Here is a 72089-nt window from a genome sequence, read left to right on the forward strand (position 1 = left end):
TATAGGCGAGCCGAGAGGGGGGTTCGGGGCTCCGCCGTTGACACCTGGACACGGCGCCCGGCGACGAGCGGCGTCAGTGAGAGGGGGAGAAGGCGACGCAACTCACGTGGGGACTGTGGGCGAACGGAAACGAGCACAGGATCGAGAGGAAGGCGACGAGCACAGTGCGCACCGCACTATTACGTTGGTCGGACCGCGCCCGTGCTCGCTGCGGCGAGCTCCAGCGTCGGCGAGTGCCAGGGGGAGTTAATGGAGTTGAGACGATGATGGTGGCGAAGTTTGGCGCGCTACGGCAGTCAGGGAAGCGAGCACGCGCGAAACAGAGCGCTCGGCGGCACTCAGAGCGCGTCGACACGCATGCCAGCACCCCTGGACGAACGCGATCACCGCGTGGACTATGACATCAGGCCGACCAACGTCCAAAGATCATGTTTGGCTTGTTGTTCGTGGTAGATTGAGAGGTTACCACGCTTTGGTTTGGTTCCAGGTACAGTAGAAAAGATTTCACACGCTTGGTAAGTTTCTGATCAGTAACTTTGAGAGGTTACTGAGGTCCAATGGCTGGGAGTTGGAGGCTGTGCTTTGGAGGCCAGCAATCATCTACTAAGGTGATGATGCACAAGAAAAATCAGGCACAATGGAGCAAGTAAAATGGTAGTTGCTGTAGAAACCACCATTTCTGTCCAGAACAGAAAATAATTTCTGTAGCAAAAATATTTCAAAAAGTGGTGCAATAGTTTTGCTCAGGAAGGTGCCCTAGGGTTCAAAGAATTTGTGAATTTTGCCAGATTTTTGTGGGCAAGAAAAATTTGGGTTGCTTTCGAGCACATTGAACTAGCTAGGGTTTTGGAGAGGAAAATGAATATTTTTCATTAAAGAAAAATATTCCAAATATTATTTTGGGTAGAATCAGAGAGGGAATGATGGTTAGGGAGGAAAATGATGCACTTGGGTGAAAGCCAAGGGTACCCAAGTGTTTAAGTCCATATGAAAAGATTCAAAAACTCCAAATTTCAAAATCAATTCAAATGAAAAAATCAGGAAAATAAAGCAGGGCAAAAATTAGGCTGTCACATATTCCAATCGAAAAAGGATCACGCCCGAAAAAAATAGAATACAAACGGGATTCGAATGGAGTTGGCACGGTAAACGTGCACTCTACAAAATTTGAACGAAGCGGGGAGAGTCGTAGTAACCGCCTGTAACGCCCACGATGCGGCTATATCTCCCACGTGTTGAGGCACGACTTAGAGGCATAACCGCATTGTGGTTTTGTCGCAAGAAGGGTCATCTTCACACAATCCCATGTAATGAACAAGAATGGGATAAAGAGTTGGCTTACAATCGCCACTTCACACAATACATAAATAAAACATACAACATACAAGATACACACATAGGTCCGACTACGGAACCAAAAGAAAAGAAGATAACCCAACTGCTAGATCCATGATCGTCCCAACTGGGCTCCACTACTGATCGACATGATAAGAAACAACACAACAAACAAGATCTTCATCGAGCTCCCACTTGAGCTCGGTTGTGTCACCTGCACTGGTATCCTCGGCACCTGCAACTGTTTGGAAGTATCTGGTGAGTCACGAGGACTCAGCAATCTCACACCCGCGAGATCAAGACTATTTAAGCTTATAGGAAAGGATGGTGTAATAAGGTGGAGCTGCAGCAGGCACTAAGCATATATGGTGGCTAACATACGCAAATAAGAGCGAGAAGAGAAGCAACGGAACGGTCGTGAACTAGCAATGATCAAGAAGTGATCCTGAACCTCTACTTACGTCAAACATAACCCAGAAACCGTGTTCACTTCCCGGACTCCGCCGAGAAGAGACCATCACGGCTACACACGCGGTTGATGCGTTTTAATTAAGGTCAAGTGTCAAGTTCTCTACAACCGGATATTAACAAATTCCCATCTGCCACATAACCGCGGGCACGGCTTTCGAAAGATAATACCCTGCAGGGGTGTCCCAACTTAGCCCATTATAAGCTCTCACGGTCAACGAAGGATATTCCTTCTCCCAGGAAGACCCGATCAGTCTCGGAATCTTGGTTACAAGACATTTCGACAATGGTAAAACAAGACCAGCAAAGCCGCCCGAATGTGCCGACAAATCCCGATAGGAGCTGCACATATCTCGTTCTCAGGGCACACCGGATTGTCCAAGCTTCCGATAGGCGAGCCCAGAGTTGCCCCTGGTGGCCACCGGCGACTGACAGGTTGGACCAATACTCAGAGGAGCACTGGCCCGGGGGTTTAAATAAAGATGACCCTCGGGCTCGCGAAAATCTGGGGGAAAAGGCTTAGGTGGCAAATGGTAAAACCAAAGTTGGGCCTTGCTGGAGGAGTTTTATTCAAGGCGAACTGTCAAGGGGGTCCCATAAATCACCCAACCGCGTAAGGAATGCAAACTCAAGGAACATAATACCGGTATGACGGAAACTAGGGCGGCAAGAGTGGAACAAAACACCAGGCATAAGGCCGAGCCTTCCACCCTTTACCAAATATATAGATGCATTAATAAAATAAGGGATATTGTGATATCCCAACATATCCATGTTCCAACATGGAACCAACTTCATCTTCACCTGCAACTAGCAACGCTATAAGAAGGGCTGAGCAAAAGCGGTAACTTAGCCAAACAACGGTTTGCTAGGAAAAGGATGGTTAGAGGCTGACATGGCAATATGGGAGGCATGATATAGCAAGTGGTAGGTAGCGCGGCATGGCAATAGAACGAACAACTAGCAAAGCAAAGATCGAAGTGATTTCGAGGGGTGGCCATCTTGCCTGAGATCCCGCTAGGAAGAAGAGCGAGTCCATGAAGAAGAGAAACGGATGTAGTCGAACAAATCCTCACAACTCCGGAACGAAACCGAAGCTAACGAGAGAAGCAACCCGGAAAGAAACAAACAACATAGTGAACAACCACCACATACACATGGCATGATGCACAATCAAGTATGATGCATGTCCGGTTTAAATGAGGTATGGCATGGGAAAATGCAACAAACCCCACTACAAATTAAGTGGAGCTCAATATGCAATGAGTTGCATATTGACGAAACACCACATCAATTATTTAGTTCTCTCTCGTTTATGTACCCAACAATGTTAAATGTTGTTAACCATGGCAAGAGGTGAAGCATAAGGAAACTACCTATTTTAGGCAATTTAAATGAGGCCGGAACAACAAACAACAATTTCCGGAAAATCCTCATGTCCATAATTTAGATTTGGTACTATTCTGCCATAAACACAATTTTAATGTTGTTAAACAGCAAAATAAAGTGCACAAAGTTAAACTATGCATTTTTCTACCCCATTTACATATAAAGTTTATTAAAATCCGAGCTACGGTTATTTAGTTATGAAATAAATCATTTTAACATGGCATTTGAGCAAATTTAAACACACAGCATTTTCAGCAATTTAACATGGGTGAAAATGGCATATTATTAAACTACACAAAATTCTAAGCATTTTACATGTTTAAATCAATTTAATCCGATGCACGGTTTATTAGTTATTAAATGCATGAAGAACAGGGGGTTTTCTGTAAAACTGTAAATCCTTGGGTAATAGCTAAATTCGCAGATCCTGAAAAAAACATCACATGGGCCGAATCTGAACAGGAAGCCCAACAGAGGAAAAAAACAAGAGGAGGGGCGCTGGGGTGTGGCCTCACCCAGTGGGCCTTGGCCCGTTCGGCTTGGAGAGGGAGGCTGGAAGGGGGCGCTGGGCCTGCTTGCTGGTGGCCCACGCGGCCGCTGAAGCTGGGCCAGGGGCGCTGGCTATGGTCAACAGGGCAGGGACGAGCGGCGTCCTTGTTCGTGACGCAGGGGAACGGGCAGCAGCAGGACGAAGCAGAGGACGCAGCGATGCAGCTTGGAACTCCGGCAACGGCGAGGTAGATGCGGACGAGGCGGCCGTCCGGGCGAAGAGACGAGCGCGGGGTCAGGCGCTGCTGCGGGGTGCTCGTCTCCCGTGCGGCTTGGGCGTGAGGGGGGTCAGGAGGTCGAGGAGGCAGGGGCGCGTCTGGGTGGCCTGAAGGTCGAGGTCGCCGGCGGGTTCGCGGGATGCAGCTCGGGCACGGCCGCATCCTCCTGGACTGCTGGAACGAGGGCGCTTGGAGTCTCCGAGTTGCGCAGGCCAAGCTTGGGAGGGCCATGGCGCTGGAGCTCCTGTTGAGGTACAGAGAGATGACGAGATTAGGGAGAGAGAGCTGCAGGGAAGAGGGAACGGGAGAACAAGGGAAGGAGGCGGGGCATGGTGCTGGACCTGTGGCCGGCGGCGGCGACGCTTGCAGGGAGGTCCGGCGACCTGGGGAACAGATTCGGGCGGCGAGGAGCTCCTGTGCAGCATGGGGAGCCCGCCTCCTGGTGGCTTGCACGGGCTGCAGGAGAGAGGCGCGGGGTAGCGAGGCCGAGGCAGGGGAATGGCGAGGCGGTGCTGGTCTTGCAGGTGAGTAGGGATCGAGGGGATGGTAGGTAGGATCTGGATCGATCCCGAGGAAGGAGGAGACTTGTTCGAGCGCTCCGGTTGGGCTGGTGGGGAGATCGAGGAGAAGGTGGGTGGAAGGATCAGACAGATCCCGAGGAAGAGTGGCGGCGTAGGGTAGGATCCCTAGAAATTAGGGTTTGGTCTAAAAATGGACATGGAGGTCTATATATATAACAAGTGAATTTTGATAGGGGCATTTGGTCCCTCTGATTAAAATCGGACGATCGAGAAAATAAAAGGTAGGGAGTCCAAATAAGAAAGCGGAGATGTTTTGTAGATGTTAGGGGATGATCCGGACCCAACGGTAACAACAAACCAGGTTGGATACGGGACATTTTTCGGACGCGCGGGAGGGGATCGCGGGCTGACGAGAGAGGTTAGTTGGTTTGACAAGAGGGAACCAGAAATCCGGTTAGACTCAGAATGGTCAATGAACGCAAGGGGGGACGCGGCAACTACGAGCGGATGCAAGTTTGAAAAACAATGACGGCAACAGAGTGCCGATGCAATGCGAATGATGCGATGAAGAATGCAACAACAAAATAAATAACAGAGCTGACACGCAAAACATGGAACGCATCTGGAGCGTCGGTCTCGGGGCATTACAACACTCCACCACTACAAGAGGATCTCGTCCCGAGATCTAGGATGGCACCGGAGAGAAATGGAAGGGGAAGAGGTAAAACAAATTGCTTCTTGACAAACGAGTGAAACCAAAGAACCTTGGAAGTTGAACAATTTCGAGAAAATAATACAACGAAGAGGAACAAAGTTGAAAACAATCCGTTAGGAAAGAGGAACAAGGACCATCACGAGAACCTTGTAGGTTGAAAAACATGAATGGAAAAATCAATGAACGAGAAAAATTCTTTGAAACCACTCCGGTTTAAACGAAATAGAGAAAGAATGAGAGCGAAAAGAAAACAGACAGCACTCCGGTAGAAAAGAGAAGGAAAACTTGATAAGATCGAAAGAACTTGAAAGATATCACAACACTCCGGTTAAAACAAGATAAAGAAGGAATAAGAATGATATAATTTGGGCAGCACTCCGACTGTAAATGGAAGGAATTGAACGTGATCTTGACAAGATGAGAGGATACTCGATGAAATTAACAACACATTTTCTCCAGAACTAATGAAAGAATGGCACAAGGGGTAAGAAATATTTCAGACAGCACTCCGATTGAGGAAGGAGACAAAACTTGATAAGATGAGAGAACTCGAATGAAAACACGACACTCCGGCTAAACGGATAAGAAAGGAAAAATTACATGATCTTGACAAAACAAGATGATTGGTCGAAGAGAGAAACATCACAACGCCTCCGGGACGAATGAATAGGAGATAGATCATCGGAATAAGAGAACGGAGAAGGAAATGATAACTTCCACCACAATTGAATTTGGGAAGCTTCCTTCCAAGAAGGTTAGAACGGAGTTGTTGGAAAAAATCAACAACGAAAAGAACAAGCTTATTGTGGGCTTATGAGACACATCTCAAAATTATGAGGTGAAATTTTGCCACTAACGAAAACAATTGCTTGCTTGAGATCAACGAAGAAATGAAAACTTCTCTCGCCGAGAGGATAGGAGAAAACTTGGATCATTGATAAGCACCATAATAGCAACATTCCTTAGGGAAGGCTTTAGATGACATATGACACAAGATAACTCCAACAAAGAGATTATTATGGGTTGAAACAACTCATGGACAAAGAAAATATGATGGGTTTAAATATCTCATTCATGACAACTTGTGAATCATGAAACATGAAGAAAATTATCAAAAATGACATAACACCACCTCAAAAGATAAGAGAGAAAGAATTGCACTTCGGAATGCAAGATGAAGAATGCTTGAACTTCTCAAAACAGACATGTGTTGAGCACCATGTTTATTTTAGAGTATAGCTTGGCGGATCTTAACTCCGAGAGAAATCTTGAAGAACAATTGAAGAATGAAAGGAATCCTTGACGAATCACCATGTAGAGCCTCCATGAAGAACTCCGATAATAAAAGAATGATCAAACGAAATGGAAAGTTGAAAAGAACCCCGGGAGAAGCCTTGCAATGATTAGATGAAGCTTTGAAATGATATAATTGAAATAACTTGAAGCTCCGGAAAGAAAAAATGAGCAAATGAGATCAAGAATTTTGATGAATCTCCGGAATAAGGAATTAATCACTTGGATGAAACAATAATAAGAATTACATTATGCTTAGCCTTCACCAATTTAGATTGATGACAAGCAATGGATTTTTGCATACTACTTATTCTCGTAGAAAGGATTAAGATAGATATTGGGCAAACTTGGGAAGGTCTTCATCGAACCACCGGTAGGATTGGAAAGAACGAATAAATTGATATGATAACGAAGGAAGTGAAATCTTGAATGAACCACCGCGAGAATTGAAAAGGAACGAAGTAAAGGGGTGAATCACCGGTAAGAATTAGAGAACGAATGAAGATACTTGAGGGAATTTGATACACGAGAACGAAGAGATCACGAGCTGATTAGAGAATACATGAACGATGCACCGGAAGAATATGGAGATGAACGAAGAGACATCAATTTAGAATAATTGGAGAACGAGGCTGAAAACTTAGAACGAAGAACTCTTCTGAAATGATGGCCTTCGGGGAATCAAACTGAAAAGACTCCTGAAATGCTCCGGACGGGTGAAAAGAATTCTCACAATCAAAAACAATTATGAGAGGATGGCATCAAGCTAGAACCACACATCCTCAAGAGAACGGAGCAAGGTTTAAGAGAAAAATCTTCTTCGGTCTTCAAATATTGAGAGTGATGATAAGAAACACCACCATGAATTGTTGAGGCACTCCGGAATGAAAATTGGAAAGGTTGAACCAACGACGAAAAGAATTTGAAAGATCTTGGAGAAAGAAATATGACTGATGATAAATCATTCTTACGTCAAACTTTGCAAAGAATTTGAGAATAACTCCGGAAAGAATTAGAAGAGTTAGGTAAGATCCTGGGGGGAAAACCTGTGGGTTAGGGCCCACTCAAGAGAAACACCGTTGGAATGATTTAAAAGAGAGATTGCGCTAGTTGAATTAAATGAGTTGAATGAGATAACAACCTCGAAATAGCTTGAACGGATTAGGAATGAAAACATGAATCTCCTGAGGCATCTTCAGCACTCCGAAACAATTGAATAGCACGCGAAGAATGATTAAGAGTTGCACCGACATGCGAAAGCATTTGAAACGAGGAAAAGAATAGGATCAACACTGAAAGCTTGACTTGAGTCCACCGGAGAAGAAAAAGAACGAAGAATAATAAACTTGAAGCTCCGTTAGTATCTTCATGGGAAGTCACCGGATAAGAACATTGACGGAAAAGAATGAGGAGACTTCACATGAATAAAATGGATACTTGGTTAAGACATCTGATTCCTTGAAGAAAAAGGCTGGGAGGGCGGGAAAACAAAGGCAACTTGGGGCAGATGGAATAAACACCATTCCAAAGAACTGAGAATTCATCTCGCGAATGTTGAAATGATCAGATCCACTTGAAGAGAAGCACGTCGGTTGGAAAAGAATTGGCATGACAATCTCGATGATCAAGAAGGCTTACTATCCACATAGAAATAGGGGAACACCGCTTAGGGAAGGTATGGAATCAACACTTGGCATTGAAGCAACTCGAATACCACAAATTAAAACAAAACAAAGGACTGGCTTGCAGAATAACCCGGAACAAACATATGATAGAGATTTCGTCCGAAGTTTTCGTGGTGGGGCCCACACGGGCTCGATCGTACAGCACCATCATGTACAAGGCAGTGCACATGACATACGAAGCGTCCCCGAGTCAGCATAGCCAAGGACTCTTTAAGACACTACGAGACCACTGTAAAACCAACCGTGGAAAGGCGGACCACTAGACGTCGAACCCCAATCTCATATCATGCGTCTGTCGGAAAGATATCCTAAGAGCTACTTGAATTCCCACTTATAAACTCCCGAATCTTTCTGGTTATGCAATCTGGTGTTGGGGATACAGGGGACACAAAATATATCACCCAAACTAACAATACCTAGATCCAGATGTATCCATCCGTCAACACATAACCAAGAAACCTTCGGAAATCGTTTACCTCAACCTTCGAAAAGCATCCGTTATACGAGTTATGGCAATACTCCCGAACTCCCGCCCCAGTACTGGGTGGCGTCGAGGTGATCTCACCAACAACTGCATAAAAGAGATTTCGATGTCGGCGAAACTCAGGTATTCCAGAACTGCAACGATAAAATTGTGACGACAACACCTCGGAGCTCAACTCCCCGGGACACTGCCACAACCCCTAAATGTCAGGAGGCACCAAGAACAATGTTCTCGTCACAAAACCATCGGAACGATTCCAAGATACCCGCGTGATCCTAAAAAAATTTAGTGAAATTTGAGGAGAGAAGAGTCAAAACTTCTACGTCAGGAGACCTCACCAGAGCGACGAAGGGACTGAGGAGTAAAAAGAATCCTACTCTCCGATATATATAATCCTAAGACTCAAAACATTTTTTTCTAGACTCAACAACGCCAGCGATTCGATCAAGCAGGGGGCTCCTAAGTCGGGGATGGCTCTGATTACCAACTTGTAACGCCCACGATGCGGCTATATCTCCCACGTGTCGAGGCACGACTTAGAGGCATAACCGCATTGTGGTTTTGTCGCAAGAAGGGTCATCTTCACACAATCCCATGTAATGAACAAGAATGGGATAAAGAGTTGGCTTACAATCGCCACTTCACACAATACATAAATAAAATCATACATCATTCAAGATACACACATAGGTCCGACTACGGAACCAAAAGAAAAGAAGACAACCCAACTGCTAGATCCCTGATCGTCCCAACTGGGCTCCACTACTGATCACATGAAAGAAACAACACAACGAACAAGATCTTCATCGAGCTCCCACTTGAGCTCAGTTGCGTCACCTGCACTGGTATCCTCGGCACCTGCAACTGTTTGGAAGTATCTGTGAGTCACGAGGACTCAGCAATCTCACACCCGCGAGATCAAGACTATTTAAGCTTATAGGAAAGGATGGTGTAATAAGGTGGAGCTGCAGCAGGCACTAAGCATATATGGTGGCTAACATACGCAAATAAGAGCGAGAAGAGAAGCAACGGAACGGTCGTGAACTAGCAATGATCAAGAAGTGATCCTGAACCTCTACTTACGTCAAACATAACCCAGAAACCGTGTTCACTTCCCGGACTCCGCCGAGAAGAGACCATCACGGCTACACACGCGGTTGATGCGTTTTAATTAAGGTCAAGTGTCAAGTTCTCTACAACCGGATATTAACAAATTCTCATCTGCCACATAACCGCGGGCACGGCTTTCGAAAGATAATACCCTGCAGGGGTGTCCCAACTTAGCCCATTATAAGCTCTCACGGTCAACGAAGGATATTCCTTCTCCCAGGAAGACCCGATCAGTCTCGAAATCCTGGTTACAAGACATTTCGACAATGGTAAAACAAGACCAGCAAAGCCGCCTGAATGTGCCGACAAATCCCGATAGGAGCTGCACATATCTCGTTCTCAGGGCACACCGAATTGTCCAAGCTTCCGATAGGCGAGCCCAGAGTTGCCCCTGGTGGCCACCGGCGACTGACAGGTTGGACCAATACTCAGAGGAGCACTGGCCCGGGGGTTTAAATAAAGATGACCCTCGGGCTCGCGAAAACCCGGGGGAAAAGGCTTAGGTGGCAAATGGTAAAACCAAAGTTGGGCCTTGCTGGAGGAGTTTTATTCAAGGCGAACTGTCAAGGGGGTCCCATAAATCACCCAACCGTGTAAGGAACGCAAACTCAAGGAATATAATACCGGTATGACGGAAACTAGGGCGGCAAGAGTGGAACAAAACACCAGGCATAAGGCCGAGCCTTCCACCCTTTACCAAATATATAGATGCATTAATTAAATAAGAGATATTGTGATATCCCAACATATCCATGTTCCAACATGGAACCAACTTCATCTTCACCTGCAACAAGCAACGCTATAAGAAGGGCTGAGCAAAAGCGGTAACTTAGCCAAACAACGGTTTGCTAGGAAAAGGATGGTTAGAGGCTGACATGGCAATATGGGAGGCATGATATAGCAAGTGGTAGGTAGCGCAACATGGCAATAGAACGAACAACTAGCAAAGCAAAGATGGAAGTGATTTCGAGGGGTGGTCATCTTGCCTGAGATCCCGCTAGGAAGAAGAGCGAGTCCATGAAGAAGAGAAACGGATGTAGTCGAACAAATCCTCACAACTCCGGAACGAAACCGAAGCTAACGGGAGAAGCAACCCGGAAAGAAACAAACAACATAGTGAACAACCACCACATACACATGGCATGATGCACAATCAAGTATGATGCATGTCCGGTTTAAGAGGTATGGCATGGGAAAATGCAACAAACCCCACTACAAATTAAGTGGAGCTCAATATGCAACGAGTTGCATATTGACGAAACACCACATCAATTATTTAGTTCTCTCTCGTTTATGTACCCAACAATGTTAAATGTTGTTAACCATGGCAAGAGGTGAAGCATAAGGAAACTACCTATTTTAGGCAATTTAAATGAGGCCGGAACAACAAACAACAATTTCCGGAAAATCCTCATGTCCATAATTTAGATTTGGTACTGTTCTGCCATAAACACAATTTTAATGTTGTTAACCAGCAAAATAAAGTGCACCAAGTTAAACTATGCATTTTTCTACCCCATTTACATATAAAGTTTATTAAAATCCGAGCTACGGTTATTTAGTTATGAAATAAATCATTTTAACATGGCATTTGAGCAAATTTAAACACACAGCATTTTAAGCAATTTTAACATGGGTGAAAATGGCATATTATTAAACTACACAAAATTCTAAGCATTTTACATGTTTAAATCAATTTAATCCGATGCACGGTTTATTAGTTATTAAATGCATGAAGAATAGGGGGTTTTCTGTAAAACTGTAAATCCTTGGGTAATAGCTAAATTCGCAGATCCTGAAGAAAACATCACATGGGCCGAATCTGAACAGGAAGCCCAACAGAGGAAAAAAACAAGAGGAGGGGTGCTGGGGTGTGGCCTCACCCAGTGGGCCTTGGCCCGTTCGGCTTGGAGAGGGAGGCTAGAAGGGGGCGCTGGGCCTGCTTGCTGGTGGCCCACGCGGCCGCTGAAGCTGGGCCAGGGGCGCTGGCTACGGTCAACGCGGCAGGGACAAGCGGCGTCCTTGTTCGTGACGCAGGGGAATGGGCAGCAGCAGGACGAAGCAGAGGACGCAGCGACGCAGCTTGGAACTCCGGCGACGGCGAGGTAGATGCGGACGAGGCGGCCGTCCGGGCGAAGGGACGAGCGCGGGGTCGGGCGCTGCTGCGGGGTGCTCATCTCCCGTGTGGCTTGGGCGTGAGGGGGTCAGGAGGTCGAGGAGGCAGGGGCGCGTCGGGGTGGCCTGAAGGTCGAGGTCGCCGGTGGGTTCGCGGGATGCAGCTCGGGCACGGCCGCATCCTCCTGGACTGCTGGAACGAGGGTGCTTGGAGTCTCCGAGCTGCACAGGCCGAGCTCGGGATGGCCATGGCGCTGGAGCTCCTGTTGAGGTACAGAGAGATGAGGAGATTAGGGAGAGAGAGCTGCAGGGAAGAGGGAATAGGAGAACAAGGGAAGGAGGCGGGGCATGGTGCTGGACCTGTGGCCGGCGGCGGCAACGCTTGCAGGGAGGTCCGGCGACCTGGGGAACGGATTCGGGCGGCGAGGAGCTCCTGTGCAGCATGGGAAGCCTGCCTCCTGGTGGCTTGCACGGGCTGCAGGAGAGAGGCGCGGGGTAGCGAGGCCGAGGCAGGGGAATGGCGAGGCGGTGCTGGTCTTGCAGGTGAGGAGGGATCGAGGGGATGGCAGGTAGGATCTGGATCGATCCCGAGGAAGGAGGAGACTTGTTCGAGTGCTCCGGTTGGGCCGGTGGGGAGATCGAGGAGAAGGTGGGTGGAAGGATCAGACAGATCCCGAGGAAGAGTGGCGGTGGCGTTAGGGTAGGATCCCTAGAAATTAGGGTTTGGTCTAAAAATGGACACGGAGGTCTATATATATAACAAGTGAATTTTGATAGAGGCATTTGGTCCCTGTGATTAAAATCGGACGATCGAGAAAATAAAAGGTAGGGAGTCCAAATAAGAAAACGGAGATGTTTTGTAGATGTTAGGGGATGATCTGGACCCAACGGTAACAACAAACCGGGTCGGATACGGGACATCTTTCGGACGCGCGGGAGGGGATCGCGGGCTGACGAGAGAGGTTAGTTGGTTTGACAAGAGGGAACCGAAAATCCGGTTAGACTCGGAATGGTCAACGAACGCAAGGGGGGGACGCGGCAACTATGAGCGGATGCAAGTTTGAAAAACAATGACGGCAACCGAGTGCCGATGCAATGCGAATGATGCGATGAAGAATGCAACAACAAAATAAATAACAGAGCTGACACGCAAAACATGGAACGCATCTGGAGCGTCGGTCTCAGGGCGTTACACCGCCCAAAACCAAAATCTGTGAGATGGAAATTACTACTGCCTATCCCTGCCACGCAAAGCCTATCTTCTCGATTTCTATAGGTTTCGATAGGGGTAGGTTTGTAATTTCACTCAAACGTGACATAACCGCCTCTCACCCGGATTCATACACGGTGGGCGCCAAAACACAGTGTGTCCTCGGCCGAAATCGACTCCCTCCCCGATTCATACACGGTGGGCGCCAAAAACAAACTCTCGTCGGCAATTATTCGGTGTATGCGAGATTACCGTCCTATCCCCAACCGAATAATATTGTTGTGATGTAGGAAATTTGAAACGGGGGGTAAGTTTGTAAATTTCCTCGCATTTGAGACAAGCGCGCCCTGAAGACATGGTTCCCCCCTTCCTCTCCACCCCCATTTCCCCATTCGTACTCCGTGGGTGCCAAAACACCCTCTCCACCCCAGCCTCCTCCGTCCGCCACCCCATCCACCAATGTCCTCCTCCACCATGTCGGAGCTGATACCCCGACGCCGCCGTCCATTACAAGAGATCGACCTCTCTCATCCATGGCTTCGGACCGGGATCCTTGCATCCCGTCCTCTCGCTTCATCCCCGCCGTCGTCCACCTTGCCGGCGCCGCTCCTACGACCGTCTCGTCCACCACGCCCCGCCGCCACCGTCTACCCTCCTAGATCTGCTTCCACGCCGCCGACAGCCATCGCTACCGCAGCACCGTCAAATTCTCAGCAGGTGCATACACGGTGCCGCACCAAAGGCGGTACTCTTTCGTATCTGCTCAACTTATTTATCGCAGCAAGAAAATAGATCGCCACTGCTTTACATATTAAATAAAGTTATATTCCTCAATGGTACGTATAGAATATAAAACGATTGTCATTGAGAAAAAAGAAATCTGCTCCACTATATACAATGGAGCCTACCTGTCGGGGTTTGTCTCTCGTCACACTATCTCACACAAGGCGGCGGTGGCCTCTCTCTCTCACCATTAGTCACTGATCCGGCCGCATCCCGTCCGCCGGCGGAAAGGAAGGATGTGCATCGTTTCTCCATTCGACGTCGTCGAGGCAGCATGTCCCGATCTGCGGTACCCGCCATTCTCTCTGACCAAGCTCAGGCGTGGTAGGGCCTTGGAAACTTGCTCGCTGCCGTAGTATGGGCAGATCCCACCCACCACCGCCCTCCTAGTTACATCCCGACAACCCCCAGGTATAGCTTCCTCCCCTCTGGCCTTGCTCCACTGCCCATCTTCCCATGTCGCTGCATGTGGAAAATCTTGCATGTGGATCTTCCCTGGTTCTTTGCCCAAAACATATCTCGTCCGGCGTACTTTCCATATTCCAATCTCATCCTCACACCATTTTAGATAAACGACCGTGCTGTTATCTTCCCTTAGGATAAGGAATATGCTTCTTTTTTGTCGTTGTTTGTGTCATCAACTGTTATTGGCCAGTAATTGTTTCCTTTCTATCTCTTTTTTGCAAACAGGGTTATCCATTTCACCTCGTTGCTATTGCGACCTTTTGGAGAACTGCACAAATAACTTTTTTCTTAAGAGTGTTTTGTGCAGTTCTACTAAAATGTCACACGGGCAACGTCTCTACATTTCAGTGCGACTGCACAAAGGGAGATTGGTTTTCCTCTATCCTCCTCATCCAACTCCGAGCCTAATCTTCTCCAACTATTTGCTTAATCTTCTCCAGCTAGTTAGTCTTAAGAGAGACTGCAAAGGTGAGCGTCTTCTATTTGTGTGTTTATTGTTTCATCAACAGTCCTCCATTATTGTAATCACACTTAATATCTTTGGAACAGGGACGCTCAGCTCAATTTTAGTGGAACTGCACAAAATGATCGGAATATTGCATGCTCCTGTCAGCTACTTTTTTTTCAACATGCCTTTTTGATTTAGACAGAGTTGGGGGAAAGTTGATGCCAATGAAAGTATGGATCAATTTTAATTTAACACATTCTCACAACTTTGTCTTCAGTTGTGATGTAAATATTAGCTCTAATCTGCTAATCATTGAGATGCATTAGCAAGGAAGTTAGTTTCCTTTCTAGTATTTTGATTGATGTTGTAATGAGACAACCTTCCAGCTAGCAAGACACATGAAACAAAAGCTGAAAGCTTCAGAGCATTGTACAATTTCATGTCGCTGGAAAATTATTTATATACGTTAATTATATAAACTAATGCTGGAAGCTTGATAGCATTGTTGGGGAACGTAGTAATTTCAAAAAAATTCCTACGAACACACAAGATCATGGTGATGCATACCAACGAGAGGGGAGAGTGTTGTCTACGTACCCTCGTAGACCGATAGCGGAAGCGTTAACACAACACGGTTGATGTAGTCGTACGTCTTCACGATCCGACCAATCAAGTACCGAACGCACGGCACCTCCGAGTTCAGCACACGTTCAGCTCGATGACGTCCCTCGAACTCCGATCCAGCCGAGTGTTGAGGGAGAGTTTCGTCAGCACGATGGCGTGGTGACGATGATGATGTTCTACCGACACAGGGCTTCGCCTAAGCTCCGCTACGATATTATCGAGGTGTAATATGGTGGAGGGGGCACCGCACACGGCTAAAAGATCGTTGATCAATTGTGTGTCTAGAGGTGCCCCCCTGCCCCCGTATATAAAGGTGCAAGGGGGAGGCCGCCGGCCAAGGAGGAGAGGCGCGCCTGGGAGGAGTCCTACTCCTACCGGGAGTAGGACTCCCCCCCCCCTTTCCATGTTGGACTAGGAGAGAGGGGGAAGAGGTGGAGGGGAGGAAGGAAGGGGGCGCCGCCCCCCTCTCCTTGTCCTATTCAGACTGGGGGGGAAGGGGCGCGCGGCCCTTCCCTGGCCTCCTCTCTCTCTTCCACCTAGGCCCAATAAGGCCCATTAAGTTACCGGGGGGTTCCGGTAACCTCCCGGTACTCCGGAAAAATCCCGATTTCACCCGGAACACTTCCGATGTCCAAACATAGGCTTCCAATATATCAATCTTTATGTCTCGACCATTTCGAGACTCCTCGTCATGTCCGTGATCACATCCGGGACTCCGAACAACCTTCGGTACATCAAAACATATAAACTCATAATATAACTGTCATCGTAACGTTAAGCGTGCGGACCCTACGGGTTCGAGAACTATGTAGACATGACCGAGACACCTCTCCGGTCAATAACCAATAGCGGAACCTGGATGCTCATATTGGTTCCCACATATTCTACGAAGATCTTTATCGGTCAGACCGCATAACAACATACGTTGTTCCCTTTGTCATCGGTATGTTACTTGCCCGAGATTCGATCGTCGGTATCTCTATACCTAGTTCAATCTCGTTACCGGCAAGTCTCTTTACTCGTTCCGTAATACATCATCCCGCAACTAACTCATTAGTCACAATGCTTGCAAGGCTTATAGTGATGTGTATTACTGAGTGGGCCCAGAGATACCTCTCCGACAATCGGAGTGACAAATCCTAATCTCGAAATACGCCAACCCAACAAGTACCTTTGGAGACACCTGTAGAGCACCTTTATAATCACCCAGTTACGTTGTGACGTTTGGTAGCACACAAAGTGTTCCTCCGGTAAACGGGAGTTGCATAATCTCATAGTCATAGGAACATGTATAAGTCATGAAGAAAGCAATAGCAACATACTAAACGATCGAGTGCTAAGCTAACGGAATGGGTCAAGTCAATCACATCATTCTCCTAATGATGTGATCCCGTTAATCAAATGACAACTCATGTCTATGGCTAGGAAACATAACCATCTTTGATCAATGAGCTAGTCAAGTAGAGGCATACTAGTGACACTCTGTTTGTTTATGTATTCACACATGTATCATGTTTCCGGTTAATACAATTCTAGCATGAACAATAAACATTTATCATGATATAAGGAAATAAATAATAACTTTATTATTGCCTCTAGGGCATATTTCCTTCAGTCTCCCACTTGCACTAGAGTCAATAATCTAGATTACACAGTAATGATTCTAACACCCATGGAGTCTTGGTGCTGATCATGTTTTGCTCGTTGAAGAGGCTTAGTCAACGGGTCTGCAACATTCAGATCCGTATGTATCTTGAAAATTTCTATGTCTCCCACCTGGACTAAATCCCGGATGGAATTGAAGCATCTTTTGATGTGCTTGGTTCTCTTGTGAAATCTGGATTCCTTTGCCAAGGCAATTGCACCAGTATTGTCACAAAAGATTTTCATTGGTCCCGATGCACTAGGTATGACACCTAGATCGGATATGAACTCCTTCATCCAGACTCCTTCATTTGCTGCTTCCGAAGCAGCTATGTACTCCGCTTCACACGTAGATCCCGCCACGACACTTTGCTTAGAACTGCACCAACTGACAGCTCCACCGTTCAATGTAAATACGTATCCGGTTTGCGATTTAGAATCGTCCGGATCAGTGTCAAAGCTTGCATCAACGTAACCATTTACGATGAGCTCTTTGTCACCTCCATAAACGAGAAACATATCCTTAGTCCTTTTCAGGTATTTCAGGATGTTCTTGACCATTGTCCAGTGATCCACTCCTGGATTACTTTGGTACCTCCCTGCTAAACTTATAGCAAGGCACACATCAGGTCTGGTACACAGCATTGCATACATGATAGAGCCTATGGCTGAAGCATAGGGAACATCTTTCATCTTCTCTCTATCTTCTGCAGTGGTCGGGCATTGAGTCTTACTCAATCTCACACCTTGTAATACAGGCAAGAACCCTTTCTTTGCTTGATCCATTTTGAACTTCTTCAAAACTTTGTCAAGGTATGTGCTTTGTGAAAGTCCAATTAAGCGTCTTGATCTATCTCTATAGATCTTGATGCCTAATATATATGCAGCTTCACCGAGGTCTTTCATTGAAAAACTCTTATTCAAGTATCCCTTTATGCTATCCAGAAATTCTATATCATTTCCAATCAGTAATATGTCATCCACATATAATATCAGAAATGCTACTGAGCTCCCACTCACTTTCTTGTAAATACAGGCTTCTCCAAAAGTCTGTATAAAACCAAATGCTTTGATCACACTATCAAAGCGTTTATTCCAACTCCGAGAGGCTTGCACCAGTCCATAAATGGATCGCTGGAGCTTGCACACTTTGTTAGCTCCCTTTGGATCGATAAAACCTTCCGGTTGCATCATATACAACTCTTCTTCCAGAAATCCATTCAGGAATGCAGTTTTTACATCCATTTGCCAAATTTCATAATCATAAAATGCAGCAATTGCTAACATGATTCGGACAGACTTAAGCATCGCTACGGGTGAGAAGGTCTCATCGTAGTCAATCCCTTGAACTTGTCGAAAACCTTTCGCAACAAGTCGAGCTTTATAGACAGTAACATTACCGTCAGCGTCAGTCTTCTTCTTGAAGATCCATTTATTTTCAATGGCTTGCCGATCATCGGGCAAGTCAACCAAAGTCCATACTTTGTTCTCATACATGGATCCCATCTCGGATTTCATGGCCTCAAGCCATTTTGCGGAATCTGGGCTCACCATCGCTTCTTCATAGTTCGTAGGTTCGTCATGGTCTAGTAACATAACCTCCAGAACAGGATTACCGTACCACTCTGGTGCGGATCTTAATCTGGTTGACCTACGAGGTTCAGTAATAACTTGATCTGAAGTTTCATGATCATTAACTTCCCCACTAATTGGTGTAGGTGTCGCAGAAACTGGTTTCTGTGATGATCTACTTTCCAATAAGGGAGCAGGTACATTTACCTCATCAAGTTCTACTTTCCTCCCACTCACTTCTTTCGAGAGAAACTCCTTCTCTAGAAAGGATCCATTCTTAGCAACGAATGTCTTGCCTTCGGATCTGTGATAGAAGGTGTACCCAACAGTCTCCTTTGGGTATCCTATGAAGACACATTTCTCCGATTTGGGTTCGAGCTTATCAGGTTGAAGTTTCTTCACATAAGCATTGCAACCCCAAATTTTAAGAAATGACAACTTTCGTTTCTTGCCAAACCATAGTTCATAAGGCGTCATCTCAACGGATTTCGATGGTGCTCTATTTAGAGTGAATGCAGCCGTCTCTAAAGCATAACTCCAAAACGATAGCGGTAAATCAGTAAGAGACATCATAGATCGCACCATATCTAGTAAAGTACGATTACGACGTTCGGACACACCATTACGCTGTGGTGTTCCGGGTGGCGTGAGTTGCGAAACTATTCCGCATTGTTTCAAATGTAGGCCAAACTCGTAACTCAAATATTCTCCTCCACGATCTGATCGTAGAAACTTTATTTTCTTGTTACGATGATTTTCAACTTTGCTCTGAAATTCTTTGAACTTTTCAAATGTTTCAGACTTATGTTTCATTAAGTAGATATACCCATATCTGCTCAAATCATCTGTGAAGGTGAGAAAATAACGATATCCGCCACGAGCCTCAATATTCATCGGACCACATACATCTGTATGTATGATTTCCAACAAATCAGTTGCTCTCTCCATAGTTCCGGAGAACGGTGTTTTAGTCATCTTGCCCATGAGACACGGTTCGCAAGTACCAAGTGATTCATAATCAAGTGATTCCAAAAGTCCATCATTATGGAGTTTCTTCATGCGCTTTACACCGATATGACCTAAACGGCAGTGCCACAAATAAGTTGCACTATCATTATCAACTCTGCATCTTTTGGCTTCGACATTATGAATATGTGTGTCACTACTACCGAGATTCATTAAAAATAGACCACTCTTCAAGGGTGCATGACCATAAAAGATATTATTCATATAAATAGAACAACCATTATTCTCTGATTTAAATGAATAACCGTCTCGCATCAAACAAGATCCAGATATAATGTTCATGCTCAACGCTGGCACCAAATAACAATTATTTAGGTCTAATACTAATCCCGAAGGTAGATGTAGAGGTAGCGTGCCGACGGCGATCACATCGACTTTGGAACCGTTTCCCACGCGCATCGTCACCTCGTCCTTGGCCAGTGTTCGCTTAATCCGTAGTCCCTGTTTCGAGTTGCAAATATTAGCAACAGAACCAGTATCAAATACCCAGGTGCTACTGCGAGCTCTGGTAAGGTACACATCAATAACATGTATATCACATATACCTTTGTTCACCTTGCCATCCTTCTTATCCGCCAAATACTTGGGGCAGTTCCGCTTCCAGTGACCAGTTTGCTTGCAATAAAAGCACTCAGTTTCAGGCTTAGGTCCAGATTTGGGTTTCTTCTCCTGAACAGCAACTTGCTTGCTGTTCTTGTTGAAGTTCCCCTTCTTCTTCCCTTTGCCCTTTTTCTTGAAACTAGTGGTCTTACTGACCATCAACACTTGATGCTCCTTTTTTATTTCTACCTCCGCTGCCTTTAGCATTGCGAAGAGCTCGGGAATTGTCTTATTCATCCCTTGCATGTTATAGTTCATCACGAAGCTCTTGTAGCTTGGTGGCAGTGATTGAAGAATTCTGTCAATGACGCTATCATCCGGAAGATTAACTCCCAGTTGAATCAAGTGATTATTATACCCAGACATTTTGAGTATATGCTCACTGACAGAACTATTCTCTTCCATCTTGCAGCTGTAGAACTTATTGGAGACTTCATATCTCTCAATCCGGGCATTTGCTTGAAATATTAACTTCAACTCCTGGAACATCTCATATGCTCCATGACGTTCAAAACGTCGTTGAAGACCCGGTTCTAAGCCGTAAAGCATGGCACACTGAACTATCGAGTAGTCATCAGCTTTGCTCTGCCAGACGTTCATAACTTCTGGTGTTGCTCTTGCAGGAGGCCTGGCACCCAGCGGTGCTTCCAGGACGTAATTCTTCTGTGCAGCAATGAGGATAATCCTCAAGTTACGGACCCAGTCCGTGTAATTGCTACCATCATCTTTCAACTTTGCTTTCTCAAGGAACGCATTAAAATTCAACGGAACAACAGCACGGGCCATCTATCTACAATTAACATAGACAAGCAAGATACTATCAGGTACTAAGTTCATGATAAATTTAAGTTCTATTAATCATATTACTTAAGAACTCCCACTTAGATAGACATCCCTCTAATCATCTAAGTGATTACGTGATCCAAATCAACTAAACCATAACCGATCATCACGTGAAATGGAGTAGTTTTCAATGGTGAACATCACTATGTTGATCATATCTACTATATGATTCACGCTCGACCTTTCGGTCTCCGTGTTCCGAGGCCATATCTGCATATGCTAGGCTCGTCAAGTTTAACCTGAGTATTCTGCGTGTGCAAAACTGGCTTGCACCCGTTGTAGATGGACGTAGAGCTTATCACACCCGATCATCACGTGGTGTCTGGGCACGACGAACTTTGGCAACGGTGCATACTCAGGGAGAACACTTTTATCTTGAAATTTTAGTGAGAGATCATCTTATAATGCTACCGTCAATCAAAGCAAGATAAGATGCATAAAAGATAAACATCACATGCAATCAATATAGTGATATGATATGGCCATCATCATCTTGTGCTTGTGATCTCCATCTCCGAAGAACCGTCATGATCACCATCGTCACCGGCTCGACACCTTGCTCCATCGTAGCATCGTGGTCGTCTCTCCAACTATTGCTTTTACGACTATTGCTACCGCTTAGTGATAAAGTAAAACAATTACATGGCGATTGCATTGCATACAATAAAGCGACAACCATATGGCTCCTGCCAGTTGCCGATAACTCGGTTACAAAACATGATCATCTCATACAATAAAATATAGCATCATGTCTTGACCATATCACATCACAACATGCCCTGCAAAAACAAGTTAGACGTCCTCTACTTTGTTGTTGCAAGTTTTACGTGGCTGCTACGGGCTTAGCAAGAACCGTTCTTACCTACGCATCAAAACCACAACGATAGTTTGTCAAGTTGGTGCTGTTTTAACCTTCGCAAGGACCGGGCGTAGCCACACTCGGTTCAACTAAAGTGAGAGAGACAGACACCCGCCAGTCACCTTTAAGCAACGAGTGCTCGCAACGGTGAAACCAGTCTCGCGTAAGCGTACGCGTAATGTCGGTCCGGGCCGCTTCATCTCACAATACCGCTGAACCAAAGTATGACATGCTGGTAAGCAGTATGACTTATATCGCCCACAACTCACTTGTGTTCTACTCGTGCATAACATCAACGCATAAAACCAGGCTCGGATGCCACTGTTGGGGAACGTAGTAATTTCAAAAAAATTCCTACGAACACACAAGATCATGGTGATGCATAGCAACGAGAGGGGAGAGTGTTGTCTACGTACCCTCGTAGACCGATAGCGGAAGCGTTAACACAACGCGGTTGATGTAGTCGTACGTCTTCACGATCCGACCGATCAAGTACCGAACGCACGGCACCTCCGAGTTCAGCACACGTTCAGCTCGATGACGTCCCTCGAACTCCAATCCAGCCGAGTGTTGAGGGAGAGTTTCGTCAGCACGACGGCGTGGTGACGATGATGATGTTCTACCGACGCAGGGCTTCGCCTAAGCTCCGCTACGATATTATCGAGGTGTAATATGGTGGAGGGGGGCACCGCACACGGCTAAAGGATCGTTGATCAATTGTGTGTCTAGAGGTGCCCCCCTGCCCCCGTATATAAAGGTGCAAGGGGGAGGCCGCCGGCCAAGGAGGAGAGGCGCGCCTGGGAGGAGTCCTACTCCTACCGGGAGTAGGACTCCCCCCCCTTTTCCATGTTGGACTAGGAGAGAGGGGGAAGAGGTGGAGGGGAGGAAGGAAGGGGGGCGTCGCCCCCCTCTCCTTGTCCTATTCGGACTGGGGGGGAAGGGGCGCGCGGCCCTGCCCTGGCCTCCTCTCCTCTCTTCCACCTAGGCCCAATAAGTCCCATTAAGTTACCGGGGGGTTCCGGTAACCTCCCGGTACTCCGGAAAAATCCCGATTTCACCCGGAACACTTCCGATGTCCAAACATAGGCTTCCAATATATCAATCTTTATGTCTCGACCATTTCGAGACTCCTCGTCATGTCCGTGATCACATCCGGGACTCCGAACAACCTTCGGTACATCAAAACATATAAACTCATAATATAACTGTCATCGTAACGTTAAGCGTGCGGACCCTACGGGTTCGAGAACTATGTAGACATGACCGAGACACCTCTCCGGTCAATAACCAATAGCGGAACCTGGATGCTCATATTGGTTCCCACATATTCTACGAAGATCTTTATCGGTCAGACCGCATAACAACATACGTTGTTCCCTTTGTCATCGGTATGTTACTTGCCCGAGATTCGATCGTCGGTATCTCTATACCTAGTTCAATCTCGTTACCGGCAAGTCTCTTTACTCGTTCCGTAATACATCATCCCGCAACTAACTCATTAGTCACAATGCTTGCAAGGCTTATAGTGATGTGTATTACTGAGTGGGCCCAGAGATACCTCTCCGACAATCGGAGTGACAAATCCTAATCTCGAAATACGCCAACCCAACAAGTACCTTTGGAGACACCTGTAGAGCACCTTTATAATCACCCAGTTACGTTGTGACGTTTGGTAGCACACAAAGTGTTCCTCCGGTAAAAGGGAATTGCATAATCTCATAGTCATAGGAACATGTATAAGTCATGAAGAAAGCAATAGCAACATACTAAACGATCGAGTGCTAAGCTAACGGAATGGGTCAAGTCAATCACATCATTCTCCTAGTGATGTGATCCCGTTAATCAAATGACAACTCATGTCTATGGCTAGGAAACATAACCATCTTTGATCAACGAGCTAGTCAAGTAGAGGCATACTAGTGACACTCTGTTTGTTTATGTATTCACACATGTATCATGTTTCCAGTTAATACAATTCTAGCATGAACAATAAACATTTATCATGATATAAGGAAATAAATAATAACTTTATTATTGCCTCTAGGGCATATTTCCTTCAAGCATTGCCAGAAGCCATTCAGCATCCGGGTCCATGTGCCATGCACCAAATTATAGTGCAAACCGCATGGGGGACTCAGCCCGGTCGTTGCGCCGCACTAATAATGAGTAATGAGCAGTCAAATCATAAGCCCCACCTTTCCCACTGTAAGTTGCTCGGAAGAAGAAACCATCAATATGCTCTTCTTTGAATCCGCTCATACTAGTATGAAGGTGCAAAACCAAGTCCGCATATGGCATGTCAGTCAACGCACTTCCTCTTGGCATATTCACTGACATGTGAGACCGCAGTGTGAGCAAACCAATCTCAATTGACGAGGACAGCAAAATGGCCAACCCCGCCTCTCCTTGAGGGAGACAAGGAGCGAGAACACACAGACGGGCTCGCACGAAGGCCAAGATATATTCAAGCATGGTTGATCGATATCATCATTACATGTTCGATGTTTTTTAGTTGTACTATTGGGCTGCCGTTTTTCGCACTTCTCCCGAATAACTGTGTACTTTATCAGAGATTAAAATAAAACTAGTCGTCAACCCGTGCACTTGCACGCGCTAGCACTATTGGATAAGAACACCTTGGTGATTAATATACTTATGAAAATAGGACATCATATTAGACCATTGCATGGAAGCACATGTATGGAAATATAAGCAAATTAGTTAGAACCTCTTAACATGATCGCCTAGCTCACTTGGCTAGTGCAGTGGATGTACAACCCAGCCACCCAGGTTCAAGTCCTCGCGGGCGTGAATTTGGGTTCTTATTATTTAAAAAAACTCGCTATGAGGGGTTTCCCCCACCGCTTTCCTTTGAAAAAACATGATCGCCACTAAGAAGAGTAATGGCCAAAATAAGCAATTAAGCATCTTCAAAAGTGTCCAAAGGGATCCGGTCTAATACAATAGATAGATCAAACAACACTAATGACCAGGTTTAAAGTTGCATATCCTTTTAAATGGCTTTTTTAAGATCAAAAATATTAATATTAATACTCGGCTTATTTTGATGTGGTACTCAAGTTGACACGTTCGTGCTGCACATTGAGATGGGAATGAAGGATAGTGGGACATGGCAAAATTAGAATCTTGAAAGTTTATGGAAATGTAGTCTCATAATTAAATTTCAATCATAAGCGTGTATTTTTTTAATGTGAGTAAATTTCCCTAATATTTTACTGACATGCGTACAAAACAACCATATATCATCCACTACTGAAGTTACCATGAGCCAAAATCTAAATTTGGGAATTGTTAACAATGTATGTAGATTTTATCATTATATCAATTTTCTTTTGTATCCCCTTTCATAGGATGAACATGCTATAGAATTTAGTATGTATAAGCGCAAGGTAGCACATGGCCAGCTACAAAACATTGAACTAAAATATCACTCAGACCACAATACTTCTTCCACTTTTAGTCAATTAATGTATTTAAATTCTCTATCAAGTAATTGACCGCATCGAGTATCATGGAGACAAAGGGAAAGATCCAATAGACAATGATACCGTATCTAAGAAAATAGTGGACACACTCCCAGCATTTAAATAAATATTCTAAATAGTGAAGAGGTCTGCACTACCTGTCTGGAATCTGAAAGTCGTCCATAAATAATTACATACATAATTTATAACTCTCTTGAGTGTGAGTGGTTGCCTGAGGTGAGTGCTCATGTTGGTACTATTTTCGGCAAGAGGCCATGCTATGTCTCCTTGTATCTAGTTATAATGAACATGTCTTGAAAGTGCCCATGCAAGATATAGAGGGTCACCAATGTATTACTCCCTCCGTTCCTAAATACTTGTCTTTCTAGGCATTTCAAATGAATATCACATAAGACAAGTATTTAGGAACGGAGGGAGTAGATATTAAAACCATGATATGTACATTAAGGGCATGTTGTCCCAGGAATAAAGCACGAGTGTCGAGCTAAATGAAACTCTTAACATAGATAATTGTGGAATAGAAATTACAACTTGCTGAGGTCATATATAGTTTCCTACAACCTTATAACCATATATATATCCATTTCCTTGAGCACCATTGTTGACCATGACCTCTTCTCCTGACCACTCGATGCTAATTTTACTACCCAAACAATGCTTGGTCTGGTAAATGTAATCATGTCTGGCAATTGGCAGTTATTGCAGTAACCAGCTCGGGTGTCTACCTTTAAATCATCTTCTACCTGGAAACACTACAGAACCAATATATTTATTATTTTATTAGTACATATATGAAAAAATAATCTATCAGGGAGCCTCAAACACTGATTTGAACATAAGTATTAATAAACTATTTAATGCATGGACTTACTATCACTATATACATATATTCAGTTAGAAATTAAGGAGATCAACAGAGAATTACCTAGTTTGTCTGAACCGAGTGCATAAATCTCACAAAGCATAATTAATCGTCAAAGACCTCAGCGTCTCAAAAAGTCTAATGCATAGAAAATTTCCATTGCTAGAAAGAAAATAATCACAGCAGTACTTATTAACACACATAAGAAATATAGTCGAGCCAGTTCTCCATGTTGATAGAGCAACTGGTCAGCATGCCATCGTTATCACTCAAAGGAAGCATCCAATGGAACCTGCAGAAACCAATACATCGAGAAGAAAAGAGCTTCCAATCGTATCACATAAGTGAATTGATACTCGGGCCAGGATAAGGTCAGCATTACGGCCACACACACACGCTCAGTCACAATTAGTGGAGTCAATTTGTGAGAGGAGCTTGTGTGCAGCAAACCTTTAGATTGTTGCGATGGAAGCCTGGGGCTGATAACACGGAGATTGATGGTTCAGGCGGAGCAACAACATGTGTACATGTCAATGACACAGAAAATAATATAGTGGTTACTTATCTGAAATAGTAACTTACAACATTTTACTAATGCCGCACGACAGAAATTGTTGGATACTTATCAATTCAGTTATTGTTTCGACTGGAAACATGCGTGCAGAATTCAGATAAGAAATAATTTCACCATCATCCAAAATCACGGTTATGAAAATGTGGTACGAAAATATAAAATTTAAGTTATGAAATCAGAATATTGTTGTTACTGTGCTACATTGTTTCAGCTTAGTAAAACCCCCAAAAAGCTAGATCATTCAGCAACTTCTTTGGAGCTCAAGTAAAAGTTTGGTTTGCTTAATCTTCTTCACAGAAACGACCCAATACATGCGCTATATTATATTCATCAGTTTAGGTTCTGCTTTAAACCATCTATGCAAGTGAATATATAAAAGACTGGATAATTCAAAATTAGCAAGAAACAATGGAAGGATCAGTTTAAAAACAAATAGAAGAGCATGTGCATTGTACAAGAAACAATGGATCTATAATTAATTTTCCCAAAACAAAAAAGAATGTAACTATGTGGCAACATGAAGAGGAATTCAGAGAGGTAGAAACCTATGGAGAGGTGAATCGATTCCATACCTACAGAAGCCAAATTCAAGTCAAACTTGCAATAGTGGCTGCAGTTACAATGTGACTCATAACGTGGCCATACTGAAACTGAAGGCAGTTAAAATCATATGAAAATTCTAGATACGGATTATACATCATATTTGCAATATACTTAACAGGAGCATGGTAGTTCTTAAACTTGCTTACATAAGTTTCTTTTAAAGTTCCTACTCTACAATACTGTTTGACGTACATATAGTGCCATGCATGTACTCTCTAAATATGCTGTTGCGCACAATGAAACACGTACATTTGCTAATTTCGTAAAAACATATTTAGCTGACAATATTTGGATAATTATTAATGTACATAGCTCCCCACTTTAAATGAGGAAATCATTAAAAGGGCACTCAATATCATAGCCAAAAATACATTACCATAGTTTTTATTTGTAGCATCTCTAAAATCTAGATAGTAGAACTCCAAAGGAAAGATCATGAATATTGTCAGAAATGAACCTAGGAAGTATGGATTCCATGGTTATATTTACAGGAAAATTTAATATGAGTATTGTAAATAGGAACCTACATATATAACGTACATCTGGATCCCTTTTCAATACAATAAATGTATGAACTGTAAACAGGAACCTATATATATAACTAAGTATGCCATAGGTTTAGCTTATTTTTTGGATGGGCAACAGTTTGAAAATCTTAATACAGATCTAGCAAGAAAAGCTTATACGCTATTAGAAATCATGTTTACAACATAATTTCTGCAGTACAATTTGGCCGCAGAAAGATGCAGGTTTGTTAAACAAATCATAACTGAGGCTTCTAGAAAAAGGTTATTAGGGGAGAGCTTCAACAAAAATAGAAATCAAAGTTCGGAAATAATAATTTTTACTAAAGAAGAACAAACACGACTTGATTTCCTTTCAAATTAAGCATAACTTTGGTTCAGAATTTCAGATGCATTTACCAATGTATGGTTGCTCTATCTGTACCCGAACCAAAATCATGCCAGACTAAGTTCTATTTCTATAGTTAATCTGTCATATGCAGAGATGAGTTTATTAACTAAAGAGTATATGCTCAAAATTTCACCACTGGAATACCATAGAGATGAAAGTCCTATGGTTGGTGGTGCAGGGTGCTACAGATGACTGCAGGTGTGTTGCTCAACACTGACTACTGTATCATCTATTTCCTTCTAATAGTACAACTATGATTAGGCCATCTCTAATGCAGAGTACTTATATAAGCGCTTAAAACGCCATGATTAAAAAAAGATATGTACGCAAACAACAAATATTCAGTAGGAGATTATATAACATGAAAATAGCTAAGAGCCCACCTGAGCCTCTGTCTGCTTCTGTCCGCAAAAGAAAAAAGCATCTGTCTGCTTCAATGCAAAGATAGGTTATCTCTCAGCAGTAATTGCCGCACGAGCGAATTGGTTGAAGCACCTGATTTGTAATGTCAAAATCTATTAATTCTCACATACCTAATTACACTTACTGTTTTCCGAAAAAAAATACAGTTACTACAGAACGGATGATCAAAATGTTCCATTGAGAGAGGTTAGCCTGCACTTAAATTCTTGTCTAACACAAACACCTGTGAGGTGCTCTTTCAACGCCGTTGTCCATCCTTGGCCTAGGCTGGCTGTGGAGAGAGGTGGCAGCACATGGAAGAGGCAACAGAGACCTCGGCCAAGAGAATAGCAACACTGCACTGATTGTGCCGACCGGTAACATCACATGAAAGAGGTGACAATGGACGGATCAACATCTGTCAGCATACGTTTTTAAATCCTAGGAAGAGAAAAATATTAAATGTATGTACCAAGCTACCACACAGATAATTTAACAATTAGCATTTACTTGGAAGAAACAACATACAATAAAATTCTCTCTGTAGGAATCATCTACTAATCTGTTTTCTAACAAAGGGTCGCATGGTATGGCACTTGTGTAAAGCTTCCTATAAATAATCAATGTGAACTGGCCCTTGCATGGGTGCTTGATGTAGATGTAGTGTAAATGTAACACAAGCTTACAGCAAGGTCCCACTTTAGACGATGCATGCAGACCACCTAGCTGGTTTACCTCCACTCCCCAAGACCTATAACCTGATACAGGGAAGAGAGGTGCTGAAATTAGAAACAGGAAGAGCTAGTTTTACCTGATGAGACGTTATGGATCAAGCTGAATTATTAGGGGCTCCGTGATGAATTCAACGGATAGAAAGGAGGGATTTAACGATGCGGGGTGGGGCAGGATTAACGGGAGACGAACTCAAATAGGCATGGAGTGTGAGTTGTCGTGTTGCCGGTCCAACATAAATCCTCAACTCGGGAGCCTGAAGCTGCAATTGTGGCCTCCTTTCTTCAAACTATCATGGATACACCTCCGCATCTGCATCAACCATACAGGACTGTAAAATTTTAAATAAGAGATTTAAAAGATTGGGGGAGGAGATTGAGGAAAGATTGGATTGCAGCACATACACCTCTGCATCAACCATACATGATTGGAAAAACTTGAAATAAGAGATCTGGAGATTGGGGGAGGAGATTGAGGACAGATTGGATTGCAGCACGGGTTGAACTTTGAGGCCTAGGGCTGCATTAAAATAGGAGACGGAGAGGCGGTGGAGCAGGAACATCATAGGTGGCGGAGGCGGAGTGAGGGCGTTGGAGGCGGAGGAGGTTTGGCGGGGAGGGGGCGAGAGGGAGAAGCACGACGAAGATTCTGATAAAAAAAAGGAAAACGTTTATATTCATCACTGATTTCTGACAATTCGTAAACCGCCCGCCGTCCGATTAGTAGATCAGCTCATTAGTCGTGCGTTGCATGTGGCTGGTCCCCGGAGGCTATCGTGATTCTTTTGACTTTCTTTTCCTTTCCACACGATGTGCTAGCGTATTTGCAAGCTTGGTGCACTTTAACTACTGCTCACATAAGTGCGGAGGGCTGCACTTCAACAGCATTGCTGCGAGTTGGCCTGCCAATGATGGTGCTACAAGGTCGTCTCTGTGCTATGCCGCGTTAGTGGTCGGCGATACTAGGACAACGGAGCGTCGGTGGGCTGCCATTCATGGCCTCTACTGCATGTGTCGATGGCTGCTGCAATGGATCATCGCCGGACCGTCGGAACCTTGTGGGTGCTACAATGGTGCACCGTCGGAGCATCTTCGGTGTTACAACGGATCATCTTCGGGCCGCCGGAACATCCTCAGCGTTGCAACGGAACATCTTCGAGCCACCGAAGCATCGTCGGTGCTGCAATGGAGAATCGTCGATGCTGCGACGGAGCATCATCGAGCCACCTGAACATCAGAGCATTGCCGGGCCACCTAAGCCTTGTCGGGCTGCAAAGGAGCATCTTCGGTACTGCAACGGAGCGTCGTCCGTGCTGCAACGGAGCATCGCCGGGCCGCCGAAGCATCGTCGGTGTTGCAACGAAGCATCTTCGAGCCACCTGGGCATCGGAGCATCGCTGGGCCACCTGAGCCTTGTCAGTGCTGCAACGGAGCATATCGAGTTCGAGCCACCTGAGCATCATCGGTACTACAACGGAGCATCGTCTGTGTTGCAATGGGGCATTCTAGGGCCACCGGAACCTTGTCAGCGCTGCAACGTGGCATCTTCGAGTCGTCTGAGCATCATCGGTGCCGCAACGGGGCATTGCCGGGCCGCCGGAGTATCTTCGAGCCGCCTGAGCATCGTCGGTACCGCAAAGGAGCATCACCGGTGCTGCAACAGAGCATCGCTGGGCTGGCGGAGCATCATCGGTGCTGCGACGGAGCATTGCCGGGCCGCCGAAGCCTCATCGGTGCTCCAACAGAGCATCTTTGAGCCACCTAAGCATCGTCGGTACCGCAACGGAGCATCATCGGTGCTGCGCCGGAGCATTGCCGACCGCCAAAGCCTCGTCGGTGCTGCAACGGAGCGTCTTTGAGCCACCTGAGCATCGTCGGTACCGCCACATGAGCATCGTCGGTACCGCAACGGAGCATCTTTGAGCCACCTGAGCATCGTCGGTGCTGCGACGGAGCATTGCCGAGCCGCCGAAGCCTCGTCGGTGCTGCAACGGAGCATCTTTGTGCCGCCTGAGTATCGTCGGTATTACAATGGAGCATCATCGATGTTGTGACGGAGCATTGCCGGGCCGCCAGAGCATCGTCGGTGCTGCAACAGAGCATCTTCGAGCCGCTTGAGCATCGTTGGTACTGCAACGGAGCATCGTCAGGCCGCCGAAGCATCGCCGGTGCTGCAACGGAGCATCGTCGAGCTGTCGGAATCTCGCAAGTGCTGCAATGGGGCGTTGTCATGCCGCCCGAACATCGTTGGATCTACAATGGAGTATCACCAATGTGCGGGTGCTGCAATGGAGAGTTGTCGGGCCGCCGGCACATCGCCGGTGCTGCAACAGAGTATCACCAGTGTTGCAATGGGACATTGCCGCGTTGCCATCGCCGATGCTTCAAGGCTGGTGCTGCAATCCCGGAGATTGCTGGTACTGTAGTCATGGCCGGTGCGCGGCCAGCACGCTGAGCTTTCCATGAGATGGTCGGCGACATGTGCAACCTGAATTTGGTGCTGCAACTTCGCAAGCTGCGATTCTCATCGAAGCTATGCATGCCATGCTGGAAGCGAGAATATGCATTGGACGTACCGGTGGCTGGAGTGATGGCTTATTGTGATGACGTGGTCCAGGGTATAAGAGCACATAGGCGTATTGTGAATTGCACGCACCAGGGGATCAACGCTGCCCAAATCAACGGTTGTCAAGCCGGCTGATCTTTTCCTAAGATAAGTCGGCTGACGCCTAGCAGTCCCCTAAAAAAAAGATGTGTGTCTGTGTGCATGTTGAATAGTTGTCCGGGACTCTCCGAGGGATTTGATCCAACGGTTGCTAATACATAACACGCATATCAGAGGATGACTAATGTGGGAAGCTCCAATGAAGCGGGAATCTTGGCCAAGGATTATATGAGTTGATCTCCACCATTATAACTCCTATCAGATTAACGGCTCATAAATTCTAATTAACGTGGTAATTTTTTGGGAGTCTCTAATCTCTACTCTTAATGGAGCAGTTGGTAGCCTGGTACTCTGGTTTTATTTTCGTCCGGCTTTTTTTTGTCCACCTCCCACCACCCCTCGTACATAACCTTAGCTCCCTCCCACACACCGAACCGGTGGAGAAAAAATCCAGAAAAACAGTGCACGTGCCCCGCTCCCTCAATCCCTAGCTAGCCATCGCTCGTCTCCTCTTCTTGACCCGCCGCCGCCGCCGCAATCCCGAGCCCTTTCCTTCTCTCCCTCCGTACCTCCTGCGCTACCGCCGCTCCTACCTAGTCCGTCCACGTCCTTCCGACCCATGCACGCCGCCTGCACTCCACGCCTCCACGCGATGCCTCCACACCAAGGGGCGCTGATGGCCGCCACCGGTGTGGGTTGTGGACTTCCGGGCCACCTCATGCCGACGCGGTGCCATCGACGACGACCACCTCCTCCTCCTCCTCAAGCCATCACTGTCGCCTCCCCTCCATCATGGCTTGCCTGCGTGAGCCCGACGCAGGAGGACGACATCGACCATGGAGCGGAGCCTAGATGGCATGGACCGACGCAGTGGTCGTCGCCAAGGATCGGTGGTCGAGGCTGAAGAGGAGGGGCCCTCTTCCTGCTGTTATCCTCCCCATCCCCTACGGCAGGATCTAGAGAAGTACGGTGCATTCCTCCGAAACATGTGTGTATTTGATGCAATTTGGGGTAACTTTGTAAATACTGGAACTTTTATGAACATTGTGTGTGCAGTAACTTACAAGGATCATAAATGTCTATACCGAGAGAGGGTGAGGGGCTGATTTGTCTAGCACTTTTCTCTTCCAGCAGGTATACAAGTTGTTGCCGACGACTCCGGTCGGGCGGAAGATACTATGCTCGACCACGTCCTGCATGAGATTGTTGACTTGTTGTCTTATGTCTCAAATGACGCCCGAACTTCAGGTTCTTTCTGTTGGAAATATGCCCTAGAGGCAATAATAAATGGTTATTATTATATTTCTTTGTTCATGATAATTGTCTATTGTTCATGCTATAATTGTGTTATCCGGAAATCGTAATACATGTGTGAATATATAGACCACAACGTGTCCCTAGTAAGCCTCTAGTTGACTAGCTCGTTGATCAACAGATAGTCATGGTTTCCTGACTATGGACATTGGATGTCATTGATAACGGGATCACATCATTAGGAGAATGATGTGATGGACAAGACCCAATCCTAAGCATAGCATAAAAGATCGTGTAGTTCGTTTGCTAGAGCTTTTCCAATGTCAAGTATCTTTTCCTTGGACCATGAGATTGTGTAACTCCCGGATGCCGTAGGAGTGCTTTGGGTGTACCAAACGTCACAACGTAACTGGGTGACTATAAAGGTACACTACGGGTATCTCTGAAAGTGTCTGTTGGGTTGACGGATCGAGACTGGATTGTCACTCCGTATGACGGAGAGGTATCTCTGGGCCCACTCGGTAATGCATCATCATAATGAGCTCAATGTGACTAAGGAGTTAGCCACGGGATCATGCATTACGGTACGAGTAAAGTGACTTGCCGGTAACGAGATTGAACAAGGTATTGGGATACCGGCGATCGAATCTCGGGCAAGTAACGTACCGATTGACAAAGGGAATTGTATACGGGATTGATTGAATCCTCGACATCGTGGTTCATCCGATGAGATCATCGTGGAACATGTGGGAGCCAACATGGGTATCCAGATCCCGCTGTTGGTTATTGACCGGAGAGGCGTCTCGGTCATGTCTGCATGTCTCCCGAACCCGTAGGGTCTACACACTTAAGGTTCGGTGACGCTAGGGTTGTAGAGATATTATTATGCGGAAACCCGAAAGTTGTTCGAAGTCCCGGATGAGATCCCGGACGTCACGAGGAGTTCCGGAATGGTCCGGAGGTGAAGAATTATATATAGGAAGTCCAGTTTCGGCCACCGGGAAAGTTTCGGGGGTTATCGGTATTGTACCGGGACCACCGGAAGGGTCCCGGGGGTCCACCGGGTGGGGCCACCTATCCCGGAGGGCCCCATGGGCTGAAGTGGGAAGGGAACCAGCCCTTAGTGGGCTCGGGCGCCCCCCATGGGCCTCCCCCTGCGCCTAGGGTTGGAAACCCTAGGGGTGGGGGGCGCCCCACTTGACTTGGGGGGGGGGAGTTTCCCCCCCTGGCCGCCGCCCCCCTTGTAGATGGGTTCCAGGGCCGGCGCCCCCCTCCAGGGGGCCTATATATAGTGGGGGGAGGGAGGGCAGCAGCACCACAGCCCCTGGCGCCTCCCTCTCCCCCTGCAACACCTCTCCCTCTCGCAGAAGCTTGGCGAAGCCCTGCCGAGATCCCCGCTACTTCCACCACCACGTCGTCGTGCTGCTGGATCTCCATCAACCTATCCTTCCCCCTTGCTGGATCAAGAAGGAGGAGACGTCGCTGCTCCGTACGTGTGTTGAACGCGGAGGTGCCGTCCGTTCGGCACTCGGTCATCGGTGATTTGGATCACGGCGAGTACGACTCCATCAACCCCGTTCATTGGAACGCTTCCGCTCGCGATCTACAAGGGTATGTAGATGCACTCCTTTCCCCTCGTTGCTAGTATACTCCATAGATGGATCTTGGTGATGCGTAGGAAATTTTAAAATTCTGCTACGATCCCCAACAGTGGCATCATGAGCCAGGCCTATGCGTAGTTACTATGCACGAGTAGAACACAAAGCAGTTGTGGGCGTAGATGTTGCCAATTCTTCTTGCCGCTACTAGTCTTATCTTGTTTCGGCGGTATTGTGGGATGAAGCGGCCCGGACCGACCTTACACGTACGCTTACGTGAGACAGGTTCCACCGACTGACATGCACTAGTTGCATAAGGTGGCTAGCGGGTGTCTGTCTCTCCCACTTTAGTCGGAACGGATTCGATGAAAAGGGTCCTTATGAAGGGTAAATAGAAATTGGCATATCACGTTGTGGTTTTACGTAGGTAAGAAACGTTCTTGCTAGAAACCTATACAAGCCACGTAAAAACTTGCAACAACAATTAGAGGACGTCTAACTTGTTTTTGCAGCATGTGCCTTGTGATGTGATATGGCCAGAAGATGTGATGAATGATATATGTGATGTATGAGATTGATCATATTCTTGTAATAGGAATCACGACTTGCATGTCGATGAGTATGACAACCGGCAGGAGCCATAGGAGTTGTCTTTATTTTTTGTATGACCTGCGTGTCATTGAATAACGCCATGTAAATTACTTTACTTTATTGCTAAACGCGTTAGCCATAGAAGTAGAAGTAATCGTTGGCGTGACAACTTCATGAAGACACAATGATGGAGATCATGATGATGGAGATCATGGTGTCATGCCGGTGACGAAGATGATCATGGCGCCCCGAAGATGGAGATCAAAGGAGCAAAATGATATTGGCCATATCATGTCACTATTTGATTGCATGTGATGTTTATCATGTTTTGCATCTTATTTGCTTAGAACGACGGTAGTAAGTAAGATGATCCCTTATAATAATTTCAAGAAAGTGTTCCCCCTAACTGTGCACCGTTGCGAAGGTTCGTTGTTTCGAAGCACCACGTGATGATCGGGTGTGATAGATTCTAACGTTCGCATACAACGGGTGTTGACGAGCCTAGCATGTACAGACATGGCCTCGGAACACACGCAATACACTTAGGTTGACTTGACGAGCCTAGCATGTACAGACATGGCCTCGGAACACGGAGGACCGAAAGGTCGAGCATGAGTCGTATAGAAGATACGATCAACATGGAGATGTTCACCGATCTTGACTAGTCCGTCTCACGTGATGATCGGACACGGCCTAGTTAACTCGGATCATGTTTCACTTAGATGACTAGAGGGATGTCTATCTGAGTGGGAGTTCATTGAATAATTTGATTAGATGAACTTAATTATCATGAACTTAGTCTAAAATCTTTACAATATGTCTTGTAGATCAAATGGCCCACGTTGTCCTCAACTTCAACGCGTTCCTAGAGAAAACCAAGCTGAAAGATGATGGCAGCAACTATACGGACTGGGTCCGGAACCTGAGGATCATCCTCATAGCTGCCAAGAAAGATTATGTCCTAGAAGCACCGCTAGGTGAAGCACCAATCCCAGAGAACCAAGACGTTATGAACGCTTGGCAATCACGTGCTGATGATTACTCCCTCGTTCAGTGCGGCATGCTTTACAGCTTAGAACCGGGTCTCCAAAAGCGTTTTGAGAAACATGGAGCATATGAGATGTTCGAAGAGCTGAAAATGGTTTTCCAAGCTCATGCCCGGGTCGAGAGATATGAAGTCTCCGACAAGTTCTTCAGCTGTAAAATGGAGGAAAATAGTTCTGTTAGTGAGCACATACTCAGAATGTCTGGGTTACACAACCGCTTGTCTCAGCTGGGAGTTAATCTCCCGGATGACGCGGTCATTGACAGAATCCTTCAGTCGCTTCCACCGAGCTACAAGAGCTTTGTGATGAACTTCAATATGCAGGGGATGGAAAAGACCATTCCTGAGGTATATTCAATGCTGAAATCAGCGGAGGTGGAGATCAGAAAGGAACATCAAGTGTTGATGGTGAATAAAACCACTAAGTTCAAGAAAGGCAAGGGTAAGAAGAACTTCAAGAAGGACGGCAAGGGAGTTGCCGCGCCCGGTAAGCCAGTTGCCGGGAAGAAGTCAAAGAATGGACCCAAGCCTGAGACTGAGTGCTTTTATTGCAAGGGAAGTGGTCACTGGAAGCGGAACTGCCCCAAATACTTAGCGGACAAGAAGGCCGGCAACACCAAAGGTATATGTGATATACATGTAATTGATGTGTACCTTACCAGTACTCGTAGTAGCTCCTGGGTATTTGATACCGGTGCGGTTGCTCATATTTGTAACTCAAAACAGGAACTGCGGAATAAGCGGAGACTGGCAAAGGACGAGGTGACGATGCGCGTCGGGAATGGTTCCAAGGTCGATGTGATCGCCGTCGGCACGCTACCTCTGCATTTACCTACGGGATTAGTTTTAAACCTCAATAATTGTTATTTAGTGCCAGCTTTGAGCATGAACATTGTATCTGGATCTCGTTTAATTCGAGATGGCTACTCATTTAAATCCGAGAATAATGGTTGTTCTATTTATATGAGAGATATGTTTTATGGTCATGCCCCGCTGGTCAATGGTTTATTCTTGATGAATCTCGAACGTGATGTTACACATATTCATAGTGTGAATACCAAAAGATGTAAAGTTGATAACGATAGTCCCACATACTTGTGGCACTGCCGCCTTGGTCACATTGGTGTCAAGCGCATGAAGAAGCTCCATGCAGATGGACTTTTGGAGTCTCTTGATTACGAATCATTTGACACGTGCGAACCATGCCTCATGGGTAAGATGACCAAGACTCCGTTCTCCGGAACAATGGAGCGAGCAACCAACTTATTGGAAATCATACATACCGATGTGTGCGGTCCAATGAGTGTTGAGGCTCGCGGAGGATATCGTTATGTTCTCACTCTCACTGATGACTTAAGTAGATATGGGTATGTCTACCTAATGAAACACAAGTCTGAAACCTTTGAAAAGTTCAAGGAATTTCAGAGTGAGGTTGAGAATCAACGTGACAGGAAAATAAAGTTCTTACGATCAGATCGTGGTGGAGAATATTTAAGTCACGAATTTGGTACGCACTTAAGGAAATGTGGAATCGTTTCACAACTCACGCCGCCTGGAACACCTCAGCGAAATGGTGTGTCCGAACGTCGTAATCGCACTCTATTGGATATGGTGCGATCTATGATGTCTCTTACCGATCTACCGCTCTCATTTTGGGGCTATGCTTTAGAGACTGCCGCATTCACTTTAAATAGGGCTCCGTCGAAATCCGTTGAGACGACACCGTATGAATTATGGTTTGGGAAGAAACCTAAGCTGTCGTTTCTAAAAGTTTGGGGATGCGATGCTTATGTCAAGAAACTTCAACCTGAAAAGCTCGAACCCAAGTCGGAAAAATGCGTCTTCATAGGATACCCTAAGGAAACCATTGGGTATACCTTCTACCTCAGATCCGAAGGCAAGATCTTTGTTGCCAAGAATGGGTCCTTTCTGGAGAAAGAGTTTCTCTCGAAAGAATTAAGTGGGAGGAAAGTGGAACTTGATGAGGTGATAGTCACCCCTTCCGAACCGGAAAGTAGCGCAGCGCGGGAAGATGTTCCTGTGGTGCCTACACCGACTGGGGAGGAAGTTAATGATGATGATCATGAAGCTTCGGATCAAGTTACTGCTGAACTTCGTAGGTCCACAAGGACACGTTCCGCACCAGAGTGGTACGGCAACCCTGTCCTGGAAATCATGTTGTTAGACAACGGTGAACCTTCGAACTATGAAGAAGCGATGGCGGGCCCGGATTCCGACAAATGGCTAGAAGCCATGAAATCCGAGATAGGATCCATGTATGAAAACGAAGTATGGACTTTGACTGACTTGCCCGATGATCGGCGAGCCATAGAAAATAAATGGATCTTTAAGAAGAAGACAGACGCGGATGGTAATGTGACCATCTATAAGGCTCGACTTGTCGCTAAGGGTTATCGACAAGTTCAAGGGGTTGACTACGATGAGACTTTCTCACCCGTAGCGAAGCTGAAGTCCGTCCGAATCATGTTAGCAATTGCCGCATTCTATGATTATGAGATATGGCAAATGGACGTCAAAACGGCATTCCTTAACGGCTTTCTTAAGGAAGAATTGTATATGATGCAGCCGGAAGGTTTTGTCGATCCTAAGAATGCTAACAAGGTATGCAAGCTCCAGCGCTCCATCTATGGACTGGTGCAAGCATCTCGGAGTTGGAACATTCGTTTTGATGAGATGATCAAAGCGTTTGGGTTTACACAGACTTATGGAGAAGCCTGTGTTTACAAGAAAGTGAGTGGGAGCTCTGTAGCATTTCTCTTATTATATGTGGATGACATACTATTGATGGGAAATGATATAGAATTCTTGGAAAGTATAAAGGCCTATTTGAATAAGTGTTTTTCAATGAAGGACCTTGGAGAAGCTGCTTATATATTAGGCATCAAGATCTATAGAGATAGATCAAGACGCCTCATTGGTCTTTCACAGAGTACGTACCTTGACAAGATATTGAAGAAGTTCAATATGGATCAGTCCAAGAAGGGGTTCTTGCCTGTATTGCAAGGTGTGCAATTGAGCACGGCTCAATGCCCGACCACGGCAGAAGATAGAGAAAAGATGAGTGTCATCCCCTATGCCTCGGCCATAGGGTCTATTATGTATGCCATGCTGTGTACCAGACCTGATGTAAACCTTGCCGTAAGTTTGGTAGGAAGGTACCAAAGTAATCCCGGCATGGAACACTGGACAGCGGTCAAGAATATCCTGAAGTACCTGAAGAGGACTAAGGATATGTTTCTCGTTTATGGAGGTGACGAAGAGCTCGTCGTAAAGGGTTACGTCGACGCTAGCTTCGACACAGATCTGGATGACTCGAAGTCACAAACCGGATACGTGTATATTTTGAATGGAGGGGCAGTAAGCTGGTGCAGTTGCAAGCAAAGCGTCGTGGCGGGATCTACATGTGAAGCGGAGTACATGGCAGCCTCAGAGGCAGCGCAAGAAGCAATCTGGATGAAGGAGTTCATTACCGACCTAGGGGTGATTCCCAATGCGTCGGGCCCGATGACTCTCTTCTGTGACAACACTGGAGCTATTGCCCTTGCCAAGGAGCCCAGGTTTCACAGGAAGACCAGGCATATCAAGCGTCGCTTCAACTCCATTCGTGAAAGTGTTCAAAATGGAGACATAGATATTTGTAAAGTACATACGGACCTGAATGTAGCAGATCCGTTGACTAAACCTCTCCCTAGAGCAAAACATGATCAACACCAGAACGCTATGGGTGTTCGATTCATCACAATGTAACTAGATTATTGACTCTAGTGCAAGTGGGAGACTGTTGGAAATATGCCCTAGAGGCAATAATAAATGGTTATTATTATATTTCTTTGTTCATGATAATTGTCTATTGTTCATGCTATAATTGTGTTATCCGGAAATCGTAATACATGTGTGAATACATAGACCACAACGTGTCCCTAGTAAGCCTCTAGTTGACTAGCTCGTTGATCAACAGATAGTCATGGTTTCCTGACTATGGACATTGGATGTCATTGATAACGGGATCACATCATTAGGAGAATGATGTGATGGACAAGACCCAATCCTAAGCATAGCATAAAAGATCGTGTAGTTCGTTTGCTAGAGCTTTTCCAATGTCAAGTATCTTTTCCTTAGACCATGAGATCGTGTAACTCCCGGATGCCGTAGGAGTGCTTTGGGTGTACCAAACGTCACAACGTAACTGGGTGACTATAAAGGTACACTACGGGTATCTCTGAAAGTGTCTGTTGGGTTGACACGGATCGAGACTGGGATTTGTCACTCCGTATGACGGAGAGGTATCTCTGGGCCCACTCGGTAATGCATCATCATAATGAGCTCAATGTGACTAAGGAGTTAGCCACGGGATCATGCATTACGGTACGAGTAAAGTGACTTGCCGGTAACGAGATTGAACAAGGTATTGGGATACCGACGATCGAATCTCGGGCAAGTAACGTACCGATTGACAAAGGGAATTGTATACGGGATTGATTGAATCCTCGACATCGTGGTTCATCCGATGAGATCATCGTGGAACATGTGGGAGCCAACATGGGTATCCAGATCCCGCTGTTGGTTATTGACCGGAGAGGCGTCTCGGTCATGTCTGCATGTCTCCCGAACCCGTAGGGTCTACACACTTAAGGTTCGGTGACGCTAGGGTTGTAGAGATATTAGTATGCGGAAACCCGAAAGTTGTTAGGAGTCCCGGATGAGATCCCGGACGTCACGAGGAGTTCCGGAATGGTCCGGAGGTGAAGAATTATATATAGGAAGTCCAGTTTCGGCCACCGGGAAAGTTTCGGGGGTTATCGGTATTGTACCGGGACCACCGGAAGGGTCCCGGGGGTCCACCGGGTGGGGCCACCTATCCCGGAGGGCCCCATGGGCTGAAGTGGGAAGGGAACCAGCCCTTAGTGGGCTGGGGCGCCCCCCATGGGCCTCCCCCTGCGCCTAGGGTTGGAAACCCTAGGGGTGGGGGGCGCCCCACTTGACTTGGGGGGGAAGTTTCCCCCCTGGCCGCCGCCCCCCCTTGTAGATGGGTTCCAGGGCCGGCGCCCCCCCTCCAGGGGGCCTATATATAGTGGGGGAGGGAGGGCAGCAGCACCACAGCCCCTGGCGCCTCCCTCTCCCCCTGCAACACCTCTCCCTCTCGCAGAAGCTTGGCGAAGCCCTGCCGAGATCCCGCTACTTCCACCACCACGCCGTCGTGCTGCTGGATCTCCATCAACCTCTCCTCCCCCCTTGCTGGACCAAGAAGGAGGAGACGTTGCTGCTCCATACATGTGTTGAACACGGAGGTGCCGTCCGTTCGGCACTCGGTCATCGGTGATTTGGATCACGGCGAGTACGACTCCATCAACCCCGTTCATTGGAACGCTTCCGCTCGCGATCTACAAGGGTATGTAGATGCACTCCTTTCCCCTCGTTGCTAGTATACTCCATAGATAGATCTTGGTGATGCGTAGGAAATTTTAAAATTCTGCTACGATCCCCAACATTTTCTTCGTGTGACAATCCAGCTTAGTTTGACTGATATGAAGGTCGCGTGTTATTCGGGTTGCACTTGAAGTTTGTCTATCATTTGCACATCTCGCAATTGTTTAAAATAAATGCATAATCTTTATACATATATACATTTGCTTATAGCTATAGCAAAAAGGGACAAGGACAGGGACTTCAACAGCGATAGGACAGAAGCCAGTATGCCTGGACAAACAAGCCGGTGTTCTTTCTTCCCTTCTTTCATTACGTCGGGAGTGGATAATCAACTTTCGTTTTTCTTTTTTGTACCTTCATTTATGCATCTTAGTTAGGAAGCTAACTAAGTTTCTTTGCATCATCATGGAATATATTTTTCAGGATTTGTAGACATTTGCTAAGCTTAAATATGTGAATATGGACAGGTGATAACCCACAAGTATAGGGGATCGCAACAGTTTTCGAGGGTAGAGTATTCAACCCAAATTTATCGATTTGACACAAGGGGAGCCACAGAATATTCTCAAGTATTAGCAGTTGAGTTGTCAATTCAACCACACCTGGATAACTTAATATCTACAGCAAAGTATTTAGTAGCAAGTAGTATGGAAGTAACGGTAACGGTGGCAAAAGTAACAGTAGAAGTTTTGTAGTGATTGTAACAGTGGCAACTGAAAAGTAAATAAGCAAAGAGCAATATGTGAAAAGCTCGTAGGCATTAGATCGGTGATGGAGAATTATGCCGGATGCGATTATTCATGCAACAGTTATAACATAGGGTGACACAGAACTAGCTCCAATTCATCAATGTAATGTAGGCATGTATCCCGAATATAGTCATACGTGCTTATGGAAAAGAACTTGCATGGCATCTTTTGTCCTACCCTCCCGTGGCAGCGGGGTCCTAGTGGAAACTAAGGGATATTAAGGACTCCTTTTAATAGAGTACCGGACCAAAGCATTGACACATAGTGAATACATGAACTCCTCAAACTACGGTCATCACCGGGAGTGGTCCCGATTATTGTCACTTCGGGGTTGCCGGATCATAACACATAGTAGGTGACTATAGACTTGCAAGATAGGATCAAGAAATCACATATATATTCATGAAAACATAATAGGTTCAGATCTGAAATCATGGCACTCGGGCCCTAGTGACAAGCATTAAGCATAGCAAAGTCATGGCAACATCAATCTCAGAACATAGTGGATACTAGGGATCAAACCCTAACAAAACTAACTCGATTACATGATAAATCTCATCCAACCCATCACCGTCTAGCAAGCCTACGATAGAATTACTCTCGCACGGCAATGAGCATCATGAAATTGGTGATGGAGGACGGTTGATGATGACGATGGCGACGGATTCCCCTCTCCGGAGCCCCGAACGGACTCCAGATCAGCTCTCCCGAGAGAGATTAGGGCTTGGCGGCGGCTCCGTATCGTAAAACATGATGAATCCTTCTCTCGGATTTTTTTTCTCCCCGAACACGAATATATAGAGTTGGAGTTGAGGTCGGTGGAGCTCCAGGGGGCCCACGAGGCAGGGGGCGCGCCTCCCACCCTCGTGGGCAGGGTGTGGGCCCCCTGGCCTTGATTCTTTTGCCAATATTCTTATTATTTCCAAAAATAATCTCCGTGAAGTTTCAGGTCATTCCGAGAACTTTTGTTTCTGCACAAAGATAACACCATGGCAATTCTGCTGAAAACAGCGTCAGTCCGGGTTAGTTCCATTCAAATCATGCAAGTTAGAGTCCAAAACAAGGGCAAAAGTGTTTGGAAAAGTAGATACGACGGAGACGTATCAACTCCCCCAAGCTTAAACCTTTGCTTGTCCTCATGCAATTCAGTTGATAAACTGAAAGTGATAAAGAAAAACTTTTACAAACTCTGTTTGCTCTTGTTGTTGTAAATATGTAAAGCCAGCATCCAAGTTTTCAGCAAACATTATGACTAACCATATTCACAATAACACTTAGGTCTCATGTTTACTCATATCAATGGCATAATCAACTAGCGAGCAATAATAATAAATCTCGGATGACAACACTTCCTCAAAACAATCATAATATGATATAACAAGATGGTATCTCGCTAGCCCTTTCTGAGACCGCAAAACATAAATGCAGAGCACCCTTAAAGATCAAGGACTGGCTAGACATTGTAATTCATGGTAAAAGAGATCCAGTCATAGTCATACCCAATATAAACTAATAGTAATGGATGCAAATGACAGCGGTGCTCTCCAGCTGGTGCTTTTTAATAAGAGGGTGATGACTCAGCATAAAAGTAAATAGATAGGCCCTTCGCAGAGGGAAGCAGGGATTTGTAGAGGTGCCAGAGCTCGATTTTGAAACAGAAATAAATAATATTTTGAGCGGCATATTTTCATTGTCAACACAACAACCGAGAGATGGCGATATCTTCCATGCTACACACATTATAGGCGGTTCCCAAACAGAATGGTAAAGTTTATACTCCCCTTCCACCAACAAGCATCAATCCATGGCTTTCTCGAAACAACAAGTGCCTCCAACTAACAAGAGTCCCGGGGGAGTTTTGTTTGCAATTATTTTGATTTGGTTTGCATAAAGCATGGGACTGGGCATCCCGGTGACCAGCCATTTTCACGGAGTGAGGAGCGGAGTCCACTCCTCTTGAGAATAACCCGCCTAGCATGGAAGATACAGACAGACCTAGTTGATACATGAGCTATTCGAGCATGCAAAGCAGAATTTCATTTGAAGGTTTAGAGTTTGGCACATACAAATTTACTTGGAACGGCAGGTAGATACCGCATATAGGAAGGTATAGTGGACTCATATGGAAATAAATTTGGGGTTTAAGGGATTGGATGCAGAAGCAGTATTCCCGCTGAGTACAAGTGAAGGCTAGCAAAAGACTGGGAAGCGACCAACTAGAGAGCGACAACAGTCATGAACATGCATTAAAATTAATAAACATTGAGTGCAAGCATGAGTAGGATATAATCCACCATGAACATAAATATCATGAAGGCTATGTTGATTTTGTTTCAACTACATGCGTGAACATGTGCCAAGTCAAGTCACTTGAATCATTCAAAGGAGGATACCACCCTATCATACCACATCACAACCATTTTAATAGCATGTTGGCACGCAAGGTAAACCATTATAAACTCCTAGCTAATTAAGCATGGCATAAGTAACTATAATCTCTAATTGTCATTGCAAACATGTTTATTCATAATAGGCTGAATCAGGAACGATGAACTAATCATATTTACAAAAACAAGAGAGGTCGAGTTCATACCAGCTTCTCTCATCTCAATCAGTCCATCATATATCGTCATAATTGCCTTTCACTTGCACGACCGAACGATGTGAATAATAATAATAGTGCACGTGCATTAGACTAAGCTGGAATCTGTGAGCATTCAATAAACAGGAGAAGACAAGGCAATATGGGCTCTTGGTTAAATCAACAATAATGCATATAAGAACCACTTCAACATTTTCATTATGGTCTTCTCCTATCGACCCCCAAAGAAAAGAAATAAAACTATTTACACGGGAAAGCTCCCAACAAGCAAAAGAAGAACGGGAAATCTTTTTTGGGTTTTCTTTTAATTACTACTACTACATCATGAAAAGTAAACTAGCTAAAAGCTACAACTATTTTTTTAGTTTTCTTAAGGTTTTTCAAACACACAAGAAGAAAGCATAAAAAGGAAAATAAACTAGCATGGATATTATAGTGAAAAAGTATGAGCACCGACAACTAGCATGAGTGTGTGAATATGAATGTAATGTCGGTGAGAAATACGTACTCCCCCAAGCTTAGGCTTTTGGCCTAAGTTGGTCTATGGCCACGGCTGGCCTGGCAGATATCCAAAGTTGTAACTGGGGTCGTACTGAGATGCAGCGGCTATTGCATCATGGGCTGCAGATTGGAGGCGAGCTGCCCTCGTCCTCCTCTCGTACTCATTTGCCTCCTCCCTGGTTATGACATATCTCCCCTTTGTCTGAAAATCAAAGAGAGTAGGAGCAGGGAGAACAATATTAACGGTGTGACGCCTGTCAAAGATTAGTCGGTACTGGAGAGGCGGTTCATTCCTCTCAACAAACCGATGGTGAACCATGGCATTAAAATCTAGATAAGAAGGAGGCAATTCCATATCATGATCACGAATGGGTATATCAAGAAAATTAGCTAAACGGGTTGCATAAATTCCACCAAAGAAATCTCCATTAAATCTATTATTATGCAACCTACGTGCAACAATGGTTCCCAAATTATAATGTTTATCTCCGAATACAGCGCTCCTGAGAACACTGAGATCAGGGACACACATGTGACATGCTTCATCCTTACCATTTATGCACCTACCTATGAAGAAAGCAAAATAATGTATAGCAGGAAAATGAATGCTCCCTATGGTAGCTTGTGTTATATCTCTAGACTCCCCTACAGTTATACTAGCAAGAAAATCTCTAAACTCAGATTTGCGAGGCTCGCTAGTGCTACCCCATTGCGGAAGTTTGCAAGCAGTGCTAAAATCCTCTAAGTCCATGGTATAAGAATTTTCATAAAGATCAAACAGGACAGTTTGAGAATTGCATGAAGATGAAAATTCAAACCTCCTCACAAAGGAATCAGTGAGATAGTGGTACTGACGGCACTTATCTACCTCGAAGCTCACAAGATCAGCGTTACGCACATATGCGTTAAATTCTTCCTTGATTCCTGCTCGATCCATGAAGTCCTCTGAAGGCCATTCACAAGCCCACACTTGAGCTTCCCTCGGTGGTTCATCGTCGGCATCACGCATTGCGAGCCTGGGTCCTTGCTTCCTTGAAGGGCCACCTTGGTACATTTTCCTAAACATATTTCTTCCTCAAGGAACAATCCCCCAAAGCAGTTTTGTGAGAGGTGCTTTGAGTAAGGAGATCGAAAATCACAGCAAAATGAGCTAGAAATCGTGCTTGAGCTGGTTGGTGATTTTTTTGGGAGGAAGAAGGAGTGTGTGGTGGCTGGAATAAGTGGAGGGGAGCCACCATGGGCCCACGAGGCAGGGGGGCGCCCTGTAGGGGAGGGCACGCCCTGGACCCTCGTGGCCAGGTGCTTGCTCCCCCTGCTGTGTTCTTAGTGCCAGATATTCTCAAATATTCTAGAAAAAACATATTTCATTTTCGGGGCATTTGGAGAACTTTTATTTTTGGGGTATTTTTTTATTGCACGGATAATTCAGAAAACTGACAGAAAAATACTATTTTTGCTTTATTTCAACTAAATAACAGAAAGTAAAAGGTGGGTACAGAAGGTTGTGATTTCTAACTTCATCCATCTCATGCTCATCAAAAGGAATCCACTAACAAGGTTGATCAAGTCTTATTAACAAACTCATTCCGAATAACATGGAACCGGAGAAATTTCGAATAACACTATGTTACCTCAACGGGGATATGCACATCCCCAATAATAAGAATATCATATCTCTTTTTGACAGTAGGAAGAGGAAATTCAAAACCTCCAAAAATAATCGATGGAATTTTTCCAATAGAATTGATAATGTGGACTTGAGGTTGTTTCCTCGGAAAGTGTACTGTATGCTCATTACCATTAACATGAAAGGTGACATTGCCTTTGTTGCAATCAATAACAGCCCCTGCAGTATTCAAAAAGGGTCTTCCAAGAATAATATACATACTATCGTCCTCGGGAATATCAAGAATAACAAAGTCCGTTAAAATAGTAACGTTTGCAACCACAACAGGCACATCCTCACAAATACCGACAGGTATAGCAGTTGATTTATCGGCCATTTGCAAAGATATTTCAGTAGGTGTCAACTTATTCAAATCAAGTCTACGATATAAAGAGAGAGGCATAACACTAACACCGGCTCCAAGATCACATAAAGCAGTTCTAACATAATTTCTTTTAATGGAGCATGGTATAGTGGGTACTCCTGGATCTCCTAACTTCTTTGGTATTCCACCCTTAAAAGTATAATTAGCAAGCATGGTGGAAATTTCAGCTTCCGGTATCTTTCTTTTATTTGTAACAATTTCTTTCATATACTTAGCATAAGGATTCATTTTGAGCATATCAGTTAAACGCATATGTAAAAAGATAGGTCTAATCATTTCAGCAAAGCGCTCAAAATCCTCATCATCCTTTTTCTTGGATGGTTTGGGAGGAAAAGGCATGGGTTTGTGAACCATGGTTCTCTTTCTTTACCGTGCTTCCTAGCAACAGAGTCTCTCTTATCATAACATTGATTCTTTGATTGTGGGTTATCAAGATCAACAGCAGGTTCAATTTCTACATCATTGTTATTACTTGGTTGAGCATCAACATGAACATTATCATTAACATTATTACTAGGTTCATGTTCATCACCAGATTGTGTTTCAGCATCAGAAATAGAAATATCATTGGGATTCTCAGGTGTGTCTACAACAGGTTCACTAGAAGCATGCAAAGTCCTATCATTTTTCTTTTTCTTCTTTTTAGAAGGACTAGGTGCATCTACATTAGTTCTTTGAGAATCCTGCTCAATTCTCTTAGGGTGACCTTCAGGATACAAAGGTTCCCGAGTCACTTTACCTCCTCTAGTTGCAACTCTAATAGCAAAGTCATTATTCTTACTATTCAATTCACTGAGCAAATCATTCTGAGCTTTAAGTACTTGTTCTACTTGAGTGGTAACCATAGAAGCATGTTTACTAATGAGTTTAAGTTCACCTTTAACTCTAGACATATAATCACCCAAGTGTTCAATCATATAAGCATTGTGTTTCAATTGTCTACCAACATAAGCATTAAAATCTTCTTGCTTAACCATAAAGTTATCAAACTCATCCAAACATTGGCTAGCAAGCTTAGTAGGAGGGATTTCAGCTTATCATATCTATAGAGAGAATTTACCTTTACTACCTGTGTCGGGTTATCAAGACCATGTGTTTCTTCAATAGGTGATGAATTAAGACCATATAATTCTTCAACAGGCGGTAAATTAAGACCATGTATTTCTTCAATAGGAGGTAAATTCTTAACATCTTCAGCTTTTATACCCTTTTCTTTCATAGATTTCTTTGCCTCTTGCATATCTTCAGGACTGAGAAATAGAACACCCCTTTTCTTCGGAGTTGGCTTAGGAGTTGGCTCAGGAAGTGTCCAATTATTTTCATTGGTCAACATATTATTCAATAGAATTTCAGCTTGATCAGCAGTTCTTTCCCTGAAAACACAACCAACACAACTATCCAGGTGGTCTTTGGAAGTATCGGTTAGTCCATTATAAAAGATATCAAGTATTTCATTTTTCTTAAGAGGATGATCAGGCAAAGCATTAAGTAATTGGAGAAGCCTCCCCCAAGCTTGTGGGAGACTCTCTTCTTCAATTTGCACAAAATTATATATTTCCCTTAAAGCAGCTTGTTTCTTATGAGCAGGGAAATATTTAGCAGAGAAGTAATAAATCATATCCTGGGGACTACGCACACAACCAGGATCAAGAGAATTAAACCATGTTTTAGCATCACCCTTTAATGAGAACCGAAATATTTTAAGGATATAATAGTAGCGAGTTTTCTCATCATTAGTGAACAGGGTGGCTATATCATTTAATTTAGTAAGATGTGCCACAATAGTTTGAGATTCATAGCCATAGAAAGGATCAGATTCAACCAAAGTAACTATATCAGGATCAACAGAGAATTCCTAATCCTTATCAGTAACAAAGATAGGTGAAGTAGCATAAGCAGGATCATATTTCATTCTAGCATTCAAAGTTTTTTTGTTTAAGCTTAGCTAATAATTTCTTAAGATCACTTCTATCATTGCAAGCAAGAAAGTCTCTAGCAGTTTCTTCATCCATAACATAGCCCTCAGGCACAACAGGAAAATTCATATTTAGGGGGAGAGTCTTCATCATCGCTTTCATCAATATTATCAGTTTCAATAATTTCATTCTCTCTAGCTCTAGCAAGTTGTTCATCAAGAAATTCACCAAGTGGCACAGTAGTATCAAGCATAGAAGTAGTTTCATCATAAGTATCATGCATAGCAGAAGTGGCATCATCAATAACATGCGACATATCAGAATTAATAGCAGAAGCAGGTTTAGGTGTCGCAAGCTTACTCAAAACAGAAGGTGAATCAAGCGCAGAGCTAGATGGCAGTTCCTTACCTCCCCTCGTAGTTGAGGGATAAATTTTTGTTTTCTCGTCTTTCAAGTTCTTCATAGTGACCAGCAGATCCCAAGTAACTCAAAGAATAGAGCTATGCTCCCCGGCAACGGCGCCAGAAAATAGTCTTGATAACCCACAAGTATAGGGGATCGCAACAGTTTTCGAGGGTAGAGTATTCAACCCAAATTTATTGATTCGACACAAGGGGAGCCAAAGAATATTCTCGAGTATTAGCAGTTGAGTTGTCAATTCAACCACACCTGGATAACTTAATATCTACAACAAAGTATTTAGTAGCAAGTAGTATGGAAGTAACGGTAACGGTGGCAAAAGTAACAGTAGCAGTTTTGTAGTGATTGTAACAGTGGCAACGGAAAAGTAAATAAGCAAACAACAATATGTGAAAAGCTCGTAGGCATTGGATCGGTGATGGAGAATTATGCCGGATGCGATTATTCATGCAACAGTTATAACATAGGGTGACACAGAACTAGCTCCAATTCATCAATGTAATGTAGGCATGTATTCCGAATATAGTCATACGTGCTTATGGAAAAGAACTTGCATGGCATCTTTTGTCCTACCCTCCCGTGGCAGCGGGGTCCTAGTGGAAACTAAGGGATATTAAGGCCTCCTTTTAATAAAGTACCGGACCAAAGCATTGACACATAGTGAATACATGAACTCCTCAAACTACGGTCATCACCGGGAGTGGTCCCGATTATTGTCACTTCGGGGTTGCCGGATCATAACACATAGTAGGTGACTATAGACTTGCAAGATAGGATCAAGAAATCACATATATATTCATGAAAACATAATAGGTTCAGATCTGAAATCATGGCACTCGGGCCCTAGTGACAAGCATTAAGCATAGCAAAGTCATGGCAACATCAATCTCAGAACATAGTGGATACTAGGGATCAAACCCTAACAAAACTAACTCGATTACATGATAAATCTCATCCAACCCATCACCGTCCAGCAAGCCTACGATAGAATTACTCACGCACGGCGGTGAGCATCATGAAATTGGTGATGGAGGATGGTTGATGATGACGATGGCGACGGATTCCCCTCTTTGGAGCCCCGAACAGACTCCAGATCAGCCCTCCTGAGAGAGATTAGGGCTTGGCGGCGGCTCCGTATCGTAAAACGCGATGAATCCTTCTCTATGATTTTTTTCTCCCCGAACACGAATATATAGAGTTGGAGTTGAGATCGGTGGAGCTCCAGGGGGCCCACGAGGCAGGGGCGCGCCCTGGGGGGCAGGCGCGCCTCCCACCCTCGTGGACAGGGTGTGGGCCCCCTGGCCTTGATTCTTTCGCCAATTTTTTTATTATTTCCAAAAATAATCTCCGTGAAGTTTCAGGTCATTCCAAGAACTTTTGTTTCTGCACAAAGATAACACCATGGCAATTCTGCTGAAAATAGCGTCAATCCGGGTTAGTTCCATTCAAATCTTGCAAGTTAGAGTCCAAAACAAGGGCAAAAGTGTTTGGAAAAGTAGATATGACGGAGACGTATCAAACGGTGGTATTATTCATTAGAGTGGACAGGTGAATGTACAATTTCGGTGGTTTATAATTTTTATCAGAGGTTTGTGATGCTATTATACATGTTGTTCATTATTATTTTGTTGTTCTTGCACACATATCGACAACCAGCCTGTTGGTGTTGTTGCAAATTCTTTGTTGTTACATATTTCAAATCATTTTTCTTAATCACGTACAGATATTTCAGTAAATGACTGCTTTAAACCATACCTAATATCATTACAATTAGTAACGCATATTGTGTCCCATAACAAGATATTGGCAGTCAATTACCAATTGTCATGCAGATATTGAGTTCAACGACTTCAGCTGCACATGAAAAATGAGGAATATTTGGAGCTTGAACTGAGTTATTTCCATGTTTTATTTTTAGGAATCCTCTGTGTATTCATCTTGATATACCCAAACTTAGTTTGGAATATTTGGAATGTTAACCATGACAAAAATCCAAAAAGGCATTGGGCATGCAGCCACTTTGCTGACACAACAATCTCATTACGTGACACCGCGTAGATGCCCATTGCGGCGGTGGCCACTGACACCGACGACAATCTGGCATTGCAGCAAGCGACCCCAAAGCTGGCGAGGCCCGCAGCAGACCTCTGTTGTGCACGCCCATCCGACCCTACCCGACGGTGTTCCCTGTGCCATGGTTTGTGCCTTCTCCTCCACTATATCATCTAACTAATTCGTTGCACGCCATCACCGCACAATCCACTAGAGGTAGCACTAAGCCATACTGGAAACGAACTTCCCAATCTCTAGCTTATTTTGTTTTAGAGTTTGTAGTATTTCCCCACTTGATCATGTACACTTCTCTTTTGTAATGTATCTATGGTCCTCCTTCTACAGAGAAGTTATTCTTTGTAGGTGATGCAAAGTCTTCTTTCTTTTTTGGCTAAAAATGTTCACTATAGAGAACAAAATTCATGCCTAATGAATTTGTTAGGTGAGATGTGGAGTAAGAGGAGACACCAGACCAGCTCGCAATGCGGTTGGCATTGTTAACATTACAATCTTGGAAACTGATCACCTATATAGACGAAGGATTTATGGACGTATGAAGGTACTACATGAAGTGCAAACACAAGATCTCTCACAAGTATTTCTTTCTCTCCCTTTTTTTGAGTCTCCAATCACTATTTATGCTTTATTACTGCAGGAATGTAGCATAGTTTATCTAGAAAATAGACTACTTCCTCCTGATGCCCAATCATGGTGTCAAGCTTCATTTGATCCTAAACAACTGCTTTGGTCAGTAATTTATCTACTCTTCATCACTGCCTGCAATTTTGGTCATTGACTGTAGTTTTTAAATCAACTTAAATTTAACACTAGGGAGGCAGACCAAATAAGCATGATATCGGACATCTCCAAATCCAACACTGGGGACGCCGCAAGCAAGCAAGATAGCGCCATCAAGAAGGAGAACGGTGTCGCAAAGCCGCCACCATCCGATCCGGAGAACCGGACCTAGGGTTTCCCACAATGCTTGAAGAGATGTTTATTTGATCTCAAGTTTATTCAAAGTGGGCCACGAGAACTTGAATGTGCTTGGATATTGGTGAAGAACAAAATCCTTTCATTAGAGGTACGATGTTTGAATAAGCTCAAAATGGGGCTCTCTTCAAGCATCTCCATGGTAAGTGTGTATTGATTCTGTTAATTTTCTTACTGTCAACAGAATGGTTCCTATAACGTGTAGCCAGTTCAATAATTTTAGCATGTGTTGGAAGCCAACAATTAGTAATAATCAGTATTGGATAATGCTTTGGATTATTCTATAGTTTTTACTGCAGTTATGTTGCAGTCAAAGATACTGAGAACATGGACTGGATGGCCCAACTTCAAATGACGACGGGGATAGCTTACTGTCTAGAGCACATGCTTAAGCTGAATCTACCTGCTAGGCCAAGGAACCTCATTTCAACAGATATGTTGCAACGGTTTCAGGTCTTGATGTCTGGAATGGTACCAAGGGATCTGATTCTGTCACTGATGATTGCGTCATGCTATATTTCATTCTGCATCAGTATGGCATTATATTTCTGGAGATATTAGCCGGGTGAGTAACCTTCCCTAAGCAAAGACTTGCCACTTGAAAAGTGGGCATCTCTATATTTATAATTATTGGAGAAGGCAATGCATAGGTTTGTTTAGCAAACAATGAGCCATATGCATGTGATAAATAACTCGATCATTTATATTACTGAAGCAAGCCAGCTAGGAAGGTTCAATGATAGTTAATTATGTAATTTTATTAACTTATAAAAAATGAATCATATGATCTTGGATCTGAACGAGGGGGGCGATGTGAACAACATGTGAGGTGTTCGGTGAAGGGACATGGTCTAGGGAAGTGACCATGATTGTGGGTTCGTCAACCATGCGCTAAAGTTACATATGTAGTAGAATGAATCGTTGTCGTCGATTACAGCACGCTCCCCTCGGTCGCTCCCGTGGGCGACCAGGGAGTGAAATCTAGCCGTCGTCAGCGCTCCACACTGCCAACCCCTCCCCTCGCCGCCGCCGGCAGGAACCGCCGGGCAAAGCCCGTGAGGCTCGGCGGTGGCGGGGCTCTTTTCCTCCTTTTCTGGATCGAGCGGCGCGGGCCGGTTGTCTCTGAGGGAGCTCGGGCACGTGGCTGCTCAAGGCGGCGCGGCAAGGCAGTGGGGTGGCGCGACGAGGCAATGGCGGCGCTCGGTTCGCGACCTGCCGATGGCGGGGGTAGTGCAGCGTGGCGTGGCGCTGGCACAGGGGCAGCCAGATGCTGCAGTCGGCGCACGGGCAGGCGGCCCAGATCTGGCGTGCAGAGGTAGGGCTCGGAGGCAGGAGGCGGCTGCGCGCGGCGTCCTTAGGCCATGCAGTCCGTAGGGGCAGCCAGAGGCTACGGTAGGCACACGGGCGAGTGCGGCCCAGATCTGGCGCGCGGGGGTGCGGCTCGGGGGCAGGAGGCTGGTGCGTGAGACATTCTTCGTCGCACGGTCCGCAGGGTGCTCCGACGCGCATGGATGATGGCCTTGGCTGGCTGGTTGGCGTGGCTTGGTGAACTTGGCGTCTTCGGTCATCCAGTGCAGGCTACAGCTGGGCACCATGGTGGTCCTCAGCTTCGGGTGGCGTTCCCTGCTCCCTGTCTGGCATGGTGCTTGGCAGTGCGTGGCAGCGATTGCTACATCCGGTGGCTTTGCTCTTGGTCTGCCGTGGGCGGATCTGACATGGCGGCTGCTGTTTTGGCCGTCAGTGGCCTCCGCGAGGTGCGGCTGGCTACTATGTGTCTCTTCGTCGATGGGTTGGCCTTGGTTTGGTGGCCTTGCCAACACCGGCGTGGGTCGTTAAGGTGGTGTTCGGAAGCTGGGGTGAAAACCCTGTCTTGGTCTTCGGCCATGACCAGCGATGGTGACGCCTGCATGCGTCGTGGACCTTCTTGAAGGCTTCGTTGTCTTGCTTCCTCACCCCTCACGCCCAGGCCGGTCGATGCAGCTTCGGGGGAAACCCTAGATCCGTGTGATCAGACGAAGGCGGCGCCTTGGCGTCGTATCCCCTCTTGAGGACTTTGTCTTTGGAGCGGGGCATTGGCAAGAGGGGCAAGTGGAAGATGGTAGTTGTTGGCGTCAAGGCTTATGTGGCAACGACAGCGATGGCAAGTGAAGTCGGTGGCGTGGCACTGGTTGCGGTAGTCGGCTCTTCTCCGGCGTGTCCTATGATTACCTCGGGTTGTTTTGTTGCGGTGAAGTCGGAGTTGCAGCGGCGGGGACCCTGTGAAACGATGACATGCAGCAGGTGGTCTGTTCGGTGGTCTCTCATGGTGCCAGCCGTGCATAGTTCTTCTTCGGAGCTCTCCTTTGCCTTCGGTGCGGGTGGCTGGGCATGGCACGGTTGTGCTAGTGTTTCCACACAACCTCTACGATGAGGGTGGGGTTAGAGGTTCGTTTTCGGTGAAGTCGGAGTCGCTCGCTCGGAGTCTAGGGAGGGCGATGACGCCTGTTGGGGGAGAAGTGATGACGATGATGTCCGAGTGTATCTTGATGAGGTCCTTATTGTTGAGGGGTGTGTGTAGGGTTTTTTTGTGTGCCGCTCAGCGGTTTATGACTGTTTTAGCCTGGTTTTTCGTTAATTCTGCTTATTTAATGGATGAGGTAAAACTTTTGCCTCCGTTTCGGAAAAAAGTAGGAGAAGTTTAAGGAAGAGGACAGTTAATCATGTCTTTGTTTTAGTTTGATTTTCTCATACACACACAGACGCGCGCGCGTGCGCGCGCGCACGCGTTATAGGTGTTCTTATTTATGTTTCTTGTTGTCACAAAAAATATTATTTTTGTTAAAGCCAAATAATAAGTTGTTCCATCTTTTTTTTAGCTGGTCTCGACACATCTAATAGAAAACATATAACTTGATACATTCTGTCGGATGCATATCTTTTTTCTTCAAAGTCGAACAATCGGAGCAATGATGGTAAACCGGGGAGCATTTATTTTTTAGTTGCAGATTTGCTCAGCAGTGTTGGTGACGTATGATATTTCTTGGGGGGCAAGTTCTGATATTGTGTCTCTTTTTCAGATAACTAAAGATAGTTTTGCCGGCCTTGTTTCTTGGAGATCATCTCTTTTGTGTTGTGGAATATTTTGAAACAGATGAATGCTTGCATTTTTTAAGGGAAGCAAGCATCTTTGTTCGGATGGCTCTGGTCGCATAGAGTTAAACCAAAGTCCACCCTGAGTGCTTGGATCTCCTCTATGTCTTGAGCTTTTGATCCTTAGACTTTATTTTTATTTTATTTTTGGGGTATCCTCTACCCCTATGCAACTATGTAACTTTGTACATTCCTCCCATTTTTCCTCCTTCTATTGATGAAAATTACACAGGAGGGGTTCCCCTATTGTTTGCCCATCTTTTTTTCTGAAGAAACATCGCTGAAAAGTCTTATTTTTATTTCATTTAATTTCCTTAGTCATGTGTCGAAAGTTTATGCTCTGTTCACACACCGTGGAGGCAACCATGGCAGAGTCATAGAGGGGCATCCAGATAAAGTGAGACACTCATTGTATATATACATGAAATTTTTATGCTAACTATATATATTGCTTGTGCAGGATGGTTATGAGTTGACAATGAAAATTTATTATACTTGTAGAAGTACCATGCGAGTGAAGCAAAAGACAATATTCCTGACGTTTTGTAGGAATTTCTCAAGCGCATTAAGGTCTTAGTTTATAATAGATACTCCCTCTATAAAGAAATATAAGAGCGTGTAGATCACTAAACGCTTTTATATTTCTTTACGAAGGGAGTAATTATTAGTGCTCTCTTTGTATACATTGTCGAATTACATTGTAAGTGAAGTGGATTTTATTTTTCTATACATGTGAAATTTGAGTAGCAAGTTATATATTTATTATTTAGACACGGTACTGTGGTGGGTTTCCACCTAGCTATATACATTACATTTGTATAGGTTGAATTATGAAAGAAAAAAGGCCGTAGCAACGCATGAGCGTTCTACTAGTTAGTATAGGTATAGAGGTATAGATAGATAGATAAGAGTACAGATGCTCCACACCATGCAGTTTCTAGTACCTGTATACTAGTAATAGTACTAAACTTTGTGCTTGGCTCTTCGCCTCTTCAGGAAGTCAAACAATGATGGTACTATAGTGTATGCCTCTAGCAATCTGATACCGAATGAACTGCTACACGTCCACCGTCTGGGCGAGGGTAGGTTGCATTAGTCAAAAGCTTCTCCTCGTCCTGCGAGCCACTGCGCTTGAGGTGGACGGAGCGAGCGTAAGAAAGCTTCACCTTGTCCTGCAAGCTTCTCCTCGTTCTGCGAGTTGACGAGACGCACCAAAGTAGTGCTAGTCCATACTCCCTCCTTTTTGGTTAATATGGCTTAATCTTTTTTGCGGTTAAATGAGAGAGCTTTATTCATATATAAGCATTCTTAGGACAATCAGCCAAGAGACTGGTCACTAGGAAGCGAGGTACCCCGCAAAAAAAGAAGCGAGGTGTTTCATCAAGCCAGCTCTTGGTCACATTCAAAATGCAGCAAGCACGGTTCGCACAAAGATGCGCCGCAAGGTTTGCTGGCCTATTTACATGCTGAATAACAAAAAAAGAAAATATTACTGAGCGCTCCTATTTCTAACAGGATAGGAGCCAGAATTAAGCGAGAATTGTGGCGAGTGTTCCATGCAATCAACTTCCATTATCACATGCGAGAACCCTCAAAGAGAAGCAAATGTGTTGAAGATTGCTTTATCACAGATTAAAATAAAATAAATATGCAGACGCTCCACCATGCGGTTCCTAGTAGTACTACCCGTACAGTACTACTAGTAGTACGTAATACTACTCGGAGTACTCTACTACCGTAGTAAACTTTGCGCTTGGCTGTTCGTCTCTTCGGGAAGTCGAAAAACGATGGTACTAGTACAGTGTATGCATGCTTCTGGCAATCTGACATCAAATTAACTGTTGCACGTCCACCGCCCGAGCGAGGGACACCTTGCATAGTCAAAAGTTTCTCCTTGTCTTGCGAACCACCGCGTGCAAGCTTCTCCCATCCCGCGAGCTTCTCCTTGTTCTGCAAGTTAACGGGACACAACAAAGTAATGCTAGTCCATACTGCCTCCTTTCCGGTTAATATGGCTTAATTTGAAATGAGATAAATACACTGGTTGTCACTGTATATTTGTAAAAATACGGCTAGTGGACTTCATAATACGCTCATTGCGGTCAATATATACATTTTTCGGTGTTTATATAGTCACTAGCTCACCCTGGCTGAGTATGTGGGTGCATGCACATGTAGGTTGAGCACTTGAGTGTGACCGTGTGCGTTCCATCGTGTGCTCGGACATGCATGCATTAGGTCGGCGCGTGCGTTTTGCGTGCATGTGTACGTGTGACTGCTGCATCCATGCACGAGGTTGTGGTCCCTCACATTCACATGTTCATATGTCAATGCTTTGTCAAAATGTTGCATGCAAGGTTTAATCATTCGTTGTTCACGCAGGCATTCCCGATATTAATACGTTGGTAAAGACAATTTCTTGAGGAAAACGAGCCCATGAATTGAATACAAAAGGGACCAATAAACCAGGACGGAGGGAGTACTAGTAGTGAACCAGAAGGAGGGAGTAGGTACTATGTAAACAACGTGCAGTAAAAAAATCCCTCTATGCACATCCAGTCTATGTGTCATGCAAGAAAATAGAGATAAGTACAAGTGAGACTCAGGAACGGTCATACATTAGGGGGAGTACGTGCAGGGGCCACTCAGGAGCAGTCAAATCACACAGTAAGTTAGTCGGACGAAGCAACCATTAAAAGGTTGATATGGAGAGAGAAAAGGAAACCGCTCCACTATATATACACTAGCAAGAGCCTAAGCTACAAGCCTGCTTGCTTGGGTTGCTCTCTTCACAAGCATAGAACGACGGTGGCCACACTGCTAGTCACAAATCTGGCCTGATTCCACCACCGGGGAAGCGAACGATGTTCAACGTAGACGCGGTCAACAGCGGCGAGGAAGAAAATCCATTGTCGGTGCGTCCCGATTAGGGGTCCCCGCGGTATGGGTTGATGCCGCCTCCCCTCGCCCTTCTAGCTACACCCCGACGTCCCAGGTACAACTTCCTTTGGAGCCGGCTTGCTCCACTGCCGCAGCTCCCCACGTAGCTCCATCTCCATGTGGATCTTTCTCTACTTCTACCGGCTTCTATTTGTGATGAGTTTATGTCTCATGAACTAGTGCCACTACTATTATTCTAATCACACTTCTTCAATATCTTTGGCAACAGGGATGCTCAGCTCGATTTTAGTGGAACTGGACAAAAGCATCACATGACCCGAGGGGGCCAGGCTTCTTTCCTTTGACAGGTTCTACCTAGCCAGAAAATTAAATCATGTTTAGGGTTTAGGGTTCAAGTCATTGAGATCCCATCAGTAGTTTTTTTGTACACGCTCTTACAACTTTTTTCTTTAGTTGTGAAGTAAATATTGGCTGTGATCTGTAAATCATTGAGATGCATCAGCATGCGTGTTCGTTTTCCTTTGTATTTGATGGAATGTTGTAACGGGGCAACCTTGGAGTCAGGATACATACATGAAAAAAATCATAAAGCTTCGTACTCCCTCCGGTCCTTTTTTGTATGCGTATAAGGCTACTCATATTGGGGAGTATCATATATTAGTATCATGCATAAATTACATCGGGGACTAATAAACTAGGACGGAGGTAGTATGTGAGAGTGTATGGTGGGTCATGTGGTAAAATGTACTCCCTCCTTTCTAGTTTATTGTGCTCGTCTCATTTTCTTAGTCTTATACCATATTATAAGTCTTATTTTCACTTCTTTTCACCACATGTTCACATTCCAAGGTGCATTAAATTGATGCATGCAAGGATTAAAAGAAACCAACCAATGCATGTAACCATTCCTACTCATTTAGTGGTCATCCATGCATATATTATAATTAATGTAGATTAAAGTTTGAGTAATCTTGTAAACTACGAGATACATTTCTCCACTCATCATCTGCCTGAAGGAAATATGCCCTAGAGGCAATAAAAAAGTTGTTATTTTATATTTCCTTATTCATGATAAATGTTTATTATTCATGCTAGAATTGTATTGATCGGAAACCCAAATACATGTGTGAATACATAGACAAACACTGTGTCCCTAGTGAGCCTCTACTTGACTAGCTCATTGATCAAAGATGGTTAAGGTTTCCGAACCATGGACATGAGTTGTCATTTGATAACGGGATCACATCATTAGGAGAATGATGTGATTGACTTGACCCATCTGTTAGCTTAGCACATTGATTGTTCAGTTTTATTGCTATTGCTTTCTTCATGTCAAATACATATTCCTTCGACTATGAGATTATGCAACTCCCGGATACCGGAGGAATGCCTTGTGTGCTATCAAACGTCACAACATAACTGGATGATCATAAAGATGCTCTACAGGTATCTCCGAAGGTGTTTGTTGGGTTGGCATAGATCGAGATTAGGATTTGTCGCTCCGAGTATCGGAGAGGTATCTCTGGGCCCTCTCGGTAATGCACATCATAAGAAGCCTTGCAAGCAAAGTAACTAATGAGTTAGTTGCAGGATGATGTATTACGGAACGAGTAAAGAGACTTGCCAGTAACGAGATTGAACTAGGTATGTGGATACCGACGATCGAATCTCGGGCAAGTAACATACAGATGACAAAGGGAATAACGTATGTTGTCATTACGGTTCGACCGATAAAGATCTTCGTATAATATGTTGGAGCCAATATGAGCATCCAGGTTCCGCTGTTGGTTATTCACCGGAGAGGTGTCTCGGTCATGTCTACATAGTTCTCGAACCCGTAGGGTCCGCACGCTTAATGTTCGATGACGATTTTGTATTATATGAGTTATGTGATTTGGTGACCGAATGTTGTTCGGAATCCCGGATGAGATCACAGACATGACGAGGAGTCTCGAAATGGTCGAGAGGTAAAGATTGACATATAGGATGATGATATTCGGACACCGGAAGTGTTCCGGATAGTATCGGGTATTTATCGGAACCCCCGGGGGGAAGATATGGGCCATAAGAGGGGAGCACACCAGCCCACAAGGGGTGGCGCCCCCTAGGCATGTGGCCGAATTGGAGAAGGAGGAGAAGGGGTTTGTCCCCCCCTTCCTTCTCTCCTCCCCCCTTCCCTTTTCTCTCCGGCAAAAAAGTAAGGGGGGAGGCCGAATTGGAGGAGGCCCTCAAGTAGGATTCCTCCTACTTGGAGCGCACCCTTGGTGCTCCCCTCCTCCTCCCACCTATATATACGTGGGGAGGGGCGCCCCCTCCACAGTTTACGCCTTCGGTCATATCTTCATAGTGCTTAGGCGAAGCCCTGCGCGGATCACATCACCATCACCGTCGCCACGCCGTCGTGCTGACGGAACTCATCTACTTCCTCTACACCTTGCTGGATCAAGAGGTCGAGTGACGTCATCGTGCTGAACGTGTGCAGAACTCGGAGGTGCCGTACGTTTGGTACTTGATCGGTCTGAGCTAGAAGAAGTTCGACTACATCAACTGCGTTGTCAAACGCTTCCACTTTCGGTCTACGAGGGTATGTGGACACACTCTTCCCCTCTCGTTGCTATGCATCTCCTAGATACATCTTTGCGTGAGCGTAGGATTTTTTTTGAAATTGCATGCTACGTTCGCCAACACTGCCTTGGTTGATGAGATTTCAAATTTAAGCCCTATATAAACCGGAAAAGAGGGAGTACTACGCAAAGAAAAAGGACCAGAGGTGTCGCACGATGTCCAAGGAATATGGAAATAGTGGGAGGTGGGCCATGTAGTCACTGGGCTGTCGTGTTTCGTACTCCTCCAGTTTAAGAGTGGAGAAAGTTAGTTTTATCACAGAATAAATAAATAAATAAGAGTGCACACGCTCTACCGCCGTAGTAATAGTGACCAATCAGCCGTCAAATCACATAGACTCGGTATAGTTAGTTGGACGGAAGAAGCAAACCATCACTCTATCTCTCTCATGCAGTACAATATTCTTTTGGAAACCAGCGTTTCGTTTTGTTGGATCGCTCCATCGAGCAAAACCAACATTTAAACCACGTCTGTCGCATTCGTGTCTCACCCTCCTCCACTCCACACGGTCGCTCGGCATGCCACTCACCGCAAACCGAGTATACGCAAACTTTCCCACCTGCTTGTCGATGCATCGTGCCATGGAGTACTAGCACTACTGGAATAGATAGATGAGGAGGGGGAGGACAGCTAGCTGTAGCACGAACTCCCAAGAACTTTTTTACATGCATGTTGTGGCCGGCCGTGGTGACATTTGAACGCGGAGCAGTCGCGTGCACTGGGAAGCGGCGCTGGCGGCGCTCCCTCAACCGGTGCGCCGCTTCAATGCCGGCACCAGTGAGAGGTCGTGTCCGCTCTGGCCGGGCATGAATGCGGCACTGACCGTTTCGGGCGAGAACCGCACGCGGGTGATGAAGAGGGTTTCGGTTGGCCAGGGCGGTTAGGCTGGACGTACGTAAATATTGCTGTGTAATTAATAACGTAAATAATATGCCAGTTGGACATATATGATTGGAGATGGAGATGGAGATGAAGATGAAAGTAAGAATTTTATCTAAACATGGATATGCATGTCTATGTGTGTGTGTGCGCTCACACACATAGTGACGACTCTCGCGACTACTCATATACAACATCGATGTATGTTCTCCCTACACACACACAAACTTAGTACTGCCTCATTTTGTTCCTAGGATAGGAATATCATAAGAGTGGGAAACAATATGAAGTGAGATAAATGGAGTACTATGTACAAGAAGAAATGTACACGCACTCACTCTGGCTCCAACATACTCGTGAGTACATGATGGAGTGCATTTGTACACGAAGAGGCAGCTTACGTACGTAATAATTTGACCCTTTAATTTGTTCACTTAATAATGGAGGGTCGGGGACCACACGTGAGCGATACAAACTGCGACTGGAAGCGGGGGCGTGTTATTGATCGAGTTTTCTTTCTTGGTACGTTAAAAAAAGATTTCTCCGCTAGTTTTCATTTCCTTTTTCCGGGAACGCGCGTATTCTATTTAAAACCACTGCTATGGAAAGATTTTTTTACTCCATTTTATATATATCCTCTTGTTTGATAGGGTTTGTCGTGTCTCGCTCTCTCACCCTCTCCATATATCTATCTCTACTTCTACTCTTATACTCTTACAAAAACCGAGTTGGTGATGATGGTGTGCCTGCCATCCTGCAATATAGACCGTCTGAGCTATATCCGAGGAATAGAAAGCAAACTATGGTAATTTTGTAAAAAGATACCCGCACCCCTCTCCACATTTGCAAATAAGTCCTTCCCTCGTTCATCTTTGTCTCCCACAAGATAAACAACTCGTATGAATGCATCTTGATGTTCCGTGCAACGCATGGGCCTCTTGCTAGTCTAAACAAGATGACAGAGTCCACTCTATCTCTCTCCTCACCGGTGGTCACAGATCCGACCGGATCCTGTCCGCCGTGGGAGGTGAGGAGATCCAGCGTTGATGTTGTCGCCGTCGGTGATGGAGGAAGCTGATATGCACCGTAATCTCTGAGCCGACGCCGGCACGGACGAAGGTCCTCCGCGCCCTTGTCTGTTGCCGTTGTGTGGGCAGATCCCGCCCGCCCGCCTAAGCCACATCTCGGCCACCTGAGGTATAACTTCTTTTGCATTTTTATGATTCGTTGTACTCTGCAATCGGGTTTTCTTCTATACCACTACTCCCCAGCTCCCCATGTATAGTATCTAGGGTTCGTCGGCTGGTCCAACATTACCTATTTTTTACTATTATAGAGGAAAGGCCACTCCAAAAGTTGTCCTGTTTTATCATTTATGCATCGGTGGAGGTATACACCTTTTTTTTGACAAAAAGTACATGGTGGTTGTGCGGTCATTGTCCATATTCTCCTATTGCTGCTACTAATCTAGAACTATCACTGGTAAAATGAAGCAATGCCCATGTAGAGGTGTCGATAAATGCTTCTGTCCTGCTTTAGTTTTTTTTCGGGTATCCTGCTTTAGTTCCCATCAATATAATCATGATGCTTCTATTTTTTGTGTACATTTCATTAATTCTTATTGACAATTAGGATGCCGCTGTTAATCTTGTTCCACTGCTAAAACAAAGAAATGACACTACTTAAATATCATTTTTTATATTTTTGCAAATAGGGATGCGTATTTCCATACCCGGGCATGTCTTCCTCAATTTTAGTGGAACTGCACAAAATTGGATGGCACTGTTGCTCAGTTCTTCCTTTGTCAAGCTTGATTACTGAGAAGAAACAAACCACAGTGATGATTATCAAAATTCATTGGTGCCTGACCCAAACATGATGCCAAAATTAATGATGCATCACGCCATGATGTGCTATCGATGCTCATGGTTGCGTCTCATGGTTGCATCGGCTGGTGAAGCTGATCGATGTTCAATGAAGAACGGGTTGTCTTCCATCAGTGCTCTTTGCTTGTTACCACAAAGACGATATCCTTCATCAGTTCATCTTGGAGCAGTCATTTACGTTGGTGCAATTTTATCACAAAATTGGATATGAACCAAATGTTTTCTCGAAGAAGCATCAACGTTGGTACTAAGAGCAAAAGTTTTGTATTGATTTCCAAGCCTTCTCACAACTTTGTCTTCAGCTACCCTATAGTTTTATTTGTCCAACTTTTAACTAAATATGTGGTCAAACTTTGATTAAAAACATGGTGTGGACTAAAAACCGGATGCAGGTAGTACCCCTCCATTTTTATTTACTCTGCATATTAGATTTGACTGAAGTCAAACTTTGTAAAGTCTGACCAAGTTTAGGCCGAACACAATAAACCATAATTATTGAGAGAGGGCAAACTGTACATACTCTCCCACATTTCCATTAATTGAAATTAAAATTCTTTATTTGTACACTCTCTCACACCTTTCCGATAATTTGGTGCCCGTGTGGTTGTTCACTTAACGGAGGGTAGTGTACCGCACGTGAAGGATAGGAAGTGCGACCAGAACACGTGGATCGTTAGTTGATCGTAAGTAGGTTTCTTCAGTGGTATGTTAAATAAAGAGCTTCGTTTCGTACTTACACAATTTAAAACGTTTTTTATGGAGACAAAAAGAAAACCACTCCACTATATTAGTAGTATACACGAGTATTATATAAGCTGGAGCCTCAGCGCTTGTTCGCTAGGGTTTGCACTCTCCACACTCTCGCTGCAGTACATATATATATATATATATATGCTGGAGGCTCAGCATTCCTTTGCTAGGGTTTGCTATATTCACAGTCTCTCACCCTCTTCACCAGATCTAAACAACACTGTGTTGGCCTTTGTCTCTCTCCCCCCTCACAACTGGTGAAGGAGTCGTCCGTATCCCGTCGCACCGGGAAGGGGAGGAGGTGCAGTGTTCACTCTGTCGCCTTCGGCGAGGGAGGCAATCCACTGCCGGCTGCGCTATTCTCTTTCACCCAGCGCCTATGCGTGAGGGCCTCCGACCCCTTCTTCCTCGCTGTCGTACGTAGCGTGGGAAGATCTAGCCTCCCGGCGCACGCCTAGCCACATCCCGATGACCCTAAGGTATAACTTTCTTTGAAACCATCATTGCTCTAGCTCCATGTGGATCTTTTTCGATTCTGTAGTTGAATCTAGGTCTTGGTTCAAAGAGGAAAGAAGGGGGGTGGGGTGGAGCATTGATGTCCACTGCACAACTTGTGCTTGTAGACTCGTGTTGGGCCTCCAAGTGCAGAGTTTTGTAGGACAGTAGCAATTTTCCCTCAAGTGGATGACCTAAGGTTTATCAATCCGTGGGAGGTGTAGGATGAAGATGGTTTCTCTCAAACAACCCTGCAACCAAATAACAAAAAGTCTCTTGTGTCTCCAACACACCAAATACAATGGTAATTTGTATAGGTGCACTAGTTCGGCGAAGAGATGGTGATACAAGTGTAATATGGATAGTAGATATTGATTTTTGTAATAAGAACAATAAAAAACAGCAAGGTGGCAATTGATAAAACGGAGCACAAACGGTATTGCAATGCTTGAAAATGAGGCCTAGGGTCCGTACTTTCACTAGTGCAATCTCCCAACAATGCTAATATACTTGGATCATATAACCATCCCTCAACGTGCGATGAAGAATCACTCCAAAGTTCCTATCTAGCGGAGAACATAAGAAGAAATCATTTGTAGGGTACGAAACCACCTCGAAGCTATTCTTTCCGATCGATCTATCCAAGAATTCGTACTAAAATAATACCAAATAATTTCAGATTCACAATACTCAATCCAACACAAAGAACCTCAAAGAGTGCCCCAAGATTTCTACCCAAGAAACAAAGACAAGAATGTGCGTCAACCCCTATGCGTAGATTACCCCAATGTCACCTCGGGAATCCGCGAGTTGAGTGCCAAAACATATATCAAGTAAACCAATATGATACCCCATTGTCACCACGAGTATTCATATGCAAGACATATATCAAGTGCTCTCAAATCCATAAAAGTATTCAATCCGATAAAACGAAATCTCAAAGGGAAAACTCAATTCATCACCACAAGATAGAGAGGGGAAACATCATATGATCCGACTATATTAAGAAAGCCCGCGACACATCAAGATCGTGACATCTCAAGAACATGAGAGAGAGAGAGAGATTAAACACATAGCTACTGGTACAAACCCTCAGCCCCGAGGGTGGACTACTCCCTCCTCGTCGTGGTGACCGCCGAGATGATGAAGATGGTCACCGGTGATGATTCCCCCCTCCGGCAGGGTGCCGGAACAGGGTCCAGATTGGTTTCTCGTGGCTACAGAGCCTTGCGGCGGCGGAACTTCTGATCTAGGGTCTCCCCCAAGGGTTTTTGGGATATTTAGGAATTTATAGGGCAAATAGGGGGTGCGGGAGGCCACCAAGGTGGGCACAACCCACCCAGGCGCGCCCTGTTGGGTTATGTCCCCCTCGGGGCACCCCCTAGGTGCTTCTTTGGCCCACTGGATGTCTTCTGGTCCATAAAAATTCCACAAAAAGTTTTGCGGTGTTTGGACTCCGTTTGGTATTGATTTCCTGCGATGTAAAAAACAAGCAAAAAACAGCAACTGGCACTGGGCACTGGGTCAATAGGTTAGTCCCAAAAAATGATATAAAGTTGCTATAAAATGATTGTAAAACATCCAAGAATGATAATATAACAACACGAATAATTCATAAATTATAGATACATTGGAGACGTATCAGCATCCCCAAGCTTAATTCCTACTCGTCCTCGAGTAGGTAAATGATAAAAGAAATAATTTATGATGTGTGAATGCTAGCAAAGTGCAAAAGTTTGATCAAATGATAATTTAAATCACTTTCCCTAGCATCATAACAACAACTCTTTCTCATAGAACTCATCATGAAAAAGTAGCAACCAATTCACATATTAAGGTTCAAACAATGAATTCTCTTGAAACTCAACAACCTATATTCTTAGTCACCAAACAATTGCAATTCAACTTATTCAACAGAGTCTAAATAAGAGCTCACATACTCAACCATCATATAGTCTTCTATGATTGCTAACACTCACCGCATACACATGAGCAAAATGTTTCGACCGGACACATAGAAAGATAGGGGCTTATAATTTCGCCTCCCAACATATTCACCTCAAGGGTGATGTCAACAATAATAACTCAAGCTACCCATATCCAACTGGATATGTGTGCCTAGATCTTTCCTCACCACATGATGCTTGCCAAAAGAGAAAAATAAAAAGGAATAGAGAGAAAAACTTTAACTCTTGCATGAAAGTAAATACATAAAAGTAAAAGGTAGGCCCTTCGCAGAGGGAAGCAGAGGTTGCCATGCGCTTATTTGTTTGTATGTTCAACTCCTTAGTGTAAAAGAATGTCATGTTATATTGCCCCTTGTGATGGCAACCTTTATTATGCAGTATGTCGCTTTTATTCTTCACCATCACAAGTTCGTACAACGCTCAATTTTCTCTTACACTAAATGATCTCACACTTTTAGAAGCAATTTTTATTGCCTTATTGCACCGATGACAACTTACTTGAGGGATCTTGCTCAATCCCTAGGTAGGTATGGTGGACTCTTGAAAATAAGATTTGGGTTTAATGGTTTTTGGATGCATAAGTAGTATCTCTAGTTAGTGCGAGATTTTTGGCTAGCAAGATGGGGGGCAAGCACCACATGTTGAAGGATCTATGACAATATAACTTCTATGTGAATATGAACAAACATAAATCATTACGGTGTCTTCCTTGTCCAACGTCAACAATTTTGGCATATAATATTTTGATGGGGGCTCACAATCAGAAAAGATTTCCAAGATAGTGTATTTGCGTGTGAAAGTTCTCTTCCTTCTACTAATCATTCATGAATTGCTTGTATGACCAATATTGTGATTGTCAAGCCTCAAAAGATTTCACTTTCTAAACCCAATGTGAAGCTACCACTAGGCATGATATGAACATATAATTTCAAATTCAATACATTTAATTCATTCAACAATTTACTCAAAGGATATAAGTGAAGCACGAGAGTAAATGACAAACTACTCTGAAAAGATATAAGTGAAGATCAAGCGAGTAGTTAAGTAAATAGGTAGCTAATTGTGGACTCTCTCTTATTAAAAAAAACTTTCAGATCTAAGTATTTTATTAAAACAGCAAGCAAAACAAAACAAAATGACATTTCAAGGATAGCACAACTCATGTGAAGAAGCAAAAACTTAGGCTCAACCGATACTAACCGATAATTGTTGATGAAGAAAGGTGGGATGCCTACCGGGGCATCCCCAAGCTTAGATGCTTGAGACTTCTTGAAATATTATCTTGGGATGCCTTGGGCATCCCCAAGATTGAGCTTTTTTGTCTCCTTAATTCCTTGTATATCACGTTTTCCCTAAATATTAAAACTTCATCCACACAAAACTCAACAAGAACTCGTGAGATAAGTTAGTATAAACCAATGCAAAAACCTTATCATTCTCTACTATAGAAAATCACTAAAATTATTATTAAACATTGCATACTAAATGCCTCTACATATTTAATACTCCTATCCTAAAATATAATCATTAAACAAGCAAACATATGCAAACAAAACAGCAATCCGCCAAAGCAGTAAAGAATGCAAGAGTATCAATACTTCTTTAACTCCAAAAATTATGAAAATTTACCACACTGTAGAGAATTTATCAGAGCTTACTGTGCAAAAAGTTTCAACATTTTATCACATTCTGACTTTTCTAGGGAATTTTTGCAACAACGGTAAACTTTCTGTTTTGAAACAGCAACATGTATACTTGCAAAATAAGCATGGTAAAGGCCATCCTTGACATTTTTATTGAAACAAGATGCAAAACATTATTATAAATAACATCAAGAAAATCCTAGAAAAAGAAAATGACGCTCCAAGCAAAACACAAATCATGTGACAAATGAAAACATAGCTCCAAGTAAGGTTATCGATAATATTGGAGACGAAAGAGGGGATGCCTTCCGGCGCATCCCCAAGCTTAGTTGCTTGCATCTTACTTGGATACTAACTTGGGGTGCCTTGGGAATCCCGAAGCTTAGGTCATATCGACATCTCACCCAAAACTTGAAAACTTCAATCACACAAAACTTAACGGAACTTTTGAGACAAGTTAGTATGATAAAGAGCAAACCATTTCACTTTGGTACTGTCAAAGACAAGATTCATAATTGTTTCCAAACAATGCCTACTGTATCATATCATTTCCACAATTTATATTGAGCAATATAAGCCATAGAAACTAGGAAACAAGCAAACTATGCATTGAAAACAGAATCTGTCAAAAACAGAATAGTCTGTAATGATCTGGACAACTACCATACTTCTACTACTCCAAAAATTATGAAAAATTAGGACAACGTAGAAAATTTGTATATCAATAATATGTAAAAAAATCAGAATTTTATCACATCCCGGTGAATTTAGAAAATTCTGTCACTGGAAGCAAAAGTTTCTGTTTTTGCACAGAATCAAGTCAACTATCATCCACACTATCCCAAAGGCTTTACTTGGCACTTTATTGAAACAAAAGCAATAAAACATGATTACTATAGTACCCTAATCATGTGAACACACAAAAACAGTAGGTAGAAGTGTTGGGTTGTCTCCCAACAAGCGCTTTTTAATGCCTTTTAGCTAGGCATGATGAGTTCAATGATGCTCGCATAAAAGATAAAGAATTGAAACATGAAAAAGAGCATCATGAAGCATATGACTAGCACATTTAAGCCTAACCCACTTCCTATGCATAGGGATTTTGTGAGCAAATAATTCATGGGAACAAGAATCATCTAGCATAGGAAGGCAAGACAAGTGCAACTTCAAATCTTTCAACATAAAGAGAGGAAACTTGATATTAGTGAGAAGCATACAAGCATGTGTTCCTCTCTTACAATAATTTTCAGTGGCATCATGAATGAATTCAAGAATATAACTATCATACAGCATTCTTTCCATGACCCACAAGCATAGAAATTTTATTACTCTCCACATAAGCAAATTTACTCTCTTCAATAGTAGTGGGAGCAAACTCAACAAAATAACTATCATGGGATTGAAAATTAAAATCATGATGAAAAGTTTCATGGTTATCATTATTATTTATAACATACATGTCATCACCATAATCATCATAGATAGCATCTTTATTCTCATAATAATCAATTGAAACCTCTTCCGAAATAGTGGATTCATCACTAAATAAAGTCATGACCTCTCCAAATCCACTTTCATGATTATTATAATAAGATTCAACACCCTCCAAAATAGTGGGATCATTAGTACCTAGAGTTGACACTCTTCCAAACCCATTTTCATCATTGTAATCATCATAAATAAGAGGCATGCAATCATCATAATAATTTTTCTCATCAAAACTTGGGACACAAAAAATATCATCTTCATGAAACATAGCATCCCCAAGCTTATGGCTTTGCATGTCACTAGCATCATGGATATTCAAAGAATTCATACTAATAGAATTGCAATCATGCTCATCATTTATACCAAACATTCAATTGAATTCTTCTTCTATCAATTGAGCACAATTTTCCTTTCCATCATTTTCACGAAAGATATTATAAAGATGATCAATAACATGATGCAACCTCAATTCCATTTTTTATGTAGTTTTGTTTTATAAACCAAACTAGTGATAAAACAAGAAACTAAAAGATTCAATTGCAAGATCTAAATATATTCCTTCATGCACTCACCTCCCTAGCAACGGTGCCAGAAAAGAGCTTGATGTCTACTACACAACTTGTTCTTGTAGACTCGTGTTGGGCCTCCAAGCGCGGAGTTTTTTAAGACAGTAGCAATTTTCCCTCAAGTGGATGACCTAAGGTTTATCAATCCGTGGGAGGCATAGGACGAAGATGGTCTCAAAAACCCTGCAACCAAATAACAAAAAGTCTCTTGTGTGCCCAACACACCAAATACAATAGTAATTTGTATAGGTGCACTAGTTCGGCGAAGAGATGGTGATACAAGTGTAATATGGATAGTAGATATTGATTTTTGTAATAAGAACAAT

The 72089-nt window shown here is 44.4% G+C and overlaps 1 long non-coding RNA gene across 1 annotated transcript; it reads right to left on the reverse strand.

Annotated features, from left to right (window-relative positions):
- Positions 1-25885: 25885 nt before the first annotated feature.
- On the reverse strand, positions 25886-30229 carry LOC123144433 (uncharacterized). The gene is made up of 2 exons (XR_006471460.1): positions 29743-30229; positions 25886-29576 (listed from the first exon to the last, which is right to left on the reverse strand). It is a non-coding gene; the product is annotated as an uncharacterized lncRNA (long non-coding RNA).
- Positions 30230-72089: the final 41860 nt, after the last annotated feature.

The sequence above is a fragment of the Triticum aestivum genome, chromosome 6D (assembly GCF_018294505.1).
Source record: "Triticum aestivum cultivar Chinese Spring chromosome 6D, IWGSC CS RefSeq v2.1, whole genome shotgun sequence".
NCBI lineage: Eukaryota > Viridiplantae > Streptophyta > Magnoliopsida > Poales > Poaceae > Triticum > Triticum aestivum.